General features: G+C 55.6%; 2 protein-coding genes across 3 annotated transcripts in view; both read left to right on the top strand.

Annotated features, from left to right (window-relative positions):
- Acp7 (acid phosphatase 7, tartrate resistant (putative)) overlaps window positions 1–7,068 on the top strand; it is an 18,388-nt gene extending 11,320 nt beyond the window's left edge. Inside the window, exons 4-12 of the mRNA XM_006986282.3 lie at window positions 747–870; window positions 1,101–1,163; window positions 1,247–1,361; window positions 1,444–1,551; window positions 1,628–1,685; window positions 1,760–1,827; window positions 1,936–2,007; window positions 3,699–3,836; window positions 6,738–7,068. Of these exons, the coding sequence (XP_006986344.1) occupies window positions 747–870; window positions 1,101–1,163; window positions 1,247–1,361; window positions 1,444–1,551; window positions 1,628–1,685; window positions 1,760–1,827; window positions 1,936–2,007; window positions 3,699–3,836; window positions 6,738–6,803 (812 nt within the window). The 3' untranslated portion in view covers window positions 6,804–7,068. The remainder of the gene's footprint in view (window positions 1–746; window positions 871–1,100; window positions 1,164–1,246; window positions 1,362–1,443; window positions 1,552–1,627; window positions 1,686–1,759; window positions 1,828–1,935; window positions 2,008–3,698; window positions 3,837–6,737) is intronic.
- Window positions 7,069–16,383: 9,315 nt separating this feature from the next.
- Window positions 16,384–58,558, top strand: Pak4 (p21 (RAC1) activated kinase 4). Of its 2 annotated transcripts, none has more exons than XM_006986283.4 (10): window positions 16,384–16,570; window positions 46,432–46,505; window positions 48,588–48,851; window positions 51,783–52,235; window positions 52,403–52,843; window positions 54,314–54,447; window positions 54,712–54,838; window positions 56,529–56,654; window positions 57,167–57,301; window positions 57,625–58,558. In XM_006986283.4, exons 3-10 carry the CDS (start codon window positions 48,648–48,650, stop codon window positions 57,778–57,780), a joined length of 1,776 nt encoding a protein of 591 aa, XP_006986345.1. In that variant the 5' UTR covers window positions 16,384–16,570; window positions 46,432–46,505; window positions 48,588–48,647; the 3' UTR covers window positions 57,781–58,558. The 2 variants fall into 2 exon arrangements, with proteins under 2 accessions (XP_006986345.1, XP_042130950.1); XM_042275016.2 differs by lacking the exon at window positions 16,384–16,570 and adding an exon at window positions 40,089–40,298.
- The last annotated feature ends 10,382 nt before the right edge of the window (window positions 58,559–68,940 follow it).

The raw sequence follows: 68,940 nt of genomic DNA, 5'->3' as shown, positions 1-68,940 counted from the left end.
CTGAACAGTTTAAGTGAGACCTTTGTTTAAAAAAAAAGGGGGGGGGCGCCATGTGGTGGTGGCACACGCCTTTAATCCCAGCACTTGGGAGGCAGAGGCAGATCTCTGTGAGTTCGAGGCCAGGCTGGTCTATAGAGCGAATTCTAGGACAGGCTCCAAAGATACACAGAGAAACCCTGTCTTGAAAAACAAAACAACAACAAACAAACAAAACAAAACAAGAAAACAAGGGCTATGGGTGTGGCTCAATGTGTAGAGCCCCTGCCTAGAATCCCCCAGTGAGGGGCTGGGGTGGGGCTCAGTGGTAGAGTGCCCTGCCTAGAATCCCCCAGTGAGGGGCTGGGGTGTGGCTCAGTGGTAGAGTGCCCTGCCTAGAATCCCCCAGTGAGGGGCTGGGGTGTGGCTCAGTGGTAGAGCCCCTGCCTAGAATCCCCCAGTGAGGGGCTGGGGTGTGGCTCAGTGGTAGAGCCCCTGCCTAGAATCCCCCAGTGAGGGGCTGGGATGTAGAACTTGCCTAGCATCCAGAAGCTCTTGGGGTCAATCTCTAAGCAATAATAAAAGAAACAGTTGCTTGGTGAAATCAGCATCAAACCAGACCCAGCTGTGTTATGGGAGCAAGCAAGACGGAGAGCTGGGCTGCTGTCAGCTCACATATGAGAAGGTCTGGAGTAGGGATCAAGACCCAGGTCCTGATCCTAGGAAGCAGAGCCTGGGCGTCACTCTCCCCCATTCCCTACTACCCCCAGGAGACTTCGCCTACAACATGGACCAGGACAATGCTCGCGTTGGGGACAGATTCATGCGGCTCATTGAACCTGTTGCAGCCAGTGTGCCGTACATGACATGTCCTGGGAACCATGAGCAGCGCTAGTGAGTGTGGCGGGCTGCAGCGTCGGGCAAAAGCCAGACAGTGACAACCGTGTCCTTGTTCGAGTCTCGCTTAAGTGCCTCCTGCTGCAGGCGCCTCGGCTGTGGTAGAAAAGGAAGAGGTTAAGGGTGGGCTGGGAACCATACTCTGGCCTCAAAGTTGAGGGGTAGGATTAGAGGCTGCTGAATCCAGGGCCTCACCCCTTGCTCTTTATAATTTCTTTTCCCCCCAGCAATTTCTCCAACTACAAGGCCCGCTTTAGTATGCCGGGGGACAATGAAGGCTTGTGGTACAGGTAATACGGAGGGTCGGGCTGACCCCCTGAGGCATGGGTCATGCAGACTCCCATCAATGACCCTTGCCTTTTGACCCCTGTAGCTGGGACCTGGGTCCTGCCCATATCATCTCGTTCTCCACTGAGGTATATTTCTTTCTCCACTATGGCCGCCACCTGGTAGAGAGGCAGTTCCGCTGGCTGGAGAACGACCTCCAGGTAGGCCCGAGTACGAGCCCCCCCTCACACCCCCGGCCTCTCGGCCCTGCTGCTGTCCCTCACTCCAGTCTTTGTCCTCTAGAAAGCCAATAAGAATCGGGCAGCTCGGCCGTGGATCATCACAATGGGTCATCGGCCTATGTACTGTTCCAACGCGGATCTGGATGACTGCACGAGGCATGAAAGCAGGGTGAGGTCCCTTCCCTGGGTGGCAGTGAGACTTGGTGGGAGGACGGGCCTCCTCACCCCCCTGCTCATCCCAACAGGTCCGAAAAGGCCTCCATGGCAAGCTGTTTGGGCTAGAGGACCTTTTCCATAAATATGGTGAGTGATCCTGGGGAGTCCCGGGCTCCATCTCTCTCCACCCAGGAGCCTGATGGTCACTATTTCCGCCTTAGGTGTGGATCTGGAGTTCTGGGCTCATGAACACTCCTATGAACGGCTATGGCCAATTTACAACTACCAGGTGAGGCCCAAGGGGGCCTCGGGACCAAATGGCTGATGTTCATGTGGTCAGACCCTCCCCAGGGCCTGACCAGCTGTGACCCATCACCCACTTTGTCCTTTCCTCCAGGTGTTTAATGGCAGCCTGGAAAAGCCCTATACCAATCCTCGAGGCCCCGTTCACATCATCACAGGATCTGCGGTGAGCAGGTGGGAAGGGACTGGTTTAGACTAGTTTAGACATGTGATGGCGACCACCGCTGCACTCTGAACTGGGAGACAAGGTGCTGCTGATGGTGTCTGTTCATCAGACGGACGGAGACACGGAGGCTAGGGTAGGAAGCACAGCAGGTCACAGATAGGTGAAGCGCAGTGGTTGAGATCCCTGCGTGGTGGTGCATGCCTGTAACTCCGGCATTCGGGAGGCTGGAAGCCCGGGACTGCTCTGAGTTCAAGGCCATATTAGTGAATTCCAGACCAGCCTGGGCTACAGTATGAGACAGCATCTCAAAAGACAAAACAGGACCAGAGTGGGTAATGGTACTCACTGCCAAACCTGATTCCCAGGGCCCAACATGTGGAAAGAGAATATAACACACACACACACACACACACACACAAACACACACACACACACACTGAATAAATGTAATAAAAAAATAATAATAACAATAAAAAAACAAGCAAAAGCACAAAACAAAGCTAGCCATCATGGGGCAGCCTGTACTCTCAGCACGTGGGAAGTGGAAGCAGGAGGATCAGGAGTTTGGGTCATCCTTGGCTACACAGCAGCTTTGAGGCCAGCATGGACTCACATGAGACCCGGGACAGACAATGGGTTGGAGAGAGTTTCAGCGTTAAGAGCGTCTGCTGTTCTTGCAGAGGACCTGAGTTTAGTTCCCAGCACCCGGGCAGGCAGCTGTGAGCTGACTGAGACATAGACACACGAGAAACAAACGAACGAACAGTTGCATCTGGGGTTCCTGCACCGTAAAGTCACCATGGCTTGCTTTTTCTCCTAAGACACTGTCTCTCCATTTAGCCCAAGCTGGCCTCAAGCCCTAGACCCTGGTTTTTATTTTATTTTTTTATTTTTTCCAGAGCTGAGGACCAAATCCAGGGCCTTGCGCTTGCTAGGCAAGCGCTCTACCACTGAGCTAAATCCCCAATCCCTGGTTTTTTATTTTAATTCACTAATTAATCTTGAGACCAGCTCATAGAGTCTAGGCTGGTCTCAAACTTGATATCTAGTTATTATATAGTTCAAATTGACCTTGAACTTTTAAAATTAATATTTAGTCATTTGTTATTCTATTTTACATGTATGGGTGTTCTGCCTGCATGTATGTATGCACACCATGTGCATGCAATGCCTGAGGAGACCGAAAGAGGGCGTCATATCTCTAGAACTGGAGTTACAGATGGTCGTGAGCTAGGTTGCTAGGTTTGGTGGCAAGTGCCTTTATTGGCCAAGCTTACCAGCTCCCAGTTTATTTTATTTTATTGTTTGTTTGTTTTGTTTTTCAAGACAGGGCTTCTCTGTGTAGCCCTGACTGTCCTGGAACTCACTTTGTAGACCAGGCTGGCCTCGAACTCACAAAGATCTGCCTGCCTCTGCCTTTCGAGTGCTGGGACTAAAGGCGTGCACCACCACTCTGCCCCAGTTTAGTTTTGAGACAGGGTCTCACTCTATAATCCAGGCTGGTTTGGACCTGACTATGTAGACCAGTTGGCCTTGGCCTTTGGGATCCTCCTGTCTCAACCTCCCAAGTGCTGGGACTGAAGGTTGTGGCCAAGTCATAACTGACGTGCTCTTGGAGCCACTGAGTCCTGGCCTGGAGTGTTTCCTGCTGCCCCTGAGTCCAATGTTGTCTGACTGTCTGTCTTCCACAGGGCTGTGAAGAGTTGCTGACTCCCTTTGTCATAAAACCCAGACCCTGGAGCGCCGTGCGTGTGAAGGAGTATGGGTACACGAGAATGCACATCCTTAACGGCACCCACATGCACATCCAGCAGGTGTCTGAGGACCAGGTCTGTCGGGCACGGGTTACAAACTGCGCACCCTGGCCCAGGGGACGCAGGAGCTGAGTGGTTAAAACCTTGGGCTCAAAAGTAAATCAAGCTGGTCATGATAGTGCAGTCCTTTAATCCCAGGACTTGAGAGGCAGAGGCAGGCAGATCTCTGAGTTCAAGGCCAGCCTGGTCTACAAAGCAAGTTCCAAGACAGCCAGGGCTACACAGAGAAACCTTGTGTCAAAAACTAACAAACAAAAAAACGTAATCAATATACTGGGTGTGGTGAGGCATGACTATAATCCCACCCTTGAGAGACTGAGGCAGAGGAATTAGGGGGTCATGGCTCAGTGGGAGAGCCCCTGCCTAGACTCCCCCCGTGAGGGGCTGGGGTGTGGCTCAGTGGTAGAGCCCCTGCCTAGAATTCCCCAGTGAGGGGCTGGGGTGTGACTCAGTGGTAGAGCCCCTGCCTAGAACCCCCCAGTGAGGGGCTGGGGTGTAGCTCAGTGGTAGAGCCCTTGCCTAGAATTCCCCAGTGAGGGGCTGGGGGTGTGGCTCAGTGGGAGAACCCCTGCTTAACATGTGAGAAGCCCCAGGTTAATCCTCAGCTCTGAAAAGAACAACAAAACACAAAATAAAATAAAAAATATAAAGAGTTGGGAAGTTGAGGCAATAGGACCTAGATTTCAAGGCCAGTTGGGCTACATAGAGTGACTGACCATGAACCCAAAAGAGAAAAAAAAAATGTACACTGAAACTGGAAGCCTGGGTTCAAATCCTGCCCGTGTTTTCTACCAGCCATGAGACCGTGAATAATTTCTCTGACTCCTGTGGTCTTCAGTGTTCATATCTGTGAAACGGGGTCGACCACAGCTTCTGGTTCACATAAGGTGCTGAGAGCATCCTGGCAGTGAAGTCAGATAGGGTCGTTGCTTTGAAGTAGGAGAAAGAACAGGTGGCTGATGGGAGTGAGGAGGATGCACGTGTGGTGGACCTGAACAGGGACAGTCCAGTTTATTTCTGCATCTGTGTGCATGCATGCATGTGTGTGCACGTATGTATTCACACGCATGTGTGTGTACTCACCCATGTAGGCATGTGTGGAAGCTACAGGTCAGCCTTAAGCATCTTCCACTATCTCTGTCTTTTTTATAAAAGTTTTAATTGTTTTTATTTATGTGTTTGGGTGCTTTGCCTGCATATATGTCTGTGCGCCTCTTGGCTTCAGTACCCAAGGAGGCCAGAAGAGGGCATCAGATGCCCTGAAACTGGAGTTACAGTTTATTTATTTATTTTTTTATGGTTTATTTGCATTGGTAGTTTGTATACATGTGTGTTTGTGTAAGAGTGTTGGATCTCCTGGAACTGGAGTCACAGACGGTTGTAAGCTGCCATGTGGGTGCTGGGAATTGAACCCAGGTCCTTTGGAAGATGTCAATGCTCTTAACCACTGAGCCATCCCTCCGGCCGCAAACTTCTTCTTGTTTGACACGGGGTCTTTCACCAGGCCCAGTGTGACATTCTCTTCCTGCTGCCTGTGAATCAATGTGTGGGGCTCCCGGCTCCTTCTCCAGCACCGTGTCTGTCTGCATGCGCAGAGGTTCAGTCCATTATCGTCAAGGCGGCATGCAGACAGACCTGCTCCACCTTCCTTGGAAATGGATTAGAGGCACACACAGGATACCAGGCCTTTTACCGGGTGCTGAGTCCCCAAATCCAGTCCTCACAATGAAGGAGCAAATGCTCCTAACCACTGAGCCATCTCTCTAGTTCCACGCCTGGCTTCACATGGGTGCTGGGGATCTGAACTCAGGTCCTCACGCCTGAACAGCAAGACCTTTACCCACTGAGCAGTGCCCCAACTCCTCACAGTGGTTCTAAGATCATAATGAGCCGGGTGTGGTGGTGTACTTTTGAGGCAGGAGGATCAGAATTCAAGTTCAAGACCAGCATGGGCTTTCATAGCCATTGCCTCAAAAAGAAAAGAACAAAATACCAAAATAAAATAAAAATTAGAGTTTAGTGAGCACTGCTGTGTTCTGGGCACGGGATTAGACTGCCTTGTATTTAGTGTAAGCAATTTACCCCACAGTGATTCCCACAGGGACAGAATTCTTCCATCCACAGATGAAGGAACCTACCCTGAGAAAGGAAAAGCATTTTCCAGGGTCACAGAGTTCCAGACAGCAGAGCTACAGTCTGACCCCCAGACCACATTTTCAGCACCATCATTTACCAAGCAGTGGACTTACTGTGTAGGCTCGACACCCTTGTCTCTTCTGTCATACCGGCCCTGTAGCTGTCTATCTATCCTAGGGTTCCCTCGTATTCTAAATAACGCGACAGCTGAGCACAGAGACGTGCTCAGGGCAGCATGGATACTCTGGAGTACAGGCTCCTGATGACATCATCCAGATGTGCGAGGCATGTGGCTCGATTCATAGAGCAATTGCTTAGCAAACATGAGGTCCCGGGTTTGATCCTCAGCACCACATAAATGGTGGCTCATACCTGTAAGCCAGTGCCTAAGAGAGTGTGTGTGGGGGGGGGGGCGTGTTCAAAGTCATTCTTGGTTACATGTTACATGAAATCCTCTCAAAACAAAACCAAAAGCCAACCAACCAACCAAGCAAGCAAAACCCCCATCCCTTAGAGATAGCACATCACTGCTGCCTCCAATGGGAGGTGAGAGCCGCGTGTTCTTACACAGCCCGGGCTGACCTGGGACAGATCCTCCTGCCTCTGCCTCCCAAGTGCCGGCATTACCGGTGTGTACCACACCACACTCCTGGCTTCGTCTTGACTTTTCAAATCAGAGAGGTGTAGGAACTTGTCCAGGGTCATCCAGCCTTAGGGGTGGATTTGGCCGCACAGGCCAGGCTTCCCTCCCTCACTGCCTCCTGTTTCTGCTCTTCACAGGATGGGAAGATTGTGGACGACATCTGGATAGTTAGACCGTTGCTTGGCCGGATGATGTACCACTAAGACTGGGGCTTCCCTCATGGAGACACATTGCTGCTGTGACCAGGCAGTGCCCTAGCCTGGGTGGGGAGTCAGGGCAGGACCCACTCCCCGGTCATCCGGAAGCCTGAGGTGAAGCCTCCCGGGGAGGTCGGAGCCCAGACTGCTCGGAGGGAGGGCAGGTATGTGGGCACCAGCAGGGCTGCCTTACCAACACAGTCCTACCCTCCTGCGTGGCTGACAGGGCAGGGGACCCGTGTGCCTCAGAATAAAGAGGCTTACAGCCGTGGCTCCTTGGACTCAAACTTCCCCTGGGCCATCTCTCTGCTTGCCCTCCCCTGAAGGTGTCCTGTGCTGGGACCAGCAAGGCGGGCACAGCCCTCATGAAGGAGTCGCCAGCGGGGTTTTCTGGTTCTGTCTTCGCTTGGATCTAGTCCCTGCCTTGACCCATGATGTACTTGTGCCTCAGTTTCCCAGCCAGTACTATCTTCTCCAGGCAGAGAGGATAGGGTAACACTGTTGCCTCCCCCAAGGCACAGCTGCCAGGATTCAGGAGCTCACAGATCTGCTACATTCTCCCCTGGATGTCCCTTCTCCCCCTTCTCCCCCTCATCCTCCCCCCTCCTCTCCCTTCTCCCCCTCCTTCTCCTTCCCCTCCTCTTCCTCCTCCCCCTCCTCCTCCCCCTCCTTTTCCTCCTCCCCCTCCTCCTCCTCTTCTTCCTCCTTTTACGGATCCCACCAAGATTCACTGAGCACCTATCATGCCAGGAAAGGAGCAAGACAGGTCTCTCCCCTCACAGGACGCACATGGAAGCAGGGACTTAAATAACAAGCAGCTTACAAGGATAAGTTCCGGGGGTGGGGAGAGGAACAGTGTCTGTTTGCAGGGAGATGGGTGACATTTAGACTAACGTTGATGACAGGGCACACAGGTAAGGCAGGAAGGACATCCCAAACAGAGGTGCAGCCAGCGCAAAGGCCCTGAGGCAGATCAGTGCCCCCCCTGGGCTGAGGAGGCTGCTGTGGCTGTCACCCAGCAGTGAGGGAGAGGGGAAGAGGACAGAGCAGTGGCCGGTTAAATGGACCTTGTATGCCACAGTGAGGACTTTGGCTGGAGCCGTGGGACGGCCTAGGCCGACCTCAGCAGATCGCTGCCCTGTGGCTCCCTATTCTCCACTGGGCTGAGCAGCTCATTTTCCAGCCTCTTCAGGGCTTAGCCTCAGTGGCCTGTCACTCAATCAGAGGCTCACAGAACACATCAAGTTTTACCTTTCCCTTTGCAAGAGTGAGGCACCCACTGTCTGAGCTTTCTGAGTTCACTCTCTGAAGTGCCTCCAGGTTGAAAGCCCCGCCTCCCAGTGTGCTTTTAGACAGGTCCTCATGTAGTCCAGGCTGGCCCTCAGCTCCCTATGTATCTGAGAATGACCTTGAACTTCTGATCCTCCTGCCTCCACCTCCCAATGCTAGAATTCTAGGTGTGCATTACCATGCCTGGCTCAGGGTTGACCTCTTTTTTTTTTTCCTCCCTAGAACTCACTCTGTAGCCCAGGCTGGCCTCGAACTCACAGAGATCTGCCTGGCTCTGCCTCTGCGTCCTGGGATTAAAGGTGTGCACCACCACCGTTGACATCTTTTCTACCTTAGGGTTCCTCCTGATTGCCCCTCCTCATAGCCCCCCCTGGTGAGTGCCCCTTGAGGCCAGGTCTCTGGGCTGGCTCCACAGTGACTTCAGTCCCCAGAGCCTTCACTGTCTGCCTCAGTCATGAGTCTGTCTCCTTCCCGGGCTCGGGACTCTGCGATGGTGACCAGGGCCATTCGTTTACACTTGAGGGCTGAGGTCCTTGGCGTCCTCTTCCCAGCCCATTCCGGGTCATTGCTGTCCTGGGATGGGCATCTCTCAGTTTCCTACTGGAGAAGGACAGGCCTGGTGTGGCCCAGCACGACAGAGGCCTTAGGAAGGTTATCACATGCCAAGCTCTGACCCGGCTGGACACGTTGGGGACAGCGATGAATCAGGCAGAGAAACCAGGTCACCCAACCCAAATGATACATAAGCAGGGAATGCTGACCTGTCTTGAAGGGCCAGCGCAGGGCTGTGGAGACACAAAGCTGCCGAGTTCCCTCGGGACACCACTGCGGACTGAACTGAGGGTCTCATGAACGGGCATGTTCTCGGCCAGGCTGTGGGTGTGCCTGGCGGGGAGAGTCCACACCACAGAGTGCCAAGGCCTGCAGCCAGGCAGCACCAGAGGCCAAGCCCAGGGGTGCCACTTCCTGTGTGGTGACTGCAAGTCACAGTCTCTGTGAACCTCTGGTCTTCGCCTACATGCAGAGGGGAGCCCATGGGGAGCAGCCTTGCATGCATGAAAAGCTCAGCAGCAGCCTGTGTTTTCTTCCCCTCCCCCCACTTTCCTGTCTTACTTTTCTTCCTTTCAACACTCCAAATCCTAGTTCTCCCCCATCCAGCCACTGACAAACACTCCAATTTCCATTCTTTGTCATGACAAGTGACGTTTCCTATCTTCTCCACAGGCTGACCTTGATCTAGTGATCTTCTTGCCTCAGCCTCTCTGAGCTGGAGTTACAGGCATGTACCATTATTCCTGGCTGCCTTTTTTTTTGGGGGGGGTAAGTTTTTATTTATTTTTATTTTCTGTGTATGAGTGTTTTTCTTACATGTATATCTATGCACTATGTACATTCCTGGTGCCCATGGAGGCCAGAAGAGGGCATCAGATTCCTGAGACTGGAGTTGCAGCTGTTTGTGAGCCATCATGTGGACTCTAGGAACCGAACCTGGGTCCTCCGCAAGAAGAGTTAGTGTTCTTAACCGTTGAGCTGTCTCTCCAGACCCCTCGCTGCCTTTAAAAAAATTATTTTTATTTTTATTATTTTTTTTAGAGACAGGGTTTCTCTGTGTAGCCCTGGCTGTCCTAGAACATGCTCTGTAGACCAGGCTGGCCTCAAACTCAGAGATTTATCTGCCTCTTAAAGCCATGGATCACCACCACCACCACCACCACAACAACAACCAGGCCTTGGTGTTTTTGTTTTTGTTTTGTTTTTTTAAATCTTGGTTTGCTGATTCAGGGTCTTATTATGTAAGCCAGGCTGACTCCCAGTCAAGTGCTGGTGTGACGGGCCACGCACCACACTACCACACCCATCCCAGGACACATAGATCTTAACACTTACCCTGTAGATGCATTTTCTATCTGTTCTTTGTGATCTTCAAAATTTGAACTCTAGAAACCTCAAGGATTTCTTGGATTCTGTTACCTCCCCAGCCCAGGTCACTGGTATATAGTTAGCTACCACCCAACTGTAGAGTACGTGAAGAAGGAAACCGGAAGGGAAGCCTCCTCCTTCAGTCCAGCACATCCCTCCAGAGCCTCACACAGAACAACAGCAAGGCCTCTGCTCCAGGGGACTCACAGAAAGGCCAGCCACAGCCTGAGAAGGAGACCCACGCACACGAGGCCACTGCCACATCTGGTCCATGTGCCCTGCATGGGAAATCCTGGGGCTTTGGAAGGGATTGCTGAGCACAGAAATGTTCTCTTGAGTCCCAGGAGAGTTTGTGACCTGTTTTTCTTGTCCGCTGAGATGAACATGGCCACGTTACCATCTCCATTGTGTTTCCTTTTCATTTTTAAAAATATGTTTTATCTTGGGGAATGGTTTCACAGAAAAACTGGAAAGATAAGAGAGTCCCACGGGAACCTGGTGCCCAGCTTTCCTTTATGATTAAAATCTCATATGATAGTACATTTGTTTTCTGGTTTCATTGTTTGGTGGTTTGGGAACTCCCTTCAAAAGATTTATTTTTATTTTGTGTGTATGAGTGTTTTGCCTGTGTGTGTGTGTGTGTGTGTGTGTGTGTGTGTGTGTGTGTGTGTCTGTGCACTGCATACATGCAGATCTCCTAGAGCCTGAGTTACAGACAGTTGTGGGCCACCAAGTGGGCTCTGGGAATGGAACCCGGGTCCTCTGGAAGAGCAGCCAGTGCTCTTAACAACTGAGCCATCTCTTCAATTTTTGATTATTATTTTTTTTCTTTGTCTCTATAGGAATTTTAATGGGGATTGCATTGATTCTGTAGATTACTTTTTTGTTTATTTCGTTTTGTTTTTCGAAAAAGGGTTTCTCTGTGTAGCTTTGGAGCCTGTCCTGGAACTCACTGTGTAGCCCAGGCTGGCCTCAAACTCACAGAGACCTGCCTGCCTCTGTCTCCCGAGTGGTGGGATTAAAGGTGTGTGCCACCGCCTCCCAGCTTGTAGATTACTTTCTGTAATATGATCTCTGTTTAGCCTTGGGTGTCCTGGAATTCACTCTCAGAGTGGCCTCGAACTCAGAGCTCTGCCTCTGCCTCCTGAGTGTCGGGATTAAAAGTGTGCACCACTACCACCCTGCTAGACTGTTAGATTTTAAAACAGCAGTTAATTGTGTTTAGTTATATCTCCATAGAAATATTAAAAAGGATTTGCTTTAAAAAAAAAAAAAGCTATGCCTAGAATGTGGTTATGTGTGTAAGAGCTGTTAACCACTGAGCCAGCTCTCCAAAGCCCGCCCCTCCTCCTCCTTCCCGGTCCCCGCTCCATTTTCATATATTTCATTTTTATGTATAAGTGTTTGTCTGTGTGAGTGAATGCTGAGTGTGTGAGCTTGTACCAGAGGAGGTCAGAACAGGGCGTCAGGTCACTGTGAGCTGCTGGACACAGGGGCTGGGAACGAAACTGGGATCGTCTGCAAGAATGGTGTGCACTCATGATACTGGACCACCTCTCCATCCCCACGCAGGCCACTCGTACATAGAAATAGTATTTGTATCTCCTCCCTTCAAAACGAATGAACTGAGAACGCACCGCCTCATACGTCAGTGTTTGCAGTCTAGACTTGGCAACCCCCTTCCTCTCTTGGACCCCCCCTTTACCTGTGAGGCTGTGACATACTGAGACAAGGGACATGGACATTGGCATTTGATCACCCTCACTTCACACTCCAACAGTTGATCTGGTAACCAACAAGGCAACTAAGTGGCCCACATGACCAGCTGGCATGGATGGGAACACTGGATGGAAGGATGAGGCCCTTCCTATCGGCTGATGAATATAAATAGGAAATGAAGCCTGGTGTGGTCACTCAGGACTGCACTCATGGAGGCAGGAGCACCGTTGTGTACCAAGTTGAGGCTATAGTGAGATTAAGTAGCCCAGGCTGGCCTCAAAAATCCACTGTATAAAGTGGATGGACTTAAACATCTGATCCTCCTGCCTCCACTTCCTTGGGGCTGGGATTAGAGGGGAGTGGTCCCATACCCCTGATTGAGAGAACATGTCTGTCTCCCAGAGTTCCCTGCAGCAACCATTCCAGCCCCATCAACCTCTGGTATCAACTAATCTACTTTGGTCACTCTAGGTTAGATTTGCCTTTCCTACAATACTGTGAATGGAGCTGTGCTGTACTAGCCTTTTGTAAATGGCTTCTTTCAATAAGCCCAGTCTATTGACAATCTATCCATGCTGTGCTGCACAGGTGAGCCAGAGTACCAGTCCCTCCCTTAATGAGGGATTCTATGCAAGCACTCTACCACTGAGCCACACCCCAGCCCCTCACTGGGGGATTCTAGGCAGGGGCTCTACCACTGAGCCACACCCCAGCCCCTCACTGGGGGATTCTAGGCAGGGAAGGGCTCTACCACTGAGCCACACCCCAGCCCCTCACTGGGGGATTCTAGGCAGGGGCTCTATCACTGAGCCACACCCCAGCCCCTCACTGGGGGATTCTAGGCAGGTGCTCTTCAGATAAGCTGCATCTTCAGCCCTACATGCTCTTTTTATGGCCATGTGGGAGTATTTCATGGCACACAAAACACTTTCTTTTTTTATTGTTTAAAATTAATTAATTTATTTATTTTTCTATTATCATCTTGATAGAGTATGTATTCTTATCTTAATATTGAGATGTTTCATTGAGGCTTGCTCAGTAATTGAGTAAAACCGAAATTTATTATAAGCCACAGTCGTCCTAGGGACCTCCATGCTATATATATAGCCTCCATGGTTCTACACAAAACACTTTCTAGTCTTCATCGTTTTAGTTTGTTTTTATTTTTTTATTTATTTATTTTTTTTTTTGGTTTTTCGAGACAAGGTTTCTCTGTGTAGCTTTGCGCCTTTCCTGGATCTCGCTCCGTAGACCAGGCTGGCCTCTAACTCACAGAGATCCGCCTGCCTCTGCCTCCTGAGTACTGGGATTAAAGGTGTGCGCCACCACTGCCCGGCCTGTTTGTTTTTTGAGACAGGGTTTCTCTGTGTAACAGCCTTGGCTGGTGTTTTTAAATTTTATTCATGTTATTTTTCTCTGGAAACGAAAAGGTGGTCAGAGGTCCAGACACTGAAGTCAGATTGCCTGTGTGATTTTGGAGAAGTTTCTTACCTTCTCGATGTCTTTATTAGCACATATTTTGAATGGGGACAACCAATATGCATACAGATTTTTGTGAGGACTTCAGTCACACCAGCCCTCAAAATATTAGCTAAAATAACAGTCTTGCAAGCCACCTTTTGGCGGGTCTCCACGCCAGACTGCAGCAAGACCAGCCACCTTTCACACACTCCAACAGCGTTTGCTGACACCTAAGTACCCAAAGGACCAAGAAAATAATCACAAAACACCCCAGCCTGTAGTTTGCTGTTCTAACATTAGGTGGCGATCTAAGCCCTGGTTTGTATCATTTTGGGGGTAACCCTAGAGCACCATAAAATGGGCGTAGGAAATCAGATGGGAGGGTGATTTGAGGAGGTATGCAGTCATTTGTAGCTCTCCACCACCCCATAAATAAACCCTAATAAACTTGTGTTATTCCATTGGCTGTTGGCATGCACCATCCCTGCGTGGAGACAGATGTTAATTTTACATCTTCCTGGGAGGGCCCCACCGCAAAATTTAAGGAGGAGTGCATGTTACATGCCTGCTGCATAGCATGGTCTGTCAATGTTGGTGTTATCAATGTTCAATGTGATTGGCCTACAGCAAGTGCTCAGGGGATATTTATTGAGCCAGTGTGAGCAGTCTTTAAGAGCATGGGCTGTGATGTCAGACCTCAGTTTAAAATCCCACCAGACAGCTGTGGAGCTAGCTCAGAGGGTATAGCTTGCCACCAAGTCAGATGGCTAGAAGTCGATCCCAGGAGTCAGTCACATGCTGGAAGAAGGGGACATTCTCTTTATTCTCCTCATTCTGGTCCACACTCATTCAAGGGTCAAATGAGCAAAGAGATGTAAAAAGGAAGAAAAACACCAAAAATGAGGAGGGGAAAACATTAGAGAGGACACTTTGAATACGGGCTGGAATGTCAATCTCTGTTGTAGGATCTTGTAATGTGCATCCCCGACCATGGGGAGGCAACAGAGGGCAGTGAGTGAGTCAGTGAGCAAATAGAATTCTCCAGAGTCTCCAGAGTGAACTAGAGATCAGTAATTCCACTTTAGTATAAAACTCCCAGTGTATAAAAATGTTTGAAATAGTGGGGCTGGTGGTGCACACTTTTAATCCCAGTACTGGGGAGGCAGAGGCAGGCGGATCTCTGAGTTTGAGGCCAGCCTGGTTTACAGAGTGAGTTCCAAGACAGCCAGAGCTACACAGAGAAACCCTGTGTTAGGGGGGAAAAAAAAGGCCGGGCGGTGGCGGCACACGCCTTTAATCCCTGCACTCTGGAGGCAGAGCCAGGCGAATCTGTGTTCAAGACCAGCCTGATCTACAGAGCGAGATTCAGGACAAGCACCAAAACTACACAGAGAAACCCTGTCTAGAAAAACAAAACAAACAAAAACAAAACAAAAAAAGAAAGAAACAAAAATTAGAGGCTTGAGCCACTACCCAGTGCAGATGATGGCTTATACCTGTAATCCCGGTAGTGGAACACTCTTTTATTTTTTTTAATATTTATTTGTTTGTTTGTTTGTTTATTTATTTATTTATTATGAATACAGAAGAGGGAGCCAGATCTCATTTACAGATGGTTGTAAGCCACCATGTAGGTGCTGGGAATTGAACTCAGGACCTCCGGAAGAGCAGTCAGTGCTCTTAACTGCTGAGCCATCTCTCCAGCCCAGTAGAACACTCTCTTAGTGCATTGGAGACCCTGGGTTCAACCCAAAATAAGATGGAGAGACAGAGGGAGAGAAAAGCAGGTCAACAGAGAATACCTCAGCAGCAGCAGCTCTTCATTCATGGCTTCCACAGATAGAATCAAAACATCTGCTATGCGTCTGGCAGAGCACCCGCGCAGAGGACAGGCAATAGCATCCCCCTGAACCTTTAGAGGGTGGAACTACCTCTTATCCATTCCTTCTGCAAATAGGTACTGAGTACTTACATGCAGCGGTGAGCAAAGACGAGTTCAAGGTCAGTCTGGGTTACAGAGTGAGGCCTGTCTCATGAAACCAAACTGGCTAGCCAAACAAAACCTCAGTCAGCCAAGGAAAATAAGGCAAAGCAGAAAAAGTTTGGTAGCACAAGGTGGGGAGGCTGGGTCTTCCAGAGAAGATAATGTTTGAGAAAAAGGAGCATTGAGCGGGAGGCAGGAGGCTGCCTTGAAGAAGAGAATCTTCCAGACAGAGGGAAAAGCCAATAATAGAACCAGAGAAAGCCAGGCCTGTTTGGGGCAAGCCTGTAATCTCAGACTCCCAAGTGGCTCAGCAGTAAAGCACTTGCCTAGAACTCCCTGGGGCTGGGGACTTACCTAGCGCTGCTTACCTCTCCTGGAAAAGGTCCTAGGTTCAATACCTAGTACCCAAATACACAAACAAAACCCTCAAAAACCTCAAGATGAGAAAGCATCTTTATATTATATCTATACCATAGATGCAAGGGTGTATTTGTTTATGGGTTTCTTTTCCTGTGTTTTCCATATTGATTAATTAAAATCTTACATTTATTTATTTAATTTAATTTATGTCTATGGCTCACTTGTGGAGGTCAGAGAGGAACTAGTGGGAGTCATTTCTCTGCTTCCATCATGCAGGTCCAGGAGATCAAACTCAAGTCCTTGGTCTTGGCAGCAAGCGCCTCTTACCCACTGAATCTTCTCACACACCCGTGACTAATTAAAAAACAAAACAAACAAACAAACAAAAACCCCAAACTTATTTAAAAGATTAAGATCACGTAGTGTCAGATTTCCATGTTCTGCCTGTACTTCGTTCAAAACCTGCTTCCTGAGATCATAAACCAAGTAACATTGCCTTAGCCTGCTTCTTTACCTGTAAAATGGGTATGAAATCAACAGGGTTGTGGTACCCGCTTATTCCAGAACCGGTCGTGTGCTAACACAGGCATAAGAAGTGCTTTATGTACAGTCTTCCACTGTCTTTACATCTTTGGGAGCCAGCAGCAATCTGACAAGAAAGCCGTCATTTCCGCTTTAAGAATCTGAGTGGGCGGGGACTCAGCGTCCCCGCACCTTTTCCAAATGTTCCAATCTCGGCGCCGCATTCTCTCCCGAGGTCTCCGATTGGACAATCCGCACCTCTCAGCAGCGGCTGCGGGGAACCCTGCCCGACGCATAGCCCCGCCCCTGCCTAGGCCCCGCCCCACACCCGGTCAACTCCGTTGCTATGGGGACCAGTGGGCGGCGAGGAGTACGGGAGGCCCCGGATGTTCGTTGGGGATTCAACATGGCGGCGGCAGTGGCCGCTGCAGCGGCGGCGCGGGACCGCTGAAGGCGGTGCGCGAGCCAGAGTTCCGGGCCGAGCAGCCAGGCCGCGAGCGACCGCGGCGCCAAGCCGGTAGGTTAGGGGGTTTACCGTGCGGGAAGCTTGTGGTTGGGGTGGGAGGTCCGGGCACGCGCTGGGGGGGGGGGAGCAGCCGTGGGGGGCGGGGCCGGGGGGGTCAAAGTTCACTCTGGTGGAAAGGGTCGCGCGGAAGAGGGTCGCGGGTCAAAACCGAGGGTGGGGGAGGGGGCCGTGGCGACCCGAGGTTAGACCCGCGGAGGGGGCGTGGCCGAGTGTGAAATCGTGTAAAGTTTGGAATGCTGCGTGGGGGTGCGGGACGCTTCTCAGGAAAGGGGGCGCGCGGTAGCTGGAGAAGAGGGCGAGCCTGGAAGGACCGGGGTCACAACCCAGAGAAGGGGCGGCGGCCGGGGTGGGGAGTCGGTGAGCGAGGTGTAGGTGCAAGGGTGTGTGAGACAGGGCGGAGGTAGAGTGCAAAGATAAACATCTGACGGGCATGGATAGATGTTCGGTGGGGTCGAAAGCCAAAGCCCGAGCGGGGCGCGTCCGGGGGAGGGGGCCGGGGACGTCTAACAGCCTCCAACAGTGCGTCCCGGCGAAGAAAGGGAGCCCCCTCCCACAAATACCGACGGCCACACTCTGGTGAGCCCCTGATGACAGGCTAGGCTCGCCTCTCAGCGTTAACGCGCTGCGAACACACTCATTTGGCGCCCAGCACATCACTGGGGCCGACGCTGTTATTAAGACGCTAAGTGATTTGCCCCGGGTCAGCTAATGAGTAAGGTGAGCGGCTGAGATTCCAGCTCCCCAGCGATGGCCCAGAGTGCTGCTGTGGCCTGCTCCTTCCTTTCAAAGGATCTTGCTGCTGGTTAATGTTTAACGAGACAGCACACACTGTGTATGCCTGGTCTTGTTTCGTCCCTTATCTTGCGAGATGGGTATTAAAGAACACCCCTATTTTCCAGATAGGAAAACTAACGCCAAGAAAGCTGATCGAAGCTCCTGCCCCTACCTGCCCCACTGTCCACTTCCTAGGAGGTCTGTTCCTGGAAGCAGACATCCAGGCCACTCCCTGGGCGGGAAGACAGTGTTTAGCCTCCTTGGAAGGGTGTGACCTGGGAGGGGAGGGGGAGTGGCATGTTGGTGGGTGGCCCAGAGTCCAGTGAGCTTCTGGTTGGGTGGGTGTGACCTTAGGAGTTCCCTCTCCTAACACCACATGCTGTCCCTGTGGTCTTCAGTGGCTCCCACCCTTTCAGCTGCTGCTGTTGCGAGGCTTGGTCCTGTCCCAGCCAGTCGTCTTTCCACTGTGGTCACTCTTAGCCAGCCCTGGGCGGCTCTGGCCTTTGCTTTCTTCCTCCGTGTGTGGGAGAGCCCATTCTGCCTTTTCCTGGTTCCCGGGGGCGTGGGCACCTGCTGCTGGTTCAGGGTGCTTCTGGAGCACCCGCTGGCTGCCAGCACTCCGGGCTGTTAGGCATTGTGCTGGCTTCTGGGATGGTGGCAAGAGGACAAGAACCACACAGCCCTACCCAGGGCCTGCTCAGTCTCTTGTGGGAGCAGGCTGGAGCCAGACCTCAGCCAGGGACACTGAGTCACCTCTGAATGACGCTAGGACAAGGAGAGTGCCCATGCTCTGGGTCTGTCCTGAGGTTCCTGTCCTTGGAAAGTCCCTCGAGGAAGCTCTGAAGGATGAGTAAGAGGGACAGGAAGGGACAAGGTCAGAAAGAGCAATATGTGCATAAGCCCTCCTGGGCTAGCAGAGGCCAGGGGACAGCCCCAGGAGCTGAACCTGGGGAGGGCCACTTATGCGGACCCTGCAGAGCTTTCTCCTCTGCAGAGTGGGTCTGATGAGGGTGCTGGTGTGGAGACGCTCGCTCGGCATACAGCAGGCACTGCTCGGCATACAGCAGGCACCGGGTGGCCTGGCGTGCTGTGGGAGCCCTAGTCTTGCCGATAACTCTGGACTTTCCCACAGCCAGCCAACCCCCAACTGCTGCTGACTGTCAGGGAACTGGCCTGCTGCCAGCACCAGATCTGGGAGGCCACCCCAGCCTCCCGGGCTCGCAGTACCAGCTTGGCACAGATAAGGAGAGATGGGGCCTGTATCATTGGAGACCGAGCTTTGGGCCCCTGCCTTGGTGCTGACCAGTTTTGGGTTTTGGGGGTTTTTGTTTTGTTTTGTTTTTTGAAACAGGGTTTCTCTATGTAGCCCTAGCTGTCCTAGAACTCTGTGTAGCCCAGGCTGGCCTCAAACTCACAGAGATCCAGCTGCCTCGGCCTCCTGAGTGCTGGGATTAAAGGCGTGGGCCACCACCCCCTGCTGAGTTTGTGAGTGTTTTTCTGTTGACTAGTTTTGTTCCTTATGCTCTGTGGTAGACTAGAGAGGGAAGCAGAGCTTTCACAGTGTCAGGATGACCCCGGCCTCCCTGTCAGACCCAGGAGAACACCCAGGGATGCCGTCTGTCTCTCCAGCACCTCTCGTCCGTTCTAGCTCCCTGGGAAACTGGAGCTGCACAGCCACCAGGAAGGCGGTAGGGAGGCTGATAGTCGTCAGGTCAGCCCACCTGAGCAGCCCCCGCAGCAGATCCGATCTGGCCTCCCTAGGCTGGGGTGGCCTCAGTCCTGTGGAAGCCCCTCCCTGGGTGGCTCATGTCCACTGGGTCACAGTGCACAGATGCAGTGTTACCTGAACAGGCCACACAGTGTCCTGCACTGTGAACGCCTTGCAGGGGTCACCTGTTTTCCGTGCATTATTTCTCTGTCGTGACACGTCACATAGGAGTCATCCGTTCACATTTTGGTGGCCATGTGGTCAGTTGCTTGTTGGAGTGTCACTGTGCTGTGATGAATGTTCTAGAATGTTTCCTTGTGGGTCATGGCCACAGAGTGTCTGGGCTCCCACCTGTGGTGGAGACCGCAGTTGGCCCCGATGCTGGGAAATGCTCTCCAGGAGCGCTGTGCTGTGTACTTCCCAGCAGCGCACAGCGCTTCTCTTGTTCTCTGGGACAGTTGCGGCCCTGGCTGGGATGCTTTCCTCAGGCTGGACGTGATGAGCCTCCCATCACTGCAGGCAGTGAGACCACCTGAGGAGGCAGGCCGTGTGACCTCGGTACCTGATGCCCATGGTCCCGTGTTGAGGGCAGAGGGCAGACTTCAGGGGCTTTGGCCACAGGTAGGGCGAGCCTGACATTGGCCCCAGCTCTGGGCCTCTTCCCTTCAGGACACCTCCCAGGGTAGACATGTGGGGAAAGGCCTAGTTACACTCGGCCTTTGTGGTTATCGTTCCCAGGGCTAACAGAGGCTGGCAGATTTGTCCCCGGGTGGTGACACCCAGGTCAGAGGGGTAGGAGGGGGAGTTTCTGGGGCTTTCTGGAGAAAGGGACATCTGGCCCCTTCTCAGTGAGAAGGAGTGAACCAGGCCCTGAACGGAGAGTGGGGAAGTAGAGCAGGTGGAGGGTTCCGAAGGTGCAGAGGCCCGGGCCTGCGCCGGTGCGGGGGAGTGGAGCTGAGCGGACGGTGGTGTTGGGGACCCGGCGTGCATGGCCAAGTGCTGCAGGGCCGGCCAGGTGAGGAGCTTGGCTTCCAGTCTGCATCACAGGGAGGGCTTGGCTGCCGTAATTTTCTCTTTATGAAGCTTGCTTCGGCTGGCTGCGGATGTGGCTCAGCTGGTAGAGCGGTGAGTCCCTGGGTCCATCTCAGTGTCATCCCAGACTCATCGTGCATGCCTGTAACCTCAGGAGGTGGGATCAGATACCCCCCAAAACCAAGGTAACCCAGGCTGCTGCCAAAGGGATGGCTTGTGGGAGAGGCAGCAGGGACGTGGTGATGGGAGGGAAGGGTCACGATGGAGCGGGGCCCTCTGTGAATTAACGCACGTGGTCTTTGCAGCAGTCTAGGAAGTGGATTCTGCAACTTCAGACACGAGAAAACAGACCCGGGGAGACAGGAGACGTGTCTAAAGTACCCAGCAGGCAAGTGTCAGGACGGAGGAGGGCCAGGATTTGAACCCTGGCTCAGGGCTCCAGAATCACTGGTTATCCTGGCAGCCCTCCAGTGGTTTGAAAGTAGCTTTGACTGGACAGTGTCCATTTCTATTCCCAGGGGCTTTACCTAGTCAGTTCTTTTCAGACAAGTTCCCTGGGGACCCATTGGCCACGAGGAGTGCTGGGTGTTGAGTCCGTGTCCCCTGGCACCCTCACGACCCTGCCTTTCCTTTCCTTGTGCACTGCTGTGCACCCTTCTTGGCCTGTGGCTTGTGATGAGCTAGACTTCCTGGCAGACGCCGGTCAGGGGTGTCCCCAGCAGCTGTTCCTTCCATCTCCCCATCAGAATGCTGCCAGTAGGAAGCCGGCCCTTTCCAAGTCTTCCAAGTCACGGCAGGGAAATGGACTGCCCCCCCCCCTCATCCGGGGCCGAGGCTTATTGTCTGCAGGACGCCTTGGCCCACAGCAAGGTTTGGGGGGTGCTAAGGAAGGTCAGAAGGGGAACTCCCCGGCCCCAGGGGAGCACACAGTGACAGCCACGACAGAAGCCACGGCTCACTGCGGCCTGTCTCCTGGGGCTGCTTGTGTCCTGCTCTTCCTTCCCAGTGATGCAGAGGGCGCTGGGGGCTTCCCTGGCTGTAGTCAGTCCTGGTCTGCCATATCACTTGGCCGGTCTTCCTTCCCGGGATCCTCTGGGGAAGAGTTAGCCTCTTCCTGGTAAAACGGGATGGTTTCAGTTCCCTGCCTGCCAAGCCTAAGGCAGATTGAGGGACTTCTGCATGCAAAGTGTTCCTCAGCTCAGAGCCTGGTGAGGCCTCCATAATCTGTGACTTGATGGCTTCTCCAGATGTGTCGTCTGCTGGCGTCCTGTCCCCGGCCTTACCTGAAGCACAGTGCTCACACACGCTCCCTCCCCCAATTCCACCTCCCCCCCCACCCCAGCACGTGTGCCAGGGCTCTGCACAAGGACCCTGGAGCCATCTGTCACTGACCTCATTCTCTTCCTGCATTTTCATTTACGAAGGCACGTTGTTCTGCACGTGCATGGATTACCTAGTCACTACGTCATCCTGGAAACCACACGCAGTCTGGAGATACAGTGTCTAGGATGCTGGTCACTTTCCCAACACGGTGCCTTGTTCCTGGGGTCAGAATTCTCTCTCACTACTTTTGTTCTACAAGCACTTCCTTCCCTTTTGCTCTCACTCAAATGGGGCACACCACCATGTGTGTGTCATTCGATCCCCCTGCCTCAGCCTCCCGAGTGCCGGGATTCCAGCTGTGGACCATCACACCTGGCTCACATCTTGTACTTTGCCTTCACAGCTCCGGGTCACAGCAGAGGGTATTCTAATGTGTGACCCGAGACAAGTCATGGCTCCTGTCTGCCTTGGAGCCCTCCAGGATCTGGAAACGGGGATAATGATGAAGCCCCCTGGCTGGGTGTGGTAGCATGTGCCTGTGATCCCAGCATTCAAGAGGGACGCAGGAGGACAGAGTTCAGGGCCAGCCTGGGCTTCCTAGACCTTATTTTCAAAGATGTGGTGGTAATGCTACTTCCTTGAAGGGGTATCTGGAGACAGATATTCAACAGGCAGAATGCAGGGCGAAGGCGGATGGGCTTAATGCTCAGCCTTTCTTCTTGTTTAAACTATTCTTGTGTTTTCTGTGTTGCTCTGCTTGAGAAAAGGTCTTACACTGTAGCCCAGGTTGGCCTGGGATTCACTGTGTAGCTCAGGCTGACCCTGAACTAGTGGCTTTCTTGTCCTCTCATCCCTAGTGCTGGGTTTATAGGTGTGAGCCGCCAGGCCCCGCTCTGAGTGTGTCCTTGAACTCACTGGCTGCAGTCACCAGCCCGGCGTCACGTCTCCATTGGTAGGGCAGGAAATGAAGAGCCGGCGGGCTGGCCAGGCAGGACAGCCGGCCACGGCGAGCAGGGCTGGCTTGGACCAGGAGGGCTGCCGCTAACTGTGGCTAGCGCTGTGGCCACTGCCAGCGCGGTGTTTTCATTCCAGGCTGCAGGGGAGCTCCGAAGGGACCTAGGCAGGTGGGGCCTCCTTCAGAGAGGATGTCCCACCCCTCCCCGCCCCAGGAACTCTGATAAAGCCCCATTGTGCGGTTCCAGAGCCCAGGTTCAGTTTCACCTCAGGACAGATGCCAAGGCTTAGCCCTCTTGTCTGTCCCCACAGTCAGCAGTAAAAATGGTCAGGGGAAGAAACAGGACACCGAAGACTTCTCCACACACTCGCCCCAGCTAGGGACTCCTCCTTAAGGCAGCCTTGTTCTTCTCGTGGGGACCCCTCCCTCCTTCCTGCTCACAGAACTCCACAGCCTGCCTTTCTTTCTTTCCCTACAAATCTCCACAGTAGCCCATTCAGAGATAGTTCATCTCAAATGCTTGTCCACATACAGCATTTGTGATTATACTACCTGTGTGCGTGTGTGTGTGTGTGTGTGTGTGTGTGTGTGTGTGTTTTCTAGACAGGGTTTCTCTTCATAGCCCTGGCTATCCTAGAATTTGCTCTGTAGACCAGGCTGGCCTTGAACTTACAGAGATCAATCTACCCTGAGAGCTGGGGTTAAAGGCGCACATATTTTCTTTTTAAAAATAATTATTTGTAGCACAAGTTCTATTTTATGTATGTAAGTGTTTTGCTGCTTGCGCGCGCACGCGCGCGCGTGTGTGTGTGTGTGTGTGTGTGTGTGTGTGTATGTGTGTGTGTGTGTGTGCACGGGAGATGCTAGGAATTAAAGATAGGGCGTATGTGCATGGGAGACAGGAACTCACCACTGAGCCACACCCCAGCCCCTCACTGGGGGATTCTAGGCAGGTGCTCTACCACTGAGCCACACCCCAGCCCTCACTGGGGGATTCTAGGCAGGGGCTCTACCACTGAACCACACCCCAGCCCTCACTGGGGGATTCTAGGCAGGGGCTCTACCACTGAGCCACACCCCAGCCCCTCACTGGAGGATTCTAGGCAGGGGCTCTACCACTGAGCCACACCCCAGCCCCTCACTGGGGGATTCTAGGCAGGGGTTCCACCACTGAGCCACACCCCAGCCCCTCAATGGAGGATTCTAGGCAGGGGCTCTACCACTGAGCCACACCCCCAGCCCCTCACTGGGGGATTCTAGGCAGGGACTTTACCACTGAGCCACACCCCCAGCCCCTCACTGGGGGATTCTAGGCAGGGGCTCTACCACTGAGCCACACCCCAGCCCCTCACTGGGGGATTCTAGGCAGGGACTTTACCACTGAGCCACACCCCCAGCCCCTCACTGGGGGATTCTAGGTAAGGACTTCACCCCAGAGCCACACCCCAGCCCCTCACTGGGGGATTCTAGGTAAGGACTTCACCCCAGAGCCATGCCTTCCAGCCTTCTCCACGACTCTCTGTGTGTTCTGTGCAGAGAGCAGAGCAGGACCTTGGGTGTGTGCCTGTACTGAGCTCTGCCCTCCTGCCGGAAGACAGGGTCTCTCACTGCATAGAAGCTGACCTTTTCTGTCTCCACCCATGGAGTTATAGGTACAGGCAGCCAGACTTGCGTCCTCACGCTTACAGAATACGTTCTTTTCCCATTGAACTAGTTCTCCAAGCCCTGATTCTATCACCTTTTTAAAGACTTGTTACTAATTGTCAAATATAGAACAATGCATAAAATACAATTATCTGAACCAGCAGGCATTGTAAGGTGGCCCTACATGCTCGGCCCCATCTCGGGAGACAGACAGAAGACATAGCATCCACTCATCTTCCCTGGGATCATGCCCTTCATGGGGTCTACCCAGCCCTTGGTAGCTAGCCATGGTGTTTATTCTTCATGACAGATGTGCCACTCTTGAATCACAGTGCCATCTTGGCTGCTTTCAGACTCACACATGGAATCTTCCAGTGACTCGTCCTTGTACCTCTTCTTCCCCTGAGCTCTGTGAGATAGATCTGCTTGACTGTACATTGATACCTCCTTCACCCCGTTGTGTACCACATCTGTGTGTGAGTCCCCTGCTGTGCTGGGGTGTGTGTGTGCCCTCTTCCCAGGGTCTCCTGGTCCCTGGCCATGCATGCCTTTCCCCACAGGCCACTCCCAGGGCAGAGGGCAGGGTGCCTCACCATCGGGAGCCAAGTCGATAGTGATGAGTGTTTGCCTTGCTCCGTGTCGCCCAGCCCACATCCTCGGCCCTCGACAGCGCTTGGTACTGCCAGACTTTCTGGTTGACCTTGGACCAGTTTTATTTATGGATTGGTTTGTGTGTTTTGAAACAGGGTCTGACAGTGGAGTCCAGATTGGCCTCAACCTCATGGCAATTCTTCTGTCTCAGCCTCCAGAAATCTGGGACAGCACTTGTTCACCTGTGTTTCTGTAAATTCTAATTCTTATGCCCTCGAGGAATAAGAGATAAGGCCTGTGCCAGGGGCCCTAGATGGAAGCCCCAGGGGCCCGGCCCAGAAGTCAGGCATCCCTTGCTAGGCTCAGTCTAGCTTAGGGACACACAGCTTGACCAAAGAGTGACACTAACAAGGAGCTGGAAGCAGGCCGTGCCTTTCAGCCCGCCTTCCCCGGGGCAGGTCTGACCCATGGTCTCCCTTGACTTGCACACCTTGGTCTGGTCCTCACCCTTCCTCACTCTTCCCCCTGGGCTCTCAGGATTGTCTCCTTGCCCAGTGTCACCTGGCTGGCGCCTGACACATTTCTTCCCTGTTGCAGCTGCCCTCGCAGCCCGTGCCACAGACTCTTGGATTCCTCCTCCCCACAGGCGCCTTCCTCCGTGTCGGCACAGCCAGGAGCCCTGGTGAGGGCCTTCACCTCAGGCCACTCTTCTCTCTCCTCTGCCACAGGGTTCCTGGATCATTCCAGGCTAAGTCCTACCTTAGAGCCTTTGTTCTCACTGCTCCGAGAGCCCTGAGAGCCCTGGCCGTCTCCTCCTCTCCACTGACTGCTGCCCCCTTTGGGGGACTGCTGACTCTGAAGTCTCCAGTGCACCCCCCGCTGGACAAGCCGGGCAGCTGCGTCCTTGTCTCTGTACTCCACGTCGCTGCTTAGATGGCCTTGTGACCTGGTCTGGTCCCTGGTCCCTGTCCGTTTATGGCGCATCCCCGCCGCGGCCAGCTTCCCAGTGCTGTTACCTGTCCCTTACTCTGTTCTTACGGCCTGTATCCAGTGCTTGTAAATGTGGTGGACTACAGTCATTGCCAGAGTGTGTGCTGGGGGACCCAAGTAGGGAGGCGTTGTGGGCAGGCTGCCTAGAGAACCTTCTGGCCCTAGCCTGGCTCCTGTGGATGTCTGTGGGGAGAGTCTCTGGGAGCCTTTGAGGAACTGAAGACGTGGGGGTCAGGTCCCCCTTGGGGGTAAGGCCACATTTAAATCTTGCTGGTCACTCTGGATTTTTCATTCCGTAGTGTGTATTCCTGTTTAGAATGTGCTCCTTAAGTTTCCCTGTGCTCCAAGATGCTGGGAGGCTCTGCCCCACACAAGCTCCTCCCAATGCTGCCACAGAAATACAAAAGGGACTGTTTCTCTTTGTCCCAGCAAGTGCATGCTGGCCTGTTGTGACCTCCTGAGGAGGTCACAGGCTGAGGTGCTGCTCATTTGGAGTCTCTCTCTCTCCTGGCCTCAACCACCTGGGGCTGCCCTGCTTGGGGCAGAAGGCCTAACACAACCTCTGCCTGGGAAGTTCTGTAAGGCTGCACATCCTCTTGAGGCCTTCAGTGGGGAAATAGCCGAAGGTGCATGCTATGGTCCTGGAACCCGGGGGCGGGGCGGGCACACCCATCTGACCCATTTTCCAGATGAAAACATGAGCCTGGCACCGTGGGCAATCGTTGGTGCAGTCACGGCCTGGTGCCAAGATGATCCTGATGTCTCCACCATGTGATTGGCATCTCCCGGGCAGTCATCAGGCAGGGCAGCTTCTCAGTGGCCTTCAAAACCCAAAGGCCTAGTCAGGCACCTTCTCGCTCTGCCCTCGGGCTGTCTACCCTTGTAATTTTCACTTCTCATTTCTGAGTCAGTGTGCATGGTGCACATGTATGAGGGTGTGCACAAATGTGCTGCAGTGTGCTTGTGGGGGCCGGAGGACATCCTGTGACATTGGCTTTCTTCCTCCATCTTTAGGTGGCTTCTGGGGATTGGACTCAGGTTGGTACCCATTGAGCCATCTTGCCTGCCTCCCCCTCCCAAATCCATGACTGTGCTATGTCTGTCTATTTATGTCTTTTCTCGTGGCCCTCAGAGGTGTCATACTTTCCCAGCAGGGGTCTTGCCTGCCTCCTGTGGGTTCATTCCGGCTACTTTATGATGGAGCAGAGCTCTCTACCCTTTACTCCCGTAAGACATCTGACTCCCCAGATTTGACTTTGCAGGGTGGAGACCTCCCCCATTCTCTGCTTTTTCTGTGGTACCATCCTGGGCCCTGCAGAGGACGGGTAGGGTGCCCAGAGAGGCTGTAATTTTCCTAAATGATTTCAGGGACTAATTAAAGGTTTTCCTTGACTAATCAGCTTACTGTTTAATTATCACGGAACAGACTGAGGAATGTGGAAGACTCTGCTGGGGTCTCCCCAGAGTGTGGCAGGAGGGAGCAAGGGGGGCCTTGGTAGGCTTAGTGGGGTTTGGGGATACCCTGTATCTCCATGTGTCAGCGGGGGCGGGGTCACTGTCCCCGTGTCTCCTCCTCCAGCTAGTCTCTCACTTAGGGGGTCTTGACTTAGAGGTCAGGGTACCTGGGAAGCCTGCCCATCTGGGAATCAGCCATGCAGCCGCTGGCTGGTCACAGCTGTCCGCCATACACACTGATAAGGGTGCTGGGGGATGCCTGGCCTGGGTGCTGTAGATGGGGGCCCTGCGGGGACCAGGGCTTCTGGAGGGAACTGAGGAGAGGGCTGGCAGTGTGAGCAGGTGCAGCAGGCCACTGAATGATGGCCCAGGCTTTCTCTCTTGGGAGAGGCTGCTGGCTGGACCCCATGGGTCCTGAGAGTGTCTGGAGGTGGAGGGACCCAGAGATGGCTGCACCAGGCATGATTTCATTCCTCACATTCCTCAGCAGGCCCCAGACTTCTGGTGGCCCTAGGTGGGGGAGGGTGGCCTGGAGAAAGGCCTCTGGGTACTGGCCTTGCCCTTCCCGCCTGGCTATCAGCCTCACTCAGAGGAGTGACTTCCTGGCTGGTTCCCATTTCATCAGCAGAAAGACTGGCCAGGCTTAGGGGAGGCAGAGGCCCAGGCCCATGACATGGGACACACCACCCCTCCCTGTAGCGTTTTTCAAAGTGCCTCTGGTGGCCTGAGGGGGAGAATGGCACACTTGTATTCGCTTTCAGGGACATTCCTGTGCTTTGTAAGTATCTGACCAAGTGATTAGGTCACAGCACGCTCTGGGGAGGCAGGACTGATATTTGTAGTCACAGACGGGCAGTGGAGGAGGACACAGTAGGTTTCTGTGCCTGGTGGGGTGGCAACCACCTCTCCTGGGCCATCCACAGGACTGGGCACTACTTTGCACGCACACTCGCATACATGTGCATACACATTTCTGTGACCACCCCCCCATCTTGCCCATGCATGTCTGCTCTCCCTGTCCCTGGCTGGTTTCTCCAGGGAGGCTGGAGGAAGTATGGCTCCTATAGGCCCAGGACATCTTCCGTGGGCAGGAGGGGACATCACTGGTCCTGCCTCCCACTCCTGGGACAGAGAGCTGCAGTGTCGTGGGGTTGTGTCTGTCGCCTGCAGCCTCCAGCCACTCTGTGGGCCTGTGTCTGGTCATCACTGCCGTTACAGTTCTGGCTGCCAGGACTTGAACAGCCTGCTGACCCTGCTTCAGCGCCAGCAAGGGCTTGTGTTAAAGATGGGACCAATCACATCGCAGGGCTTATGTTACTCCCACGAGCTGGGGCCGCACCACCTCCCTGCCCCTCGAGGACGGCTTCCTCGCTTTCTTGGGTAAGGCCAGAGCTCAGGCGTCCCAGTTCCCACATCTGGAGTTGGGGGTGATGGCTGGCTCCCTGCCAGGGTGGCTGGGGAACTGATGAGTCAGCGTGTGAGGCCGAGCACTGCTGTCGCTGTGTCCTGAGAGTCTGATCACTGTTGTTAGCGTCATGGCTGAGGAGGGCCGTGCTCCCACAGACTCACGGAAATCCGGGCATCTCCCTTCATAAACGTGGGACACCTTTGTGTTACATCATGCAGACTTGAGAGCGGCTTCCTATCCACCCAGGCGTCTGTCGCCACCTGCAGCAGCTGCCGTCTGCAGCCCCATCCCAGGTGATCCTTTCAAAACTAACTCTAAGCATTGTGTACTTGAGTCGGAATTCTCAGATCTGTCTGTTGACAAGAATTCCATAATAGCCTCACACTTCGCAGTTACCTTAAGATCCAATTTTCTTCTGTCTGATTTGGTCCAGACTAGGTCCAAGGCCTCTTGAACAGCCTTCCGTCCCTGCAGTTGCCATGGCAGGGGCGGGGTGGGGTGGGGCGGGGGTGGGTGTGTGTGTCTGTGTGTGTGTGTGTGTGTGTGAAGCTGTTGCTGTGGGTGAACATCTGGGTTCAGTGATTCAGTGACTTAATGTTTGCATGTCTGTCAAGTTAACTTTGAGGATACAAATTTTAAAAGGAAAAACAACAACAACAACATGATGGTTCATACCTGTGCTTCTAGCACCTTCTGTGAGGAGTCCTGGAGCTCCAGGCCAGGCCAGGGTGGATAGGGAGACTGTCCTAAACAGACAAAACGTGGCTGAGTGACAGAATGAAAGAATGCTGGAGGTGCAGCGAGTGGACTTTGACCCGACCTGCCACAGACGTGTGTTGTGAGACTTGGGGTTGGCGCCTTATTTCTCTGAGCCTCGTGGTCCTCCTCTGTAATGGAGCCTTATCAGCCCCTCCTCCATGCCTGTACAGGCGCATGGTGCGCACATTACATCTTGTAGCTGGGCTCCCTGGCGTCCCATGTCTCCAGCAAGGGGCCCAGGCGAGCCACCAGGGGCTCCCGTTGCTCTCAGGACAGTGATGTGATAAACTGTCTAAAATAGCAGCTTCCCCCCTGTGGAACTGGTGCCGGGCATCTGGACCAGGATGTTCCTGTGTCACAGGAGGAGAGCCCGGGAGGGCCGCAGTGTTTGGCCTGGGTTCACGGCCTGGGTCTGAGGGTTCCGGGGCTTTTGTCCCTTCCTGCAGCAGGAGTCACGGGGCCTGCTGGGTTATGGCAAGGGCAGGGTGGCCAGGGTGGCCAGGGTGGCCAGGGTGGGCAGGGAGATGGGACAGCGGCAGAGGGACTGGCCAGCACGTGCACATACTCAGAAGCTCACAGGGCTCAGCTTATTCTGCAGTGCAAAGTCGAACCCTGTGCAAGGTGTGGAAACCTGGGTTCACTTCAGTGCCTGGGTATCCAGCAAACATCCCAGGTGCCACCCAGAGCAGAGGACAAGCGCTGGCGGCCGAGGCAAGCCCCTTTCCGGAAGTGAGCTCTTTGGGGGCTAGCTCATGCCTTCAGCCCTTCCTTCCTTCACTGCCAGAGGAGAACAGAGACTCCTGCTCTGGGTCCCCTGCCCAAAGTCAAAGTCCCAGGGGCCACACCCCTGCAGTCCTGCAGCACCCGGATCTTTCCCTGGGTGTAAACTGTTTGGTAGCGTGAGATTGGCAGCCCTTGGCCCCAGCTTGCTCGGTCTGGTATTTTGCTCTTGAGAGCTCAACCAGTGAAGGAAGCTAGCAGGGGAGTTCTCCAGCAGGGTCCAGGTGAAAACTAGCCTGCTCTGGGCTCCTCCCACCCAGGCCCTGCCTCCTATCCCCGCCCCCTAGCCCCGCCCAGCAGGGGAGAACTTGGGAGATCCATGGTCACCAAATAGGCCTATGCTCTCTCTATAAAGGGGCTGTGATGTCTCCTGGAGGGCCATGGCTGAGCAGGATGGCTCTCTTTTCTGGCCCTGACCCACCCTGATAAGCTGGTTTACAAAGCCACTACAGGCCACTGTAGTGATTCCTGTGCAAGAGTCCAGATGAGCTGGGGTTTGTCACCCAGTTGTGCTGATGAGTTCGTAGTTTGGAGGCATGTGCAAACCCTACCACCACCTCAGGGAACCTTGTTTCCTACTTGGAAACCACGTAAGGTTAGTCCATCACAGTGGAGCCCTCAGAAGAGCTGGCACCTCTTGGTGTCCTCAGTGGCAGTTGTGGGAGTTACTCCGGTTGTGCTCCGACCCCTGACAGACGCCACTGAAGGAAGGAGGGCCTGTCTGGGCTCGGGTTTGAGGACAGTGTATCCTGACTGGGAGGGCAGCTGGTCACTTGATGTCTGTCAGCAGGAAGCAGAAAGGGTCGAATGCTGGTACTCTGCTTTCTCTCTGTGCTGGAACATGTGCGTGCGTGCGCAAGTGTGCGCACACATGCACCACAGAGACCAGAAGAGGGTGTCGGATTCTCTGGAGCTGGAGCAATAGGTAGTAGTGAGCAACCTAACACGAGTGCTGGGAACTGAACCCCAGTCCTCTGGAGGAGCGGCACGCTCTCTTAACCACTGAGCATCTCTCCAGCCCCTCACTTTCTCCATTTTACAAAGCCCTGAACTCCAGCCCATGGGCTAGTGCTGCGTGTGTGTGTGTGTGTGTGTGTGTGTGTGTGTGTGTGTGTGTGTGTTTGGGGGGGGTCTTCCCTGTTCAGCTAACCTTCTGTAAGCACCCTCATAGACACACCAGAGACGTTTCTGTGGTGATTCTAAGCCCAGAGGTTGGCAACCATCAGCAGTATGGTCCTTGTTCCTTTCGTCCCTTCACTGGACCTGTTAGCCCTCGGGCCAGGCTGGGGGTCACCTACTGAGTCCAGGATCAGCACTCAGAGAACACCAGTCTAGAGGGGCCAACAAAGTGACAGCTGCTGAGATGAAGCCCATCCATAAAACCAGGGTGGCTTCCTGGAGGGGGAGACATGTGGGCTGAGGCCAGAAAGAGAAGCATGAACTAGTTTGTGGAAGAAGAAACTGAGAGAAGAACAGCACATTCAAGGCTAAAAGATGTGAGCATGGTGGTGTACACCTGCCCGCCTGGACTGCCTAACGAGGCTTTGTCTCAAGTCGTTTTAAATAGATTACTGATACTCCTAAGTCAGCTTACATTTCGAGGTACCTGTAGGTTCCCATTGCAGTTGTCAGGCATTATGAGCTACATCTTCACATTCTCCCCCATCTTCCCTGAGTGGTAACAGCTTGCAAAGCCACCTAGGTCCTCAACCATCATGTGGACTGCTATCTGGTCAAGGCTGAACATTCCTTCACAGTCGCCCCTCCCCCGCCCCGGCCTGCTACAGCCACACCGCTTCCACCCCTAACCTTGGGCATCCATTCCCCAGGGGTTTTTGTTTTTTTGTTTTTCGAGACAGGGTTTTTCTGTGTAGCTTTGCGCCTTTCCTGGAACTCACTCTGTAGACCAGGCTGGCCTCGAACTCACAGAGATCCGCCTGCCTCTGCCTCCCGAGTGCTGGGATTAAAGGCGTGCGACACCACCGCCCGGCCATTCCCCAGTTTTATAATTCTCTCATTGTAGGGTTGTTACATAAGTAGAATCATTCCGTGGAGAACCTTCTGGAATGGTCTTCATTCATGCAGCCTAGTTCTTGGGAGACACTTGCAGATGGTAGCGTGTGTTGGGAGGCCCTCCTTGCTGTTGCTGGGTGGCACTCACAGATACCCCAGGGTGTTTCACCATCCGCCCAGGGAGGACATCTGCCCGTGTCTGGTTTTTTGGCTGTTACAAGGAGAGCCTCGGTAAACGTTCCCATAGTCGTTTTTATGTGGAGCACAAGTTTCCGTTTTTCTGGGGCAGACGCCGCACGTGTAATTGCTTGGTGGTGCGGCAGGCACCGGTTCTAAGGAGGGTGCCAGGCGGCTTTCCGAGTGGCTGCGCGTTCTGCTGCCAGCAGCGGTACAGCGAGCAGGGTGCTGCCCCCCAGACTGTCCTGTGCCTTACCTCCTGTGTGAGTGTGAGCGCTGTCTCGTTTGCTGCCCCCCAGACTGTCCTGTGCCTTACCTCCTGTGTGAGGGTGAGCGCTGTCCCGCAGTCGCGTGGGTTCGTGTCTCCCTAATGGCTAATGCTGTTGAACACTCGGGGTACTTATCTGCCATCTGTGGATCTGCCTTGGTGACATGTCGAGTGGCGTCTGCTCACTTTCTCACTGAACTGCTTGCTTTTTTACTGTTCAGTTCTGTGAGTGCTTTATCTTAGACGCTAGCCTTTGTCAGATACGCGGCGTGTGAATGTCTCTCTCAGTCTGTCGCTTGCCTTCCCCCGTCAGCACTGGGGATTGAACCCAGGGCCTCCTGTGTTTGCTGGGCAAGCGCTCTACCACAGGCCTGTGGCTGGTCTTTCTATTCTCTTCTCATGAACTTTGGTAGAGGAAAAGTCTTCTTTAAACAAAACAAAACTTTATTTTTAACTGTTTTGTCCATTTGTATGTGTATGGGTGTTTGCCTACAGTGTGTGCACATATATGTGTATGAGCGTGTTCGAGCTGGATGCCTGTGGAGTCCAGAAGAGGGCGTGGATTCCCTGGGAGCAGAGTCCAGACGGTTGACAGTCCGTGGGGTGCTGGGCACTGAACGGCCATGTTCTTAACCGAGAGAGGCCCCTGCTTTCACTTCTCCCTTTACGGTTTGTGCCTTTGCTGTGGAGTCTGAGCCCTGAGCTAAGCCCTGGAGGCTTTCTTCCAGTTTCTGTGTGTGTGTGTGTGTGTGTGTGTGTGTGTGTGTGTCTGTGTGTGTCTCTGTCTGTGTGTGTCTGTGTGTGTGTGTCTGTGTGTGTGTGTCTGTGTGTGTGTCTGTGTGTGTCTCTGTCTGTGTGTGTCTCTGTGTGTGTGTCTGTGTGTGTCTGTGTGTGTGTGTGTGTGTGTCTGTGTGTGTGTGTGTCTGTGTGTGTCTCTGTCTGTGTGTGTCTCTGTGTGTGTCTCTGTGTGTGTCTGTGTGTGTCTGTGTGTGTGTGTGTGTGTCTGTGTGTGTGTCTGTGTCTGTGTGTGTGACTGTGTGTGTGTGTCTGTGTGTGTGTCTGTGTGTGTGTCTGTGTGTGTCTCTGTGTGTGTGTCTGTGTGCGTGTGTCTGTGTGCGTGTGTCTGTGTGTGTGACTGTGTGTGTGTCTGTGTGTGTGTCTGTGTCTGTCTGTGTGTGTCTCTGTGTGTGTGTGTGTCTGTGTGTGTGTGTCTGTGTGTGTGTCTGTGTGTGTGTGTCTGTGTGTGTGTGTGTCTCTGTGTCTATGTCTGTGTGTGTGTGTGTCTGTGTGTCTCTGTGTGTGTGTCTGTGTGTGTGTCTGTGTGTGTGTCTGGTCTGTATGTGTCTGTGTGTGTGTGTGTGTGTCTCTGTCTGTGTGTCTGTGTCTGTGTGTCTGTGTGTGTGTGTCTGTGTGTGTGTCTGTGTGTGTGTGTCTGTGTGTGTGTGTCTATGTGTGTCTGTGTGTGTGTCTGTGTGTGTGCCTCTGTGTGTGTCTGTGTGTGTGTCTGTGCGTGTGTCTGTGTGTCTGTGTGTGTCTATGTGTGTCTGTGTGTCTGTGTGTGTGTATGTGTGTCTGTGTGTGTGTGTGTCTGTGTGTGTGTGTGTCTGTGTGTGTGTGTCTGTGTGTGTGTGTCTATGTGTGTGTCTGTGTGTGTGTCTGTGTGTCTGTGTGTGTGTCTGTGTGTGTCTATGTGTGTGTCTGTGTGTGTGTCTGTGTGTGTGTCTATGTGTGTCTCTGTGTGTGTCTGTCTGTGTGTGTCTGTCTGTGTGTCTGTGTGTGTGTGTCTATGTGTGTCTATGTGTGTGTGTGTGACTGTGTGTGTGTGTGTGTGTGTCTATGTGTGTGACTGTGTGTGTGTGTGTGTGTCTATGTGTGTGACTGTGTGTGTGTGTGTGTGTGTGTGTAGTACTGGGGATGGACCTAGGGCCCTGCACGTGCTAAGCAGGCTTTCTCACACCCACCACTGCGTCCCTGGGCCGCCTTTACGTTTCCAGCCCTGAGTTGCCCACGCTGGCTGTAAACTCATTCTTTTGTCCAGGCAGGCCTTGACTTTAGACTCCTCCTGCCTCCACCTCTGATTTGTGTTCTGGAAATCTTAGAGTTTCACATTTAAGGCCATGAGCCTTTGCATGCTGTGTGCGGTGTAGTTTCTGTCAAGGTTCCTTTTGTGTGTATGGGAAGCCAGTTGTTCCAGCACCTTCTACGGATGCTGCTGCTGTTTTACCAGCTTTCCCAGTTACCGTGGTCTGTCACCACCTCATACCTAACCAGGAGAGCCTCTGCTAAACCAAAGGAAGAGTAACTAGGCATGCTGGCTCAGGCCTGCAGTCCGGCCGGCTCTCAGAAGACGGAGGCAGGAGGATCTTGGCAGAGCCGGCCTGGGCTGTGTGGTAGTGAGGGGAATAATGCAGCTATTGGGCAGGGAGAAGAATTGAAGCTCATTCTTCACAGGCAGGACTGTGAGATGGCAGCCACCGTGAGAACAGCGTACCATCCTCTTGTAAGGTTAAACACAAACATGGACCGTCCGTGTGCTCCATCGCTTCCACCCCAGATGCACGTTAAAGAAGTGAGGTGAGGGCAGGGGCCAGGCCTGGGGCTGCGCCCCTTTAATCCCAGCACTCAGAAGCCAGAGGCAGGCAGATCTCTGAGTTCAAGGCCAGCCTGGTCTACAGAGTGACTTCCAGGACAGCCAGGGCTGTGTAGAGAGCCCCTGTCACAAAAAGACAACAAAAAACGGGAAGCAGGGACTGAGAGAGATTTGCACAGCCAGTTCCTTACCGTGTTCTTCACAGCAGCCATAAGTGGAAACAACCTAGCATCCCGCCATGAATGGAAAGGGAAAACTGGCAGGTACACACAATGGCATATTATTCAGCCATAGAAAGGGATGAAGCCTTAATCGATGCTATTGTGTGGCTGGACCTTAAAAAGATGAGGCTTAGTGAAAAAAGCCAGGCATAAGGAGAATGGTGGCATGGGTCCACCTGTACACAGGGCCTAGACCAGCGCAAAGGGCAGGAGGTGGAAGAGGCTATGGGGGCTGAGGGCACAGGGAAGGAGCCGTTCTCTTTTGCTGGGCTGGTGAACAGGCTGGGGTAGAGAGGTGATGGTTATACAACACTCGGTGTGTTTAAAGATGCTGGGCTGCATGCACGCTTCCAAGTGGTTAAAATGGTAAATAGTGTCTGTGTGTTTATCCCACAGTGAAGAAATCACTTGTGTGTGTGTTTGTTTTTAGATCTCATAAGTTTTCTGAGACAGTCTCACATGTGTCTCTGGTTAGCCTAGAACTCAGCTCCTCTGCCTTTGCCTCCTGGGTGCTGGGTTTACAAGCATGCTCCACCACACTGGGCATAAAATCACTTACTTTTTAAAGCCCAGTGCATTGAGGCTGGAGAGGTGACTCAGAGGTTAAGAGCATTGGCTGCTCTTGCAGAGGACCTGGGTTTGGGTCCCAGCACCCGGCTCACAACTGTCTGTAACTGCAGCTCCAGGAGATCCAACGCCCTCTTCTGGTTTCTATGGGCACTGCACATGTGCACAAGCAGGCCTACATAAAATAACAGCAAATCCCTAAAGAATGAAGCTAGTGAAGTCATGTTGGTGGGAGTCTGTTTGTGGGTTCTCCGTGCTCCTGCACTGAGCTGCGTGTCCCAGCCTCACCGCCTCCTCTGTTGTGTGGCAGACTTAATGTCAGGCGGGGTGTGTGTGTGTGTGTGTGCCTCCCACTTTGCTGTTTCCCCCATGGGTCTGGGTCAGACATTCTGGAACTTCCCCCAGATGGTACTCATCCTTGCCACCTCCCCGAGCCTCGTCCCCAGGGCCCCACTTGTCACGGTGTCACCGTGTCTGTGCGTGTGTGTACTCATGTGTAGGCATGCATGTGGAGGTCAGAGGTTGGGTTCCTCAGTGACTCTCCACATTGTTGAGGCTGGATCTCACCAGTGTGCCTAGACCAACTAGCTAGTGAGCTCCAGGTGTCAGCCTGTCTCCACCTCCCCAGAACTGGGGTTCAGACACACCTGCCATGCCCAGCTTTCACGTGAGTGCCAGGACCCAGCCTGGCTCTCGGTGCTCACAGCGCCGGCCGGCGCGTCACCAGCTGAGCCATCCCCCGGTGTCGCTCTTCTTAGTGGATGGGGTTTCTAGGCGACCCCTTCTGTAGCCCTCCCTCCTGGCTACCATCCTCAGCTGCCTGGCGCTGCTCCAGCCTCACCACTGCTCTCCATACCACTGTGGTCTTCTCGATCGCATCCTCCCCCAAGCAAAGTTCCAGCCTCAAGCTCATGCCTCTCCGTGGCAATGGCAACCCGCCGCAGCTCCCCATGGCCTGCCTCCGCCACTTCCTCCTCCCATCGGGCCTGTCAGCTGAAATCCCAAGTCCCACAGGGCATCTGGTGGCCACGTGGTGACCTTTGCCAAGGACCTTGTGCAGGGAAGGAAGTTGCATGTGGCTGGAGCAGGCGACTGGGTAAGGGTGGGTGGAAATGGGGCAGAGGTGGGCATGGTGGGGGCTCCTGGTAGGGAGATGGCTGTGGCTGTGAGGCCCCAGCTGGTTTTCAGCAGAAAGGGACACAGTCAGATTAGCTTCACAAAGGCCTGCCTGACCCAGCAGAAAAGCAGGCAAAGGTACTGAGTAGACACTCGTGGCAGAGGGCAGTCACAGCTTCTGTAAGCGTGAAAGGATGCTCCATGACAGGGAGAAAATGCAAAGAAAACCAGGCTGAGCTGAGCACTGAGCTGGGCGGAGCTCTCCCGTGCTGCAGAGAGCAGAGGTGGGCAGCACTGGTCTGCAGGTGAGCGGTGGCAGCCCTGGGCTTGCTGAGGTGCTGGGACAGGGCGTTCCTGGTGCAGGGCCACTGGCATCGCCCACAGATGCTGGCAGCCCTGTCAGCCTCCCTGCACTGCCTATGAGAGCAAAAGACAAAGCTGCCAGCCTGGCCCCAGGGCCAGCTCAAGTCACCACAGCACTTCCACATGGCCGTCACAGTGGAGGCCAGCACTGCAGAGTGAGGCATGGAGAGGCTCATGAGATACACATCTAACATGCGTTGATAGTCTTCTCCTTTAAAGCCCTTTCCTTTTGATGTTAGGATGCGTGCTGGCAATCGCCTCACACACTAAGGGTACAGCAGAGCAGTTACTATAAAGGGAAAACCTTTTTTGCCCCCTCCAGGGGAAGACAGGTGGTGCCATCCATTCTCTATACTTCAGAAGCTCCTGATCCTTCTCCTCCTATGCTGGGAATTGAACACAGGACCCTGTGCATGCTGGGCAAGTGTGCTACCACTGAGCCATGCATGTCTCCAGCCCTCCCTGGTGGGGTCTAAGCAGGGGCTCTACTGTTAGGCTGCCCTCCTCTTACCCTTTGGTGGGGGGTGAAATACGGTCTTGCTTGCTATATATCCCTGGCTAGCTTGGTATTTCTTGTATCTTACCTAAGATGACCTCGTACAGCAGCCCCATGGCCTCAGCTCACCGAGTGAACCACATCTGGCTACTTTTGTGTTTTTGTTTTTTGATACTGAGATGGGGTCTCATCTTGTTGCCCAGGATGATCTTGAATTCACGGTAGCCCAGACAGCCTTGAACTTGGGACCCCCCTGACTCTTGGGACCATATCCTTTGTCCTTCCTCTTTGGTTTTGCCACCCCCTTTCCAGGGGTTTTGTGCTTTATCATAATGGGGTCCTAGGCTTTGTTATTGAGACCCACCCCATGTAGTGCAGGCCATGAGCTCCCCTTGCTGTCCTTCCAGGGACCCAGGAGATCACGTTGAGGGCATTTGTCTGTTTTCCCATGTCTGGTGACCACCATAAACCTTCCCACGGGCCCGTGGACTGGCATTTTGCTTGTGTTGTACCCAGGAGAACACTTGCCAGGTCCGAGGTGTGTTTCCACCTAACTGGTGCTGCCAAGTCCTCCCTCCCAAGTGCCAGCTGTGTGGCAGGGATGTAGGTAAAGGCGCTGTGTATGGACCGGGCTGCATTTTGTGAGGTTCTTTAAAGTGCGAAGGTGTATTCCTGGAACACGCGGGTCTCTCCAATGGAAAAAACCAAGGAGAGTGGGGAGGGCATTACCTGCCTCTGTTTACCCTTTTGGCATTGGTACCTACATGTGACTGTCCTAGAGACAGGCAGAGATGAAAAGGAAAGGGACAGTCGAGCTCCTTTGTGACAAACCGTGATTAGTGAGTCACACACTCAGCACCCCCTCTTGGACCTGCTTCCTGGAGCTGGCCAGAGCTGGCCAGGCCGCACCACCTCCCCCACCAGAGCCCAAACCTGCTGGGCTGGTTTGGGGAGGCAGCCCTACCTAGCTCCTCTCTGGGTGGCTGCTTCCTGGGTGCCCTGCCCCCACAGGGAGGCGGTGACCGGAGATCTGGGACTTTGGGGTCTCCTGGCCCTGTTCTGCAGTGGGGAGGGAGTGGGACTAGATGAACCTGCTGGCAGTCCTTCCAGGGGCTCCCCAGACTGGGCCTGTGCTCAGTGGGCCAGAGCCTTCTAGCCCCACTCCCCACCCCCTTGGGACAGGGCATTTTTTTGGCCGGATTGCCTGCCACCCAAGTGAGTCCTCATGCATGCAAGGAGCTTGGTAAATCTGGGGACTGCAGACAGTAGTCAGAGGTCGGAGCTGCTGTGGCAAGGCCCAGAGGACATGTGGGGTCCAGCCTGGGCTGATAGGAAATGCTTCCTGAGCGAGTGCAGGAGGCTGGCCCCGAAGGACAGACAGCCCGAGCGTCTGCCCCTGGACGGCCTCACACTGGAAGTGACTGCACAGGCGGCCTCTGCTCAGGGCCAGCGACCGGCTGGGCTGTCAGAAGGCTCGGGAGCCGGGGAAGGGAGCGCCCCGTGCAGACGGCCCTGACCAGGACGGAGGCTCTGAGCGGCCCGCCTCACTCAGAGCAGTTGGTTAAGGGCACAGGCGTGGGGTGGCCTGCCTAGGAGGCCTGGCACTCAGCCTCCCGTGGCCCGGCTGCATTCGGCCGGTCCCCAGCCTCTCGGACTGTTTGGTCGCTCTGCTGTAGAGGAGGCCTGCTAAAGCAGCTGACCTGTGCTGGGCAGGGGTGAGGCAGGAGGACTTGGGCATGAGCGCGTCCCGGCAGGGTTGGCCTGGCGCATTGGTCCCAGCCTCCACACCGCCACACACCCCCCATCTCTCTCCACTTTCGGCTCCCCTGCTTACACCACTTGCTACAGCCGCACCCCGGGGAGAGGAAGGGGATGGGGCCCACCAGGCTCCCTCATACCCCCACCTCGGAGAACCACGTGCAGCCCTCCACCCGCCTGTAACCCAGCCCACCCCGAGGTCTCCAGAGGCCTATCCTGTACCTAGCTCCTCCTCCATTGTTTCCGACCCACTGGGCCAGTCCCCGCCGCTGCCGCCGCTCTGGTGTGCAGCCTAGATAAGCCCTGCTTTCCCGGGCCCCTGTTATCCAACCTGTGTGTGGAGGGGGCGTTAGGATGGTGTGCCTGTTGTGGTGGAGGCAAGTCCTGCTGACCAGGCTGTGCCTGGGGTCCCTGCCAACCCTCCCTCTGTCCCTCAGCTAGGGCCGCCCTCCCGGGCCTACTGGCTCCAGCCCCACCTCCCGCCTCCCGGCTTCCCGCCCTCTGTGGGTGGGAGCCACAGCCCAGTTGAGCTGTTCTGAGCTGGACTGTGTCCCCACGACGGCTAGAGAGCTTTGCTTGCAGAGCCCCTGGCCAGTCTCAGGGCGCCCCGAAGCCTGTCCCCGCTCTTTGCCCTGGGAGGTCCGGCCATCAGGAAGCAGGAAGAAAATGGTGGATGTAAGCAGGCTGCCCGTGGCCCTGTAGGAGAGGGCGGGGCTGGCCGCGGAGCCAGTGTGAGTATGTGGGATGGGCCACACCTTTCTTGGGCCCAGGGGTGGAGTGACTGTTGTTCCCATGTGTGAGGTGGCAGGCTCCTCTGTGCAAACATCTTCCTAGTGAGCCTTGAGTGGGCTGCTGTCAGACGAGGAGCTCATTGCTGTGTGGACCTGTGGTCGTGGCTCCCGGGGCCTAACCTTGTAGCTTGTGTTGTAGTCCTCAGTACCTCCTTCAGATCGTGTGGGCATGGGCACCACGGCGCCCGCAGAGACGCTGGGGCCTGGTACGTGTCATAGCTCCTGCGCTGTGACTCTGGCCTCTCTAGGGAGCCTCTGCCTCTTTGGGGTAGGGAGGGTCTTCATGTCTTAGAGCGTCCACAGTGGGCTGCTCGAGGGTCCCGGCCCTTCCACTTGCCGAGCACTGGCTCCGGGCCTGGGCCTGCGAGCTGTTCCCTGAATTCCTCTGGGGCCTCCTAAGCTCCCTCCACCAGGCTTTGCCGGCACCTCTGTTTGAGGGGCGAGACCTCGGCGCTGAGCTCACCTTAGCATGCTCCACAGTAGGCGGTGGCCTGGCCACTGCCTCCATGTTCACGCCCTGTGACAGCTGCCACTTGGGTGCTCAGGATGCTGTGAGGAGGCGAATGGGTGACTGTGGTCTCCAGCTAGTCGGGGTTTTCAGGATGACTGCCTGTATCTGGATGCCCAGCCGGTCGGTCTGTCTGTCCGTGGGCTTGTTTGGGTTACTGTTGCAGGACCTGTGGTATGGCAAGTGTAGGTTGTATTAAAAGCTGTCACTGGCTGCGTGCGTGGTGGCCTGACAGTCAGGTGGACAGGAGGGCGTCTAGGAAGATCAGGAGCTTCCTTTCTGCCTCTCATTCCCGCAGGGCTTCAGAATGGATGAAAACTCCTCTGATGTGGCGTAGGTTTTCTCTGGCAGCCATCCCCGCCTGGGCTCTATGTGGACGACCACAGGATGCTTGTGCCCGGCCGGGACGGGGGCGGTAGCTGGCCAGCAGCTCCCATTCAGCCTCTGCAGTCCAGTCTCACTGCCCGGGGTGCACGCAGAGCCCGGCCTCGGTGAGGTCCGGTGTAGTGGGTTAGACAAGCCCGTCCTCAGACAGCCTGTCCTGTCCCCTCCCCAACCCCGGGGAAAGTGACGCCAGCACGTGTGTGCTGGAGGGGACTGTGACCAGTGTCCTCGTCAGTGTGCACGGTCAGTCGTCTTTCACGCTGCAGCAGGGGCGGTAAGAGCAGCGGCCTGCAGGAGGACCGCGGCCTGCAGGAGGACCGCGGCCTGCAGGAGGACCGCGGCCTGCAGGAGGACCGTGGCCTGCAGGAGGACCGTGGCAGAGCCTGCTCTACACGCCCCACTGTGTCGTCTGAGTGTTCCCAACAGGAGGGACTGTCCCAGCCGTGGTTCTGCAGGTAGAGCACGGAGGTCCAGAGAGGTCAGGTGACTTGGCGAGGGACACGCAGCTAGAATGGCCAAGCTAGCCCCTGGGTCTGGGCAGTCTGCTCTTAGGCCCACGGAACCCCTGTACCGGGCCAGCCCTGTGTTGGGCAGTGGCCAGAAGAGACAGGGCTCTCGTAGCAGCGGGCCAGAAGGAGGAGCACTAAGACAGAATGAGAAGGGTGCCCGGGACAGCCCTTCCGGGACCCCAGACCCAGCCACTTGAAGGAAGAGGAAGGGGCCAGGCAGTGGTGGCGCACACCTTTAATCTTAGCACTCGGGAGGCAGAGCGAGGCAGATCTCTGTGAGTTCGAGGACAGCCTGGTCTACAGAGTGAGATCCCGGACAGACAGGGGAAAAAAGTAAGCAGGCAGTTCTGCGCAGAGGGCACTGTGGGTCCAAAGCTACGGCAGTCTGGTGTGTGCCATGTGGACGGCTCGGCTGGAGGAGGCGGAGGGGCGGGTGTGTGAGACGTGTGGGCCTCGCGCAGGCCGGCTGTGGTCACACTGCGGTCACACGGGTCACACTGCAGGCCACCACACTTCACAGTCTCCTCATGGCAGCTTCTCCGCTCTCAGGTCTGCTCACGGTCACAGTTGTCTGCCCCCGCTCGTCCCGTAGACCCCTCAGGTCCTTCCTGTGGTGTTAAAAGGCCTTCTCTGTGGGACAGAGTGGGGTACTTTTGTGACCTGGCACTAGGTGGCCCTGGGCAGTTGATTTCCTCTTTGTGGGCCTCAGTTTCCTGGTTTAGTAGAGGAGTCCCACCCACCCAGGCCTGTTTGGGGTCCGTGGTGAGCAGTCTCTGTGCCTGGCACATGCCGGCGGCCCCAGCTTCAGCTGTGGGGGCCACCAGTGTAGCAGACCGTGAGCTTTGGACAGCTGACACTGCCGTGCCTGGGGTGGTGAGCACTCGAGTGATAGACAGTGGGCCAGTGGGCCCGGCCTGATGCTGTGTCAAGCAGGCCAGGCCTGCAGAGTTCACATCCCATGCCCTGGCACCATCTTGCCGTCTTGATCTCTAGAATGAGCAGAACCTGCCCACTCTGCCCCCTCCACAGCCCCCAGTGTGCCCTGTCCACCAGGTCTCCTGCTGGATTGTCCAGCCATCTCCCTGGTTCCCTGCCTCGTCCCTTCCTGCAGCTCCATCTTACTTGGGAAGGATGGGGCCCCTGCTGTAGCCGCCCACAAGGCCCCACCCGATCTGCCTCAGCTCAAGCCTGGGCTGCTTGACCCAGCTGTCCCCAGCCTGCTCCCCTGCAGCCACCTTGGCGACATCCAACAAGTGCCGCCTTGGCCCTCGCTGGTTTACCTCCTGCCCTCTTCAGAGCACAGATCCCCTTTAACAGACAGTTCCCACCTCCTTCACCCGAGCCTCCCAGCCTGTCTTTATTTCCTCTCAGCTCTGCAGTCTGCCCTGCAGACTTGGTGGACGTGGGTTATTGACAGTCACCTTTCCCCAGGGTGAACCCTGCAGCAGGGCTCTAGAGCTGTGGGCGGGGCGGGCTCCGCCTCCGTGGTCACTCGGAGGGGCTGAGAGGGAGGTGAAGGCCCAGTAGCTACGACAGGTCACTTAGGAGTGTGTGTGTGTGTGTGTGTGCGCGCGCGCGCGCGTGTGCGCGTGCGCTCGTGTGTGTGTGTGTGTGTGTGTGTGTGTGTGTGTGTGTGTGTGTGTGGTGATGAGGGGTCAGGTGAGGAGGGACCAGGGGCCATCATCTAGGAAGACTCCTGGAAGAAGTGGGACCAGAGGGGGAGGCTGGGGCACATTAAGATTACATGAGTAGAGCTGACGGGGGGAGGACATGGGCTGGAGAAGGCAGGAACCAGACCCCCCATTGTCAGCTCAGTCCTGGAAAACAGGGTACACTGAGGCAGGAATGGCTCTTTTGGAGGCGGCGGCTCATTCCTTTTGGGGGTGTGGGAGGTGGAGGCATTTGCCTCTCATCAAAGTTGAAGTGGGGCAAGGGGTGCAGGGGTAACTGGACAACGTGAGTATCCCGCACTTGGAAGAGTTCAGGAGAGCTTTTTAAAAACCGAACTAAGCATTTCAAAATACAGTACTGTTTTGGTGCACGCATGTCTTTAATCCCAGCACTCAGGAGGCAGAGGCAGGCGGATCCCTATGAGTTCAAGGCCAGCCTGGGCTACAAAGCAAGTTCCAGGATAGCCAGGGCCACACAAAAACACTCTCTCAAACCCAAAAAACAGTCTCTATGTAGTCTGTTGTTGTTGTTTGTTTTAGTTTTTAGTGCGTGCCCTGGCTGGGTGCTCCTGCCCCTGCCATGCTGCTCCGTCCGTCTGTCTGTCTGTCTGTCTGTCTCTCCAGAGTACAAATCAGCCCTTTATGTCCCAACACTGGCTTAGGCTAGCCCCTGCCCTGAGGTTTCTGGAGCCAGGGGCTTGTGTTGGAGACTTTCCAGGGCCACAAGTCCCCTCGTGGTAGTGAGGGCGTGTCAGCACTAGAGCAGGATGAAGACCCTCTGACGGCGGGAACCGGTTCTCAGAAAGGCCCTAGGAGGGGGTCCAGGAGGCCCATTCCCCAGGGGACCAGGACAGGAGAGGGAAGGAAGGTCTGGAGCCAGGGAGGAAGAGCCAGCGTGGAGACCAAGACCAGCCTTGTACAGCACAGGCAGGTTAGAGCCCAGCCTGGAGTGCCCACCTTCCCAGGTTCAGATCCTGGCAACCTCTTGCTGGCTGGGTGCCTTGGGCAGGGATTTCCTCTCTGGAGTCTCAGCTTCCCTCCACCTGGGGTGATGAGCTTCTGTCCCAGGGCTGTGCAGGTGGCATGGGGCTGGGCACCATGGACAGGGTCTGCCTGGCCGGAAGGAGGGGCCACAGGCCCTGGGAGAAGTGGCCTATTCCGACGTCTACCCAGGCTTTGCCCCTGGACAAGTGAGGGGCCTCTGTGCCTTGTTGTCCTTACCTAAGGCACAGGGCTCATGGCCTCTTCTGGATCAGGAGCAAAGGCTGAGGGGTGCTGGGTAAAGTGGTTCAGAGAGAGGCGGCACGCAGTAGGTGCACACGCCTGCCGGCTGTGTTGTCATGGTGACTGGTACTGATTCTATAGTAATGGCTCTGAGCCAGGCCCAGTGCCCTGCTCCTTTCGTGTTCTATGTGACTCCTTGTAAAAGCTGCCGGAAGCAGCCACTGTCTGTCATCCCCATCTTACCAAGAGGAAACTGAGGCCTGAGAGGGGAGCTCTTTCCCTGGGGTCACACTTGGAATGTCCTGCATGGGCTGTGGTCTTTACAGATACAAAACCAGGTCCTCCAGTACTAGTTAGCTGTCAGCTGGGGTTTTGAGGCCTGGGCTTCGGGGCTCTGAAGTTCTGAACCCGTGGGGTCAGGAGCTGCAGAGAAGGGCCTGGGTGGGGCCTGCACCGGGTCATTATAAACACGGCCAGTTCCTCTGTTTGTCCTTCCCTCCATACGCTGCCCAGAGGAAGGGGTGGCCCGGGCAAATATCCGGAGGTGTGCCCTTCCGCCCCTTCTCCTGCAGGGGCATAAGTGGCTGCAGTGTGCAAGGGGCCTTGGAGGTGATGGGTGGGGGTCTGTATGGGGGAGCATGGCGCAGTGCCTTCCCATGCTCCCCCGCCTTTTCCATCCTGGCCACCTCCTCAGGTTTAGTGAGAGATCACACACACCACCACCCCTATTCTGCCAGTCTGGGAGCTGCCCTGGGGCAGCCTGGGTGTGGGAGGTGGGAGCAGAGTAGAGCCAAGAGTTCAAGGTGAGGAGCAAGCTAGACAGGGAGTACAGGGAGCCCCAGGGTGCAGCCCCCGGCTCCACGCTGTGCCAGGCAGCATGGCGTGTGCCTCGGTTGGGTTGTAGAGACAGACCTAGAGTCAAGGAGGACTTGGGAGCCAGCCGGGTCTGGGCAGCCTTGGTGCATAGGTCAAGGTGATGGCGGTGGCCAGGCAGGAAAGACTGGAAGGAAGGGTGCGTGGTGCCGCAGACAGAAGGCTAGAAGCCAGACATGCCCGTCTGTCCCAGCTGTGTCTGCCCCAGCTGTGTCTGCCCCAGCTGTGTCTGCCCCAGCTGTGTCTGTCCCAGCTGTGTCTGTCCCAGCTGTCCCGCCCCTCAGTCAGAACCACTGGGCCTGGTGGGTCAAGCAAAGAAACTGGACCAGCTGGGAAAGCCCTGTCCAGGCCTAGGGCCGGCCACCTGCTGGCCTCCTGGGACCAGTTGAGACAGGCTGGCTGCTGAGGTGGCCCCTCCCACCACACCTGCCTCTCACTGTGCTGCCAAACCGGTTTCCCTGGCTTCCCGCCCATTAATGTCCTTGTGGGCTGAGTTGGTGGCTCCCCAGGAAACAGGGCTGTGCCGGGAGGTGGGGAGAACTGGGCTGGGGCTCCCTGAGCACTTGTGTGTAGCTGGGGCCGGGGCCTGGCCCTGCGCCTGCCCTCCACCCTGGAGGAAGATGGAAGTCCTCTGGGGCACGCTTTGGTCCTTTGGACCCCACTCATGGGCGCCTCCTGTAGGAAGACCCCCCTTAGCTGTCCCTCCATGGCTGGTAGCACTTTGTCAGCCTAGTCCCTACCAGTGTGCACTGTCACTGTCTAGGGACTGGTCTGTCTGTCCCGTGTGGACGGAGCCCTTAGTGGGTCACAGGCTGTCTAGGCTGTCATCATGTCCCACCACTAGCCAGGGCGCAGTGGGTGTAAGTGAATGAATCAGTTACGGATCTTTTCTTCCTGTCTTGCAGATGAGTAACTCAAAGCCCCGGGAGGAGACGTCACCCACGCAAGGGTGTTTCTAGCCCAGCCAACTTGAGACCAGGTCTGTGTGACTATAGGGCTCCTCCCACGGGCCTGTCTCCTGGGCATCAGGGGCTGGTGGGGGGGGGACGGGGGGAGGCAGCGGAAGGGGAGGCCTGTGCTGCTGCTGGCTGGCTCCCATCATTTCTTGAGCTCTCTGTGGGGTACCACCATCGCCCCTCCTTCAGCCGGGATGGAACCTAGGGCCTCCGGCCTACTGAACTCCACCACTGAGCTACAGCCCCAGACCTCGCTATCTATCGTCTGATTTTGAGTCAGTCTTGCCAGTCATCCAGAGCAGCCTGACTCCCTCTCCATCCCAGGGAAGCTTCGGAGCTACCATCGGCCTCCGACTGAGTAGCTGGGGCCGTGGGGGTTGGTACGGCCTGTGCCCCTGGCTGGGCGCGGCCTGTGATTCTTTGTCGGTGGTGTTATTTAATTTGCTTTCTAAAAATATTAGTTGTTAAATGTTATGTGGATGGATGCTTTGCCTGCATGTATGTGTGTGTATCACATGCGTTCCTGGTGTCCTCAAAGGTCAGAGGAGGGCATCAGATTCCCTGGAACTGGAGTTACAGACAGTTGTGAGCTACTGTGTGGGTGCTGGGGATTGAACCCAGGTCCTCGGAAAGAGCAGCCAGTGCTCTTACATGCTGAGCCATCTCTCCAGCTTCCCATCCCTTTTTTGAGACAGGATCTCACTATGTAGCCCTGGTTAGCCTAGAACTCACTATGTAGACCAGGCTGACCTTGAACTACAGAGGTCCACATGCCTCTGCCTCCAAGTACTAGGATCAAAGACATGCGTGCGCCGCCATGCTGGCTCAAGGCATTTGTCTGTGACTGGTCCCATCTAATGCCCAGTTGAAGACCCGGCCCTAAAGATAGGATAACATCACAGCGTGGAGGGGCGTCCCATGTGTCTGTAGCTGTGGTTGTGGCCAGGCTGAAGGTGGAGACTGCTCACTGTACACACGGGCACACTCAGAGTGTGCCCAGCCCAGAGGTGGACCGGGGTCACTGTGGATGGGCTAGTCTAGGCACTGTTAGCATTAGTGGGCTGAGAGAGATAGAAGACAAGCCACACAAGGAGCCGCAGCAGGTTCCCCACAGGTTAAGGACATCTGAAGGTGAGGTGATGGCCGGCAGGCTGTGTGGTTAGGAAAGGAGTTGGTGCTGACTCAGAAAGGACGGGGGAGAGAGAGGGAGTTCCGGCATGATAAGGAAGGGTGGTCCAGGCAAGGGGAGCCTGCCTGTGCAAAGGCCCTGAAGTGTGGAAGCTGATGTGGAGGTGATGGAGCGGGCTGTGTGAGGTCTCTGGGCCACAAGAAGGGCTCTAGCTGTAGCTATGAGCGGGAGATAGCGGGGTCTGACCCTCTGGGTCAGCAGTTCTCAACCCGTGTGTGGTTCAGGACGCCTTAGGGGTCGCCTAAGACCGTCGGAACGCACAGATGTTAGCTCTACAATTCATAACAGTAGCAGAATTACAGTTATGAAGTAGCAACGCGGTGACTTTATGGTTAGGGTCACTACAATGTGAGGAACTATTTACTTAGTTAATTTTATTTTTGGTTTTTTTTTTTTTTTTTTTTTTTTTTTGGTTTTTCGAGACAGGGTTTCTCTGTGTAGCTTTGCGCCTTTCCTGGAACTCACTTGGTAGCCCAGGCTAGCCTTGAACTCACAAAGATTCGCCTGCCTCTGCCTCCCGAGTGCTGGGATTAAAGGCGTGCGCCACCACCGCCCGGCTATTTTTGGTTTTTCAAGATAGGGCTTCTCTGTGTAGCTTTGACTGTCCTGGAACTCACTCTGTAGCCCAAATTCCCAGAGCTCTGCCTGCCTCTGCCTCCCTAGTGCAGGGGTTAAAGGTGTGGCCACCACGGCCCCCCTGAGGAGCTGTTAGGGAGGGCTGCAGCCCTGGCCAGGCTGGGAACCACTGCTCTAGTGCTTCCTAGGAACCACAGAAGCAGCTGGAAGAGCTACTGCCCCCTGCTGGTACGCGGCAGAGAGAGCGGCTGAGCCAGGGGGGCCGAGGCAGGGAGGTGGGGAGGCTTGAGGGACAGACCGCCTGCTCTGGTCCCACTTCCCTGGTGCTTCCCTCCCGCAGCTGCCTGAGAGCCGCAGCCATCCACCGCCCGCACACGTCCTGTGCTCAGGCCCTGGAGCCATGTTTGGAAAGAAGAAGAAGCGGGTGGAGATCTCAGCCCCATCCAACTTTGAGCATCGCGTGCACACAGGCTTCGACCAGCACGAGCAGAAGTTCACAGGGCTGCCCCGCCAGTGGCAGAGCCTGATTGAAGAGTCGGCACGCCGACCCAAGCCCCTCATCGACCCCGCCTGCATCACCTCCATCCAGCCTGGAGCCCCCAAGGTAGCCCTCACCACGTCTACCCCACAGCCACGCTGCCGTAGTGGCCCAGCCCTCAGCTGCTCTCGGCCTCTGTAACTCAGTGCCAGCCCTCTACCCACCAGCCCCATCAGGGGGGGCCCATGCTGACCCCTGACCTCTTCACTGCTGCCCCGCACCACACACCCAACCTTGGTCTCCTCAGGGTTCATGACAAGGGACAGCCCACTCCCAGACAGCTGCATTCCAGGGACTTAAAAGGAGCAACTGAGGCAGATGGGAGCAGGGTAGAAGCTGTGGCCCAATGAGACACCAAGCCATTCAGTCTTGTGGGAGTGGAGATCTCATGTCATCCTGAGCAAAATGGCAGGGTTGGAATGGGACCTGAGGTCTGGATCCAAGATCCCCACCCTTCCCCAACCTCCACGTGCAGTGAGAATTGTGGTCTCCTTGCCCAGGCACAGCTGTAGCCACACAGGCCTAGTGATAAGAGTGTCCTGCCAGGCTACTGAAGCCACGTTGGAGTTGGGTTCGTTCCACAGGTGGCGGGACCCAGGGCAGCACAGCCAAGCTTGTCCGCAGTGGGTGGAGTTGGGTGCCTGTGGTCAGCAGGCTGGGTGCCTGGCACTGCAGCTGACTCATCCTCCCCTGCCACCAGCCCGGGCCTGGCAGGAAGGAGCAAAATCAGCAGGGTGTCCACAGCCACAGTGCTTGGGCCCGGGCTGGGGTCCGGCTTGTTATTTCCGTGGGCCTGCAGGGTCATGGGAGGGCCTTGCCTTCTCTCCATTGCTTAGAAAGCTCCTCCTGTCACCTGACTCTGTGCAGGCTTCCCGTGACCCAGGCCAGCTGGCAGCCAATAGAGACTGGCCCTGAAGTAGGCCCTGCTTTTCAGGTCCCAGTCCCAGGTCCCAGGTCCAGACAGCCCACCCTGGCCCTCCTCCCATGCTCCACTGAGTGCTGTGCCCACCCTGGGCCCTCCTCCCATGCTCCACTGAGTGCTGTACCCACCCTGGGCCTCCTCCCATGCTCCACTGAGCGCTGTGCCCACCCTGGCCCTCCTCCCATGTTCCACTGAGCGCTGTGCCCACCCTGGCCCTCCTCCCATGTTCCACTGAGCGCTGTGCCCGCCCTGGCCCTCCTCCCATGCTCCACTGAGTGCTGTGCCCACCCTGGGCCCTCCCCCATGCTCCACTGAGCGCTGTGCCCACCCTGGCCCTCCTCCCATGTTCCACTGAGCGCTGTGCCCACCCTGGGCCCTCCTCCCATGTTCCACTGAGCGCTGTGCCCACCCTGGGCCTCCTCCCATGCTCCACTGAGCGCTGTGCCCACCCTGGGCCCTCCCCCATGCTCCACTGAGCGCTGTGCCCACCCTGGCCCTCCTCCCATGCTCCACTGAGCGCTGTGGCCATTTCTCACAGGTCATGACGGTATTAGATGTCCCCAGGTTTTCACCCCTGCTCCTTGCACCCTCTCCCTCTCCCTGCCCCCGCCCCAGCCTGCAGGGGGATGACACTTGTCCTAGTGCACGTGCGGGCACCTTAGCTGGTACTGCCTACACGTCAGGGTTCTTGACCATTGACCCAAGTTCTAAGACCAAAGCCTTTTTCATTCAGGTATCCGCTGAATGAAAGAAAGAAATAGAAAAGGAGGACGTGACTGCCCCTAGGTATGGTGGAGGAGAAGGCTTAGTGTAGATAAAGGGAGAGCACAGCCCTGGCAGATCTGGAAGAGTCCAGTGTGGACATGACTGGGCCATGTGAGGAGGGGAGAGCCAGAAGATAAAAGGTTAAAAAGGCAAAGGACCAGCTTAGCCAAAATGGCTGGATTACGTAGGGAAGGGCAGCGGGGGAAGGGTAAGCCAGCCACAAGAACCCTGTAACCCTGGGGGGCTGAGGGAGCCTGGGAGAACCTGGCGGCCAGGTCAGCCATTTGTCTGGGGTTTGACACCTAACATCCACCTTGCTTTCTTGGCTCCCTGGGCAAGGCAGGCTTCCCGGCAGGCAGCCAGGGCCCCAGACAGGCTGGGACCACAGGTGGTTCTTGTGAGCTAGCTCAGCATACCCTGAGCCTGTCGAGGCCATCCAGGTCCCGTCTCTGCATGCCACCTGGCGGCAGTGGTGGGCAGCTCCCCATCCCTCCTCGTCTCCCCTCTTCCCCTCCCTCCCTTCCCATAGTGTGGACGCTAATCTGGGAGCCAGGACATAGGCGGGCTGCAAGAGGAGAGAAGAGCTCCGTCCTTGGGCGGCTCACGGGGTAGAGCGGCCTGCGGGGTGCACAGCCCTGGCAGCTGGCACCAAGAGCCAGAGGCCTGTGGGCTGGCATTTAAACTGGGAGTTAGCGAGGCATCAGAGACGTATGTTTGATTACAGACCTCGAGGAGGGGAGCGGGGCAGCCATGGAGACGTTTGGGAGATGTAGGTTGGGGCAAGGCGGAGAGCTCATGGGCACATGTCCGGTGTATTGGAGAAACAGCCGAGAAGCCTGTGTGCCTGGGCTGGCTGGGGGCAGGGAGGCATGGCGGCTGGCAGTTCAGGTGTATTCCAGTTGAGTTGGCCACACAGCTCCCAGGCCTCCTAGGCCTGGACTCTAGGCTGTGGGCTTTCTATTCCACACCCAGCCTCTAGCCCCGGGGTCGGAGTGCCTGGTTTGGGCTAATGGCGCTGGCAGCCGCAGGGGAGGAAGTGCTGAGCGAGTGGCCTGTAATTTGCAGCTCTGGGGTTGATTACAGGCTGTGTTTACCTCCCTCGCCCCAGTCCACGGGCAGAACTGGCTGCGGGCTGGGAGCCCCCAGATGGGTGGTGGGCATGAGAGCAGTTCTTGGGGCGCTGCAGGCCCCATCCCCACCCACGGTCCCTTCACCGGTCTGTCTTGTTTTCGTGCTGTCTTGCTCCTGTGACGGACACACCGCCTGCGCCCCTCCTTCCCGGCCTTGCCCTGCCGTCGCCTGGACCCCAGACCATCGTGCGGGGCAGCAAAGGTGCCAAGGATGGGGCCCTCACACTGCTGCTCGACGACTTTGAGAACATGTCGGTGACACGCTCCAACTCCCTGCGCAGAGACAGCCCCCCGCCGCCGGCCCGTGCCCACCAGGAGAACGGGATGCTGGAGGAGCGGGCAGCCCCGGCCAGAACGGCCCCTGACAAGGCTGGAGCCAGAGGCCGGGCCACAGGCCACAGCGAGGCAGGCGGTGGTGACAGACGGCGGCCGGGGGCAGAGAAGAGGCCCAAGTCCTCGAGGGAGGGCCCAGGAGGGCCCCAGGAGGCCTCCCGAGATAAGCGCCCCCTCTCTGGGCCTGACGTTAGCACCCCCCAGCCTGCCAGTCTGGCCGGCGGGGCGAAACTAGCAGCTGGCAGGCCCTTTAACACATACCCGCGGGCTGACACGGACCACCCACCCCGGGGTGCCCAGGTAACCCATCCCCACTTCATTCAGCACCTCAGTGTCTTCCCATTGCTTCCCTCAGCCCAGCCACAGCCCAGCTCCCTGTGCATTTCTCAGGCTGACCTCCTGTGTGTCATCCGGCTGGGGAGAGCTGACGCAGCCTCCACTCAGGGCACTTCTTTCTTCTGTTGCAGGGGGAGCCGCACAGTGCGGCCCCTAACGGGCCATCAGCCACAGGCATGGCTGCCCCTCAGTCTTCGTCCTCCTCCCGGCCTCCCACCCGAACCCGTGGTGCCCCCAGCCCAGGAGTGCTGGGCCCCCATGCCTCTGAGCCCCAGCTGGCCCCCCCAGCACGTGCTCTTGCTGCCCCTGCTGCACCCCCTGCCCCTGGGCCCCCTGGGCCTCGCTCACCACAGCGGGAGCCCCAGCGAGTGTCCCACGAGCAGTTCCGGGCTGCTCTGCAGCTGGTGGTGGACCCGGGGGACCCACGTTCCTATCTAGATAACTTCATCAAGATCGGCGAGGGCTCTACAGGTATCGTGTGCATAGCCACCGTGCGCAGCTCAGGCAAACTGGTGGCCGTCAAGAAGATGGACCTGCGCAAGCAGCAAAGGCGTGAACTGCTCTTTAACGAGGTAGGCCCGGGCGGGAGCCCAGCGCTGTCTGCTCACAGCCGTCCCCAGCCGAAGGCTCCTGCCTGGGCCTCTGTCCTACCAAGTGCCCATGGCCCGGGCTGACTTGTTCCAGCTAGTCCCGGGCCTGTGTGCTCCCCTCCAGGCCTCTTCCTGTCGCGGGGTCCCTGTCCCTGGGAAACTCTGTCATACCTCACTCTGGACCACAGCCCAGCACCCCACGTCCTCCAGTCCCGCTTCTGTGTGGCCTCTCTCGCCCTTGGGCTCCTGCTCTAGCTTCTCTCAGGTCTCCCTGGACACTGTATATAACATCGGGGGGGGGGGGGGGGGGGGGCGTTGACCTCAAAGCCTTTACAGACCCTCTTAGTGTCTGTCTCCCATATCCTTACGGCAGGCTCCAGCCCCTTGCCCTGTCAGGTCCTGTAACTAGAGTTTTCCTGCCTGGCCCACAGTCGGGACAAATCTCTGTCACCCGCCAGTCCCACAGCCGCTCAGACCCAACCAAGTAAACACAGAGATTTATATTGCTTACACACTGTATGGCCATGGAAGGCTTCTTGCTAACTGTTCTTATAGCTTAAATTAATCCATTTCCACAAATCTATACCTTGCCACATGGCTTGTGGCTTACCGGCGTCTTCACATGCTGCTTGCCATGGCAGCGGCTGGCAGTGTCTCCTTCCACCTTCCTGTTCTCTCCATTCTCCTCTCTGTTAGTCCCGCCTATACTTCCTGCCTGGCCACTGGCCAATCAGTGTTTTATTTATTGACCAATCAGAGCAATTTGACATACAGACCGTCCCCCAGCAAGGTCCTGTTTCCATCTAGCCATAACTAGGCACTTGGTTCACCCAGCTTCTGGCTCTGGGGAGAAGTGTGTGTAGGTATGACAAGTCCCTCCTGCCTCTGCTGGAGGGGTCCCCGGAGGTCCAGCTTGGAGGCTCCCCAGCTCTGCTTGCCTGTCTCCTGGCACTTCCTCCCCAACTTCACCTGTTGCTCACACCCCACCCCAGTACTCCGTCCACACCAGGAATCCCTCCTTAGGCGGAACTTGCTCCCCTGGTCCCTGTAAACATAGTGTTGCCCACCACCCTTAGCTCCCGGCCCCTTCCCTCTCCAGCCGGCCCTTCGTCTGGCTTCTCTGTTAACTGCCCCCACACGCACGCCCTTTTATTTGAGCTTTTCTTCATACCCGCTGGTCCTCTTGTTCCCTCTTCCTCTTGATGCCCCTGAGGTCAGAGCACTCAGAGACCAGCCAGGACCCGTCAGGATCAGGGAACCTGCATGGTGGGATAGGGTTCCGGGTGCACCCCTAGATGGAGGGGTCTTGGCTTTGGACAAGGGGCCAGCTGGAGTGAGCGGGCCAGTTTGCTCCAGTGCAGCAAACTGCTAGGAGGTTGGTGAGCGGCGGCTGGCGCCAGCTCTAAGGGCAGTGCGTCTGGTCCCAGTGCTGTCCCTGTCCCGCCCCGCCAGGTGGTGATCATGAGGGACTACCGGCATGAGAACGTGGTGGAGATGTACAACAGCTACCTGGTGGGCGACGAGCTCTGGGTGGTCATGGAGTTCCTGGAGGGAGGCGCTCTCACCGATATCGTCACCCACACCAGGTACTGCTGGGTGACCTGCTGCCTCAGTGCTCCCAGGGGTGGAGCTGGGCCCTTCATCCTCTGGTGATGGACAAGTCCTCCAGAGTGTGGGTGGGCAGCGAAGCCAGCCCACAGGATGGCGTCATAGCATCTTAGCCCCCCCAGCCCCTCTTTGTGACCTCCTGATGTCCTGAAGCAGAGTCGGGGTCTCTCAGCTCCCCACCTTCACCCCGGGGCCGGACATTCCAGCAGGCCCTGTCTGCCCAGTTCCTTCTGCCCGTGCAGGATGAACGAGGAACAGATTGCCGCTGTGTGCCTGGCTGTGCTGCAGGCGCTGTCTGTGCTCCACGCCCAGGGCGTCATCCACCGAGACATCAAGAGTGACTCCATCTTGCTGACCCATGATGGCCGGGTAAGTGGGAAAGAGGCTGGATGTGAGGGGCAGCTTTTTTGTTTGTTTGTTTTTGTTGTTCAAGACAGAATTCCTCCATGTAGCTCTACCGTCCTGGAACTCACTCTGTAGACCAGGCTGGCCTCAAACTCACAGAGATCCGCCTGCCTCTGCCTCCCAACTGCTGGGATTAAAGGCTGCACCACCGCCACCCAGCAGCTTTTCGTCTTTCTGACAGAACAGCTTGAAGGAGGAAGGTGTTGTGTTTTGTCTCTCAGCATTTCAGAGGTTTCCGTCCATCATGGAGCCAAGCAGCTCCCTTCTTGGCAGCTAGGAAGCAGGAGAAAGCTTGTGCTGAGGGTCTCCTTCCCTCCATTCCAGCCTGTAGAGTAGTGCCACCCACAGTCAGGGCAGCTCTTGTCCCCAGTTAACCCTCTCTGGAAATGTCCTCAGGCACCCTGAAGCTGGGCTCCTCGCAGCCTCGCAGCCTTCCCAAGCTGATTGGCAGCAGCGCACTGCGCTGGGCCCTGCCCCCCCCCCCCCCCACTGCTGCCAGGGTGCCGGTGGACCCTGTTGGGTGACTAGAAGAGCCAGCCCAGAGCAGGGGTCCAGATCGGGGAATGAACTGAAGCTAGAGACCCTCCCAGGGCCCAGCGAGGAGGGACTTAGGCCTACAGCCGCAGCTGGCTGCATGCTTCCCGGCCACAGCTGTAGGCTGCATGCTTCCCGGCCGCAGCTGTAGGCTGCATGCTTCCCGCCGCAGCTGGCCTGCCTCCCCTGTTGGGTTTGGTTTGATTTGGTTTGACACAGGGTCTCACTGTGTGGCCCTGGCTGGCCTGGAACTCGCTATGTCAGCCAGGCTGGCCTTGAACTCACAGAGATCCTCCTGCTCCCACACCTGGCTTTGCTTTGTTTTTTGAGACTGGCTTCTGAGGGTCCCTGCTGGCCTGATTCTTGCTACACTGCCCCGGGCTGGCTCCTGACTCCTGTCTTAGACTCCTGAGAGCTGAGATCACGGGCATGCTCCACCACCTCTGACGCCCAGGCAGGACCCTCAAGGGCCCTGTTGCCCTGGCACTCCAGCCTTGCACACACGTGTGCCAGGTGTGCAGTGATGCCGAGTGTGGCCTCCTGAGTGCCTCCCTCACTTCAGCAAGCCGGGTTTGAGCACAGGGTGACCAAGAAACAGTCCGGAGCCGTTCTGTGCAGCTGACTTTGCCGGCTCCCCCTTTAGACCAAGGTCTGAGTCTGGGGCCACAGTGGAGTCAGGCAGTGCCCATAGCCCAAGGGGACTTGAGTTCTGGGGGCCAGAAGAGCCATCCACACCATCAGGAGTCAGGAAGAGCCCGCAGCTCAGGGTGAGAGTCCCAGGGACTCGTTATGGCAGAGACGCCCCTCCCCCGACACACAGACGCCCTCTTTGGCTCTCTCACACACAGACCCAGGCTGGGCTGTGTTCCTCGTAACCAGTGACTAGCACTTGGTCCAAGGGCCGAGAGCGCTGGGCTCTCAGAGCCAGCCTGTCTTGGCCCCTGCTAAGCCTGTGCTACCTGCAGCCCTGGAGAGGAGCGCATCCACCTGAGCCCTGCCAGGAGGGAGCAGAACACCCACCCCACCCCACCCACCCCACCCCCACCCCCGCTCAATGGAGCCCATGTGTCTGAAGGCGGGCTGTGGGCGGCCCCTCTGACCTGCAGCCTGTCTGCCCCAGGTGAAGCTGTCCGACTTTGGCTTCTGCGCCCAGGTGAGCAAGGAGGTGCCGAGGAGGAAGTCACTGGTGGGCACACCCTACTGGATGGCCCCAGAGCTGATCTCCCGCCTTCCCTACGGGCCAGAGGTAAGCCCAGCGCTGGCCCCCAAGCCAGTCTTGAGCATCCTGTGTGAAGGTGGCCTGCTTCCTTCCTTGTTGGGAAGGCTGGGCTGGCATGAGGGAGCCCCGCTGCCAGGGAAAGGCTGCCACCTGCATTCCGGCTGCGGTCCCACCTGTCTGCCGCTTGATGCTGTGGCCTGCCTGGCACTGAGCTTTTCTCCCTCAGTCAGCAGACTTGGTCCCCACTAGACATGGGGTGGGCAGGCTGGAACAGGGCCCCCCAGAAGCCAGAGCAGCATGAGAATCCTTGGGGCTGTCTCAGTCAGGGTGGCCTGGACACACACTGTTGGAGCTGGAACACACCAGCGATCCATGGCAGCTGCGCTTCCCTAGGCCTGAGGACCAGGGTAGGCAGGCTCCCACTGTCCGTGGCTTATGGCCCGAGACGAGGACAGAGAGGTGCAGGCCAACTGGGGCCACGCTTCCTGCGGCTTGCAGAGGATTGGCTGCTCAGCTCTGTGGGCCCCTTCCCACCCTAGGTGGACATCTGGTCACTGGGGGTGATGGTGATCGAGATGGTGGATGGGGAGCCCCCCTACTTCAACGAGCCACCCCTCAAAGCCATGAAGATGATCCGGGACAACCTGCCACCCCGACTGAAGAACCTGCACAAGGTGAACAGAGCTAGGCTGTGCCGTAGGTGACGTCTGGTGCCTCCCCCAACCCCAGAGACAGAGCCACGGGGTCCCCTGGGCCCTAGGCTCCCACAGAGCTCAGGCCCGGGTTGCCTGACTGTAGGGCCGTCCTGTTGGGGATTTGCACGTGGGAAGGGGCCGATGCCCGCTAGGCCAGACCACAGAAGTGGGGAGGAGATGAGCCTAAGGTGCCATGCCCCTTGTGGCCCTGTGGTAACTCCTGAGGCTCCTTCAGCCCACAGGGCATGACAGGAAAGTGGCCCTGTAGCAAGTAACCCTGGCCCTGACCTCTGCTCCTCCAGGCCTCGCCATCTCTGAAAGGCTTCCTGGACCGCCTGCTGGTGCGGGACCCGGCCCAGCGGGCCACTGCTGCTGAGCTGCTGAAGCACCCTTTCCTCACCAAGGCGGGGCCACCGGCCAGCATTGTACCCCTCATGCGCCAGCACCGAACCAGATGAGCCGGAGCCCGGTCCCCAACCAAAGAGCCCTGGGCCACCCGCCCAGCGGAGGCCAGTAGGGGGCCGACGCGCTCCTGCCGCCCATGAGACGCTGTGGGGAGCCACCGTCACTGTGCAGGGGTTTGTGGGACCCAACTACTGAACTCCGGCTTGGGTTCCGTGACTGTTAAAGCAACACCAGGACCTGGGGGAGCAAGTGAGGCTCCCCGGGTCCCTCACCCTCCAGGACAGGCCCCTCCCCTGTGCCCAGTCCACAGGAGGGCAGGCAGCAGCTCCATCACTGGAAATCTGCACCAGGGGCCACTGGGGACAGAGATGACGCCATGAGAACGGGGTGTGTGTGCGTGTGCGTGTGCGTGTGTGTACGTGTGTACGTGTACCCAGAAAGTCCGGCTCCTCTGTCCTCAGTCTGCAAGGGGGATCTCAGGCCTTGCCTGGTGGCCGGCCCCCGACCCTGAGCCATTGAAGGGTCAATCATGAATGTTAGAGTGGCCTTTTCCCAGAGCCCCACACCCTCTTTCCACAGGAGAGTCGGGTTGGGGCCTCCCCTCCCCCAGCCTCTGCAGCTAATGACTACTGCACCTGGACAGCCTCCGTTTTCTAGAAGTCTATTTATATTGTCATTTTGTAACACTAGCTGTGTCTTAACCTGGGCACAGATGATCCCTGACCTGTGGGGTGCCAGGGGACAGAGCCACTTTGGAAGAATCAGGCTCCTGTCCCCCATCCCACCGCCCCTCCCTCCAGTTAGTTTTACAATTAAAACATTTTCTTGTTTTGTGGTGTGTGGTGTGTGAAGGTTGTTGCCCCACTGTGTGGCGAGGGAAGTTTGGGGTCTGGCCTGGGAACCCAGACTTCACTGGAGAGACACTCCACCCTCCTGCCTGCGTGGGACAAGGGGGCCCCAACTCTGGAAGCAGCCTATCCTGGCAGCCTGGAATTAGTGTTTCCTCCTTTCAAAAACAAGTATTTACTTGTTTTGAGACAGGGCTCATCACGTAGCTTAGGCTGGCCTAAACTTGCTGTGTAGCCTGGGCTAGCTTCAGACCTGCAGCACTCCCCTGCCTCTGTCTCTTGATCGCTGCTGTGATTACAGCGTGTGGCATCACCACAGTCACTACACAGGGCCTCATGTTACGTGTCATCCTATTTAGTGTAGGAACCAGCAGAGTTTGGGCTTGACTGAGGCTGAGTAACCCGGAGCTAGCAGCCGGGACACTTGTCCAAGGAGAATCCTCCAAGCCCAGCCATGGGGGGAAGGGCTCTGTAGCAGCCAGCACCCTGCCTCTGCCCTCTGAGCACCCGCCACAGCCTCAGATTCCCTCAGGGCTGTCCAGTTCACCCCATATCTGCTGCCACACAGCTCTGGCCTCGGGGTCGGCACCTGTAGGTGGTGGGGCCATGCCAGTGCCTTACAGATGCAGGCGAGGCAGTGTGGGAAGCAACCACTGTTAGGAATGGATGGCCTGAGTGGAGTGGGTTCCTTTCTGTAAAGAAACAGGCCCAAGTTGGCAGGAAAAACACTAAAATGGCACATGCCCAAAGACGAGCCTCAGGCCTTGTGCTGAGGATGTGGCTCAGTTGGAGTCTTTGCTCTGGGTCCATTTCCCAGCACTGTGCAAAACCAGACCTGGTGCTGCGCTGCGTGCCTGTTGTTATCGAGAACCCAGTGTGAGGCAGGGGGATCGGATGTTGAAAAGCTGGAGGCAGCCAGGGCTGCGTGAGACCATGAAACAAAAATAAGCTGGGTGTGGTGGTGCGTGCCTTTAATCCCACCCCTTGGGAGGCAGAAGCAGGTGATTCTATGTGAGTTCGAGGCCGATGTGAGCTCCAGTCAGAGCTACATAATGAGACTGTCTCAGAAATGAAACAAATGATGTAGCAAACAGTCAAGGATCCTAGACTGTTCCATAGAGCAAGGCCAAAGGAATAGCTCCCTCTGCTTAGGGGGCTGGTGGCCAGGGAGGATTAGCCTGCCAGAGCCCTGTGGCAGCTGAACGCTTCTGGGAGGCACCACACGGTGCAGGTAAAGAAATGGCCCAATACAGGAAGTCAGCTACCCTGCCTTCCACCCCTCAGCTCTGCCTCCTGCCTGCCCCAGTCACTGCAGAAATGTCCCAAAGGGTCAGCCACTTGCTGTCAGGAACACCTAACCCCCGACTGTCCCAATCGGGACTAGTGCAGGGTGTCGGTCACAGTGTCAGGAAGACTGGAGAAGCCAAAAGACCCATGGGGCCACTGTCACAAGAGTGGCTGGGGGAATAAAGGGGTGAGTGGTGTTACCCCAACCCTGGAAAGAAGGTCCCTCACCTCTGCTGTGGCTAAGCAGATTGCCTCCTCCCAGCTGCCCACTCTAAACTTGGAGAGTATCTTCCTGCGCAGAGCCTTCTAGGTGCGCTGGCAAGGGTGTTTCTATAATGCGATTTCTGGGGACCCCTAGACTGCAGAAGCAGGACCCCGGGCTAGTACGCGGGAGGGCCACGTGTGCCGCCTGCAAGGGCAGCAGAGGCGAAAGGATGAGATGATGAACTTGCTTTGTCCGAATGCAACTGGCCAAACCCCACACTCTCCAAGCCGTGGATCAACTCAGCTGGGGGGGGGGGGGGGCGGAGGTGGGTGACAAGTGGGGCCCAAGAGCAGGCGGGGAAGTTCCAGAATTTATTCTTCAAGCCGGAGGGGTGTGAGCGGGGAACCCAAACAAATGGTGGAAACAGGTCAGACCAGCGGGTCTCTAAAGTATGCATCCTAGGTCCACCCTGAGAACTTGCAAATTTGATTTCCTGGGTTCCACCCAGGCTGAATCAGAACCTGGGTGGGCCCAGCATATGTCAACAAGGGACTCTGGTGTCCGCTCCATTATGGAAACCCCAGAAACAAGGCCACCTCTCTGTGCTAAACAGGAAACTGGAATTTGGTCTTTCAAGTCACAGGGACCCCAGTCTCCCTCAGCCCTCCATCCTGGGACTGTAACCTCCTGCATGAAGGACAGGCACTTTAAGGAATTGACCCCAGGTGTTTGGGCAAGCCCAGGGGCAAGGCAGGCTGGGAAATGTAGTTCTTGCTATCCAGGGCTTGAGAAGCCCAACCCCAGTGGCTCATTGGATTTGCTGGGTTTGACCCTCAGAACTGTAGCATCCGAGGGTTCAGAAGTCGATCAGATGTGTGCAGGAGGTTCCCATACAAGAACGGTGACCTCCACAAGTCAATGAGGGAAAAGAGATTGTAGAATCACAGTGCCAGGAAGCTGGGTTGTTTTACCCCAGGAAGACAAATGTCATTGCTGATTGTACAGGAGAGGGCAGCCTACAGCCCGGCGAGGTGCCTCCTCTGGTAAAGGCGCCTGCTGCCAAGCCCAGTGACCTGAGTTCTGTCGCCAGGACCCACTGGGTGGAAAGAGAGAACCCACAATTTCTGTACACTGTCCCCCGACACAGACAAAAACAAATAGAGTTAAAGGCAGCCTAGATTTGTGTTGTCCAAAACAGGACCCCCAGGCAAATGTGGGTGGCTATTTAATTTTAAGCTAATGTATGACTCAGTGGAGTGTTTGCCTACCACTCATGAGACCCTGGATTTAATTCTCAGCACCGCAAAACCAAACCAAATTGAACACAAAATGAAATTCAACAGCCTGGTGCTGGAGAGATGGCTCAGTGGTTAAGAGCACTGGCTGCTCTTACAGAGGACCTGGGTTCGACTTCCAGGACCAACATGGCAGCTCCCGCCTGGCCCCTTGAGCATGCCAGGAAACTGACGTGTGCCACACCAACTCTCTGAAGTGCTGGACCACCCCTCCAGCCCCAACGGCTTTTCCTCTTTATTCCACCTGAGATCCCAACCCATGGACTGACACCACTCACTGAGGTTCAGGGTGTATCGTCCCACCTCGGGCACCTTAAGCTGGAAACCCGCTCACAGAGGTCTGTGAGGAGAGAAGCCTGTCTCCGTGGTGACTCCAGACCCTGTCAGGTTGACAACATTAACCATTCCATCCCTATAGCGTCTTTTCCCTCAGGGGTTTGGTCACAGCGATGAAAGACTGTGCCCAAGAGCAGAGAGAAGAAAGCAGCCCATGAGTGCAGAGCCAAAAGGGACATCTGAAATAAAACCGCATGAATAATATAAGTGAAAAATAAAACAGATGAAAAGAGTTGATACTATAAAAGTCAAGATGCTTCAGTTCTGCTGGACATGGCGGTGCGGCCAGAGGAGAGAGTTCTGGGCCACCCTGGGCTACATCGTGAGTCCCTAACTCAAATTAAAAAGTCATTAAATAATTTTCACACGTAATAGGCAGATTTCAGAAAGAAATGGGCAGGTTTGGAAAAATATTTGCAAACACACTGTTCAGATAACCTAGCAAGAGTAAGAGGATAACCGTAGTGGGAACATGAGCGGCAGGTCTGACCAGGCAGGGTGGAGAAGGAAGAGCCCAAAGGTCATGAGGGCAAGAGCAAGGCTCTGACTCACTGTTCAAGAAATGCGATTTCAAAATGGGGTGCCACTGCACACTACCCATCTGGGAAAAAATGGCTGCTTCCTGGAGTGCTACCTCATGATGGACCCAGGGTCAATGACAGTCGGGACCATGGGCTGAAAGCTCTAAAGCCAGGAGCCAAATCCTCCCTTTAAAGACCAAACACCAGATGTGGTGGTGCACGCCTTTAATCTCAGCACTCGGGAGGCAGAGGGGGGCGGATCTCTGTGAGTTCAAGGCCAGCCTGGTCTATAGAGTGAGTTCCAGGATAGCCTGGGCTACACAGAGAAACCGTGTCTTGAAAAATAAAAAATAAATTGCCCAAGGCTCAGTATGTGGCTCAGTGGTAAATGCCTTCTCCATGCAAACACAAAGATCTGAGTTCAAATCCCCAGAACCCGACTAAGGTCAAAGTGTTATAGCTTATGTCTGTAAATTCAGTGTTCCTAGAGCAAGATGGGAGATGGACACAGGAGAATCCCTGAAAGCTCGTGGACCTGCTAGCCTGGGGTCTGCAGCATCTCAAACAAGGTAGAAAGTGAGGACTAACACTTGAGGTTTTCCTATGACCTCCAGCACACACACACACACACACACACACACACACACACACACACACACACACATACACACAATGTAAGGCTGGGGTGTGGCTCAGTGGTAGAGCCCCTGTCTAGAATCCCCCAGTGAGGGGCTTGGGGTGTGACTCAGTGGTGGAGCCCCTGCCTAGAATCCCCCAGTGAGGGGCTGGGGTGTGGCTCAGTGGTAGAGCCCCTGCCTAGAATCCCCCAGTGAGAGGCTGGGGGTGTGGTTCAGTGGTAGAGCCCCTGCCTAGAATCCCCCAGTGAGGGGCTGGGGATGTGGCTCAGTGGTAGAGCCCCTGCCTAGAATCCCCCAGTGAGGGGCTGGGGGTGTGGCTCAGTGGTAGAGCCCCTGCCTAGAATCCCCCAGGGAGGGGCTGGGGCGTGGCTCAGCAGCAGAGCGCTTGCCCAGGTCCATTAGTGAGGGGTGGGATGCATACGTATCCCACCACCTGCAGAACAGAGCTGGATCCCACCCCTCCACCCCATCAAACAACACTGAACTGGGTCTGCTTTGCTTTCCTACCAGCCTGGCTGCCGCTGCCCATTCCTGCACCTCTGACCGATGCCCTTTCCTGGCCTGGGTGCGGCCCTCCATCAGGCCCAAGTCCTGGGTTCATGGGACATACGCTGATTTGCAGCAGAGTGAAGATCTGGATTCAGGGTGTCTGGACATGGTTCCTCCCCAGGGCAGCGTCTGGCCCCGTGTCCTTCCTTCCCAGCAGGCATGGCCACAGCCCATGGTTGGGACAAACAGTAAACAGCACTTGTGGAGGCCCAGCCCTGGCAAGGCGACATTCTAGCAGAGTGAGCCAGATGGTGACCCAGAGAGCTACGTACTCAGACACAGTCACAGATCACAGTGAGGGCAAGAAGCAAGGACGAGGAGCCATGGTGTAGAAGAGCGGCGCGCGGCTGTGCCCGGGCTCCGAGGGTGCAGCGGTGCGCGGCTGTGCCTGGGTCTGGAGGCACCAAGCTGGTGGGAGAGATTAAGAAGAGTGCCTCAGACTGTGGAAGGGCCACCGGAAGACAGACACCAAGTATCAATAAAGCCTTGCGGGCCGGAGGAGGAGCATGTGCAAAGGCCACGAGGTGGGAAGGAAGGTGGAGGCCTGCTGGCTAGCGCAAACAGGAGAGCTCAGTGTGGACTGTCCTGAGGAGTTAACAGTTAGGCTGAAGCTAAGCCAACTCCATCAGGATGAAGGTAGGGACCACTGAGTCCAGGCGGCCGGCTGCTTCCGCACAGTGATCTTGGGTTGTGTTCTTGCGGTGATGGGAACGGAACTCAGAGTCTTTTGGAGAACAGTGTGAGATTCTTTTGGTCCACGATGTGAGGAGTCCAAGACCACAGCAGCAGTGCTACCCCGGGGGCTTGTTAGCAATCAGATGCTCAGCCTGATGTGCTGGTGAACTAGGATTCCAGCCTGAGCTACCGGGTCAGATTCTTATCTCAAAATGAAAAGGAGGTTGGAGTATAGCATCAGAACACACACCTAGAATCTCCCAGTGAGGGGCTGGGGGTGTGGCTCAGTGGTCAAGCCCCTGCCTAGAGTCCCCCAGTGAGGGGCTGGGGGTGTGGCTCAGTGGTCAAGCCCCTGCCTAGAGTCCCCCAGTGAGGGGCTGGGGGTGTGGCTCAGTGGTAGAGCCCCTGCCTAAAATCCCCCAGTGAGGGGCTAAGGGTGTGGCTCAGTGGTAGAGCCCCTGCCTAGAATCCCCCAGTGAGGGGCTGGGGTGTGGCTCAGTGGTAGACCCTGCCTAGACTCCCCCAGTAGGGGCTGGGGACCCTGGAGCAGGTCTGCCGGGAGGCTGTGTAACCCGTACAAGGTCACGCCTAGCAGAAGGTCTTCTGGTCCCTGGCCTGATCTTATTCCTCTCTTACTCCTCAGCTGTGGGGTGAAGCTCTCACATCACCACACGTTCTCCACATAGTGTGACTTCAGGCCCAAACCAACAAGGCCAATCACGACCTCTGACGCCTCCAAAGCTGTGAGCCTAAGCAATCGTTTTCGTGATTGACTTGAGCCTGGGTACTTGTGGTGACTGTTGTTTTTGCTTCCTTGGGGTCTCGTGTATCCAATGCTGTCTGCGAACTCTTTACCTTAATCTCCTGCCTCCACCTTCTGTGCTCTCCTGCGGCCCCTCTCCCCATGTTCCTTGTCTTCAGTGCTGAGGCTCAGTCTCAGGTGTGTGCTAAGTCAGCACCCTACAAACCGAGCTACACCGCAGTCCAGTTCTGTTAATTATAGGCTAGCATAAGCCTCCTTGGACAAACGCTTCCTTTATTTTTGTCACGTGAGCGGCGGCCCGCGAGACCGCTGCTGTACTTATTTCTTACTTCCTGGCTTTGTAGAAACCCCCTTAATTAGAGTGTAGAGAAAATGACTGGATTCTTAATTGTTTTGTTTCCTATCAAGATATAATTAACACATGATAAATACACTCGTTTAAAATACATCTAGATGCCGGGCGGTGGTGGCGCACGCCTTCAATCCCAGCACTCGGGAGGCAGAGGCAGGCGGATCTCTGTGAGTTCGAGGCCAGCCTGGGCTACAGAGTGAGTTTCAGAACAGCCAGCACTGTTACATAGAGAAACCCTGTCTCAAAAAAACCAAACCAAACAAAAACACATCTAGATGTATTTTGACAATTGCACATGCCCATGTGATGACCATGGTTAAGACAGAACTTTCCAGGCCAGGCCTGGTGATGGACGACTTTAATCCCAGCACCCAAGAGGCAGAGCAGGTGGATCTCTGTGAGTTCCAGGCCAGCCTGATCTACATATCTAGTTCCAGGACAGCCTGGGCTACACAGTGAGACCCCGTATCCCACTGCCCATGAAACTCCACCCACACCTCTTGGCTGTAATTCCTCTGGCCTCTAACGGCCACCAACATGGTGTCTTTGATACTAGTTAATCTTTCCTTTTCCAGGATTTCATACAAATGAAATCACACTGGGGGCACTCTAGGTTTGCCTGTCTTTTATTGTTCTGCATAGAGATTTTTAGACGCATCCGCATTGTCATGTGTTTGGATAGTTCATTCCTTTTACTTGTGAGTAGAATCCCAGTGTATAGCTATAACAGCAAGTGATTAACTCCTGCTTTTGTAGTAAGGTACCCGAGCCTCATGTTTAAAAAAGGAGATGGAGCTGAATCAGCAGTTAAGAATGGTTGTTGCTTTTCCTGCGGACTGGGGTTCGATTCCCAGAACCCAGTGTTGTGGAATATTAGTTGAGATGTGTTACATTCATTTATGCTGTGGAACATTTGTTTTGATGATGCAAAGATGTGTTGCATTCTTTTATGTTGTGTTTGTTTAACTCTGTGAAACTAAGTTACTGTGCCTGTCTAAAACACTGATTGGTCTAATACAGAGCTGAACAGCCGAGAGCTAGGCAGGAGAAAGGATAGGCGGGGCTGGCAGGCAGACAGAATAAATAGAAGAATAGAGAAAAGGGAGGAGCAAGAAAGGAGGTGAGGAGAAGAACCCCAGGGGCCAGCCACCCAGGCACACAGCCAGACATGGAATAAGAAGGAAAGAAAAGATATACAGAAATAGAGAAAGGTAAAAGCCCAGAGGCAAAAGGCAGACAGGATAATTTAAGAAAAGCTGGCTAGAAACAAGCCAAGCTAATGCCGGGCATTCATAAGTAATAATAAGCCTCCATGTATTTATTTGGGAGCTGGGTGGGGGACCCTCAAATAGAAAACAAACCAACTACACACAGGGTGGTTCATAATCATATGTAGCTCCAGTTCCAGGGTTTCTGATGTCCTTTTCTGGTCCCTGAGGGCACCAGGCATGCATGTGGTATACAGACATACATGCAGGCAAACATATACACATAAAATAAACAAACAAACAAATAAATAAATAAATGGCAGCTCTCTGAGTTCAAAGCCAGCCTGGTCTACGCAATGTGTCCTAGGCCAGCCAGCGCTACATGTAAGGACACTGGCTAAAATGCTTTTTGCTTGTTTTTTGAGACAGTGTTTTTCTATATAACAGCTCTGGCTGTCCTGGAACTTGCTCTGTAGCCCAAGCTGGCCTCGAACTCACAGAGATCAGCCTGCCTCTGCCTCTCAAGTTCTGGGATTTAAAGGAATGTGCCACCTCCACCCAGCTAAAATACTGTTTTTAAAGAGAAAAGGTTTAATTTGGCTCACAGCTTCAGAGGTCTCCCTTCACCCCGGACCTTGCTGCTTCTGGTCACTGTGAGGACTTAGAGCGGAGCCAAACCTCTAACCTGTGTGGTCAGAAAGCAAAAGAGCAGAACAGAGCAGGGCAGGAGTCCCTTGTCCTCTGCAGGAGCACTCTGGGGACCAGAAGATGGTCTACTAGTCCCCACCTCTGAAGGTTCTAATCACCCTCTAATAGTGCCACGTAGGGGACCATGCATTAACACATCCCCGGGTGGTAATCCAGATGTGTGCCCTGAGCTGTTCCAGTGTGGGGCTGCTGTGACCAGCATGGTGACCCTCTCTGTGTCAACAAGTGCTTTAAGTGCTTGGCTGAATGCCACACCGGGGATGTCCCTGACCTTCCAGTGGCAGGAGCAGAAGCTTCCGAGTTAGCTCGGGAATCCCCTTGCTCTGCCAGGAAAAGAGCTGCACACCCAGATTCCCCCTCATCAGGCAAATGTGCTTCTCTGGGGTTCTGGGGCCCATCCCAGACTTCTGGATGGAACAAGGGAGCTCCTCTGTGAATCAGACACGCCCCAGGATCTGAGATCCACTGAGTGTGGAAGCACAGGAAAGAGGGAAAGAAAAAGCCTAAGCCAGGGCTGTGGGCGTGGCTCAAAGATAGAATCCCCAGTGAGGGGCTGGGGTGTGGCTCAGTGGTGGAGCCTCTGCCTAGAATCCCCCAGTGAGGGGCTGGGGCATGGCTCAGTGGTAGAGCTGTTGCCTAGAATCCCCCAGTGAGGGGCTGGGGTGTGGCTCAGTGGTAGAGCCCCTGCCTAGAATCCCCCAGTGAGGGGCTGGGGTGTGGCTCAGTGGTAGAGCCCCTGCCTAGAATCCCCCAGTGAGGGGCTGGGGGTGTGACTCAGTGGTAGAGCCTCTGCCTAGAATCCCCCAGTGAGGGGCTGGGGTGTGGCTCAGTGATGGAGCCCCTGCCTAGAATCCCCCAGTGAGGGGCTGGGATGTGGCTCAGTGGTGGAGCCTCTGCCTAGAATCCCCCAGTGAGGGGCTGGGGGTGTGGTTCAGTGGTAGAGCCCCTGCCTAGAATCCCCCAGGGAGGGGCTGGGGTGTGGCTGGGGCAGAATCCCGGTTAGTATTCCCCAAAGCCTAGGTTTCATCTTTTCCAACACAAGAGAACAGCTCAGCACACCCAGCAGGTCATCTGACAGCCCAGCACTCTAGCTGGGAATTTGAGGACAGCCTGAACTACATAAGATTCTCAAACAAAACAAACAAATAAAACACATCAAAGAAGGAAGGGGCATATTAGGTTAGGCCAGAGGGAGGGGGTGGGTGAGGATGATGGGGGATAGTATGATCAAAGTACATTTTATGATCATATCTGTTCATGTGTATACGAATCGGGAAGAACAAATACATTTGTAAGAAGAGAAAGCCTCTATCGTCTTGGGGCTTCTTCCTCCTGGTCCCTCCAGACTGCAACCACGCCCTGCCCTGGATTCTGGCCCCACTCATCAGGCTTTCCTCCCACCCGCCCGCCATGACAGGCCTGCCTGAGGCTGGGGGTGTGTAGCTGGGACAAGGGGCGTGTCCTGAGACGTCCCCAGGAGTGTATACAGTCTTGGGTGTGCCATGGGCTCTGCTGGTATTTTCTGAGAACCTGCTGGGTGTGGCAGGGTGACACCTGGAAGGGACATTTGTCACTCCAGCTCCGGTGGCCCTGGTGACTTCCCAGCCAGCCCGTCAGTGCGCAGGTCAACACCGCCTGTTTCCTGCCTCAGTTCCTTGAGCTGTCTTTGCAGACGATTTACCCTGCGCCCTCACTTCTGCTCAGGGCGCTCATAAAGCTGAATGGGTCTAAGTTGACCAATAAAGCCGGTGGCCATGTTTCTGCATTTAAATCTGATCACTGATGTCTGTCCTGCATCTGTCCAACTTGCCATGTCCTTGCTGTGCAA

The sequence above is a fragment of the Peromyscus maniculatus genome, chromosome 1 (assembly GCF_049852395.1).
Source record: "Peromyscus maniculatus bairdii isolate BWxNUB_F1_BW_parent chromosome 1, HU_Pman_BW_mat_3.1, whole genome shotgun sequence".
Classification (NCBI taxonomy): Eukaryota; Metazoa; Chordata; class Mammalia; order Rodentia; family Cricetidae; genus Peromyscus; species Peromyscus maniculatus.
This window is presented reverse-complemented; position numbering and strand designations above follow the sequence as displayed.

What these genes read in the sequence shown, in the direction of transcription:
- Pak4 (XM_006986283.4), top strand. Translation starts at nt 48,648, where the DNA reads ATGTTTGGAAAGAAGAAGAAGCGGGTGGAGATCTCAGCCCCATCCAAC. An exon ending in ACCCACCCCGGGGTGCCCAG is followed by an intron (nt 52,236 to 52,402) that starts GTAACCCATCCC and finishes CTTCTGTTGCAG; the next exon opens with GGGGAGCCGCACAGTGCGGC. An exon ending in TGCTGACCCATGATGGCCGG is followed by an intron (nt 54,839 to 56,528) that starts GTAAGTGGGAAA and finishes TGTCTGCCCCAG; the next exon opens with GTGAAGCTGTCCGACTTTGG.